Source organism: Netta rufina (assembly GCF_964035555.1).
Source record: "Netta rufina genome assembly, chromosome: 2".
Taxonomy (NCBI): domain Eukaryota; kingdom Metazoa; phylum Chordata; class Aves; order Anseriformes; family Anatidae; genus Netta; species Netta rufina.
This window is the reverse complement of record NC_140124.1, coordinates 125,462,662-125,534,750: the sequence shown is the minus strand read 5'-3', so window position 1 is coordinate 125,534,750 and position 72,089 is coordinate 125,462,662. Positions and strand designations below refer to the sequence as shown.

Sequence of the window (72,089 nt, the reverse complement as noted above, 5' to 3'; positions counted from 1 at the left end):
AGAAAAAAAGCCCATTCAACTCATAACTGTCCCCTAAACTTGTATATCTCACCATAAGGATGTTGTTTGTGGTAAGAATTACATATCTAAATGGCCAGTAATGTTCCTTTCTGTTGAGTAGCAGGCTAGACATTTTCAATATATTTCATTTTAAAATTGAAGAAAAGTTCTGTAGTACAGCAAGTATTCTTCTTTATAAGGAATTTACTGGCAATAAAAGATTTAAGAAGACATTTCAAACTTGCACACTAAAAGCAACCAATCCCAGCATTGCCTTAGAGAACTGAGGTTTTGTTTAATAGCATAGGTTGACAGTTTCAGCCACAATTAGAAGTGTCTTCCTGACTTTCATGACAATTGTAAACTACTTTAGGAAATTATTCCTTTTTGAGTGGGCAAGGAAAAGTATTTAGAATGAAACTTACTTCAGAATCCACAAAATATTGTCTGTTGGCAAAATAGGTCAATAAACCAAAGGGTCTAGGCACTTAAGTGCATCCCGTCCCCAAGAGAAAAGTCCTCAAAATGGCTGTGCCACAGGTAGATTGCCTGAAAGTCTGTAGGGACTGACAAAGTCCCTTTTATACTTCTGAAGGCAGCTAGACGTCAGTTTATACACATGCCTGAAATAGCTCTTCTGTTGTCTTGCTTGGAGATGCTCAGCCTCGTGTCTCTCATGCAGTCTTCCTTAGAATGTGTGGCTTAACCATTTGTCTGCCTATGGGCTGTGGGTGACCCATTGCAGGAGGTGAGCTTGGGGCATTCTCAATGCTTGCTACCTTGGGTTTATTGCCAAATGCTGTTGTCAAATCCTATTTCATTTGAAGCAGTATACATGTACATGTGTCTCTATCTTGTACTGGATGTATTATACAGCTTCTTAAATAGTAACATTTTTATCTCACTAATCCGGGAAGTGAGAGACTTGCATTTAATTCTCTCATAGGCTCACCTTAAAAGATGTCCAAATCCATATTTCACACTTACGTGTGTTAGAACTCTAAACAAGGAGACATTTAAGATGCAAGTATTCCCTAGGCTACTTATTGAAGACCTGCCAGATGAGAATGCATGTTCTGCCTAGACGGAGTGTCAATGTTAGCTTTAGCAAAGTCCTCCGGGCAAAAACTCTGATTCTTAACAGGGCTGTTTGTACCTTTTACATTCAGAAACAGTCAGATAAAACAAGTGAAGAATACTTCTCTCTACTTCAGTTGCCCCCAAGCCTCAATTATTGTTACAAGGGAAGAGATCAGTAATTGTGACCATTACTTTGTGAAAAGAGTGAGCCTGGCCATATTTACAGACATGATTTACACTGTTGCAGCATCCAAAAAACATCTTTTCATTGTATTATTACCACTGCTAGTGTATTCTCTGCCTCAGTTCCACTGAAACGTGTATGAAACTGTTGGTGTGCTGCAAACAGAGTATGTCAAAACAACATGTAGTAAAAGGAGTACAGGAACATTTAGTGCATTTCTTATTCCACCATAACCAATTAGTGCATCACACCCTGCACTAACATAAATGTTATAGCCTTTCTGTAAAGTAAAGGGCCAACTGCTGTCCCTACTGCTTTTGCATTTCTCAGTTAAATTTTTCTCTGTGAATTTTGAATACATGAATTCTTATGACCACAGAACAAGCAGTTGGAGGATTTTTGGAGGATAGTTGTTGGGAAGCCAGTGGGTATAAGTCATCTACAGGTTGCTAAAGTGCCTGTAACTCCAATAATGTAGCGTCTTTCCCACAGTGGAAGTGTAGGTCAGGGTATGATGGTTTAGTGCTCCTCATGTCTATGTGATTCACAACAAGTTTGGTGATCTGTATGATGGGTTTTTTGTGCTACTAACAGTATTGCAGAGAGAGCAAAACCTAGGGAACTATCTGGCCTGTGTTAGACACTGTAAGAGTATCAGAGACTGTTAGTTATTTACATTACACCTTGAAATACAAGAGATGTCATGTCAGCATCTCTGGAGGTTCTAGCCAAAAAGAATGAACTATATGTGACCATAACAGAACCAACTGTCCAGGAAACCCTAACAGCACTGGAAAGAGTCTGTACTGGTGCAGACCATTTCGTTTTCACAGTATTATAAATGTGTTTTTATATTGCTAGTACCATATGTTGATCACTTACATATTGATAGCCCAATATTTACATTAATTTAACTCTGGGCTTAGTTTTATACTTTCCTGAAGATGAGTTTTAATATATAATACCACAAGATTACTGGACAGATCTGCTACTTTTTTTTTGTTGTTTGTTTGTTTTGTTTTATGTTAGAAAAACAAACAAACAAACAAACAAACAAAAAAACAGCACATATAGAACCTATGTGATATTTCTCATGTGACCTTGTGAGAAATGCATGTATTTTCTATGCAAGCAAATCATAAGAGACATGATAGTTGTATGACGGTGGGTAAATAGACAATGATCATGGGGAGTTCCATGATTTCAAAGTAATTCATGACCATTACCCAAACATGCCAGCAGCTCATGCAAATACTTGTTTATCTTAGTTGCAGACGCTGTGGTATTATTCCATTCAAAATCTGCATGAGCTCTGTCTCAGTAATGCCAAGCTTAGCAGCCCTGGAACAGTACATTCTCTTCTAAATCACAGAATGTACACAAATGATGACAAGCCATGGTGTCCTACACTGTATTCAAATTTACAATAAAACAAGATTTAATGGCCAGAGCTACTTTCAAGCTACTGCAAACAGTATAATGAATGTTACATTTGCCCACATAAATACCTCAGAATCAGCATTTAAATTGATAAAATTGCTTAGAATACCTAGTGGGAAAACATTTTAACACAAAACTAAATTCTCGGCTACTTTGAAATGCAGAATGGAAAACCTGGAAGAGAAAGCAGTAGGAATGTTTTTGAACCTACTAATATTGAATGCTCAATTTTTATTTTATTCTTTTTCCAGACAATACAAAAAAAGTCATTAAAAAGTTAATAGCTCAAGACCTGTGGTTTATTCTTTATTATGTTGACTGAATAATGTGTGAAACAAACAGCCGGATATACCAAATATTAAGAACCTAAGTCCAGTGAAATCACTTTGCAGCCATCATGAAGTTAGATGCTAGGTGTCATCAGGATTTCGGCTTCAGTGATGAAGAAATCTTTGCCTTTTGTGAGTCATGAGATTAAAACTCTTTGTATAGATCAGAAACTAACTTTTTGCCACAAAAGGGTATGATGAGGCATGATTTAGTTGTGTAACACTCAGAGTGCTCTCTAGTACTTGTCTACATTCCATAATACAGGATAAACTTCACATAACTACATGGTGCAGGAAACTTCAAGAGGAAGTTGCTGACTGCATCATCCCTTTTGAGTATCAAAATCCAATGGCAAAAGAGCAGGAGAACCCTGTCCATTCAGAAAAAAATGCTTGTATAAATAGATGTCAAATGAAGGAGAACTTGCATTTAAGCCTCAAGCAGAACAAAGGAAGAAAACACATGCAGAAGTGATCATTGGTCTGTTCATCCAAGACCCTGAGATGCTTAAGCAGTGAAAAGAAGTAAAGGATTTTTCCCTTGGTATATCCTCCACATCAGCTTCTTAGTCTGGCCCACTGCTGCTTACACAGAATAATAGGCAAGAAATTAATTACTTTTGGAAATACCTTATTTGATCACTTCCTTTCTGTGTATACTCAGAATACACAATCTATCTGTGAAGAAAAAGAAGCATTCTATGCTATTTCTACAGTTTACTACAAATCTAAACTGTTTATATCAGCACCGGCTGTGAAGCACTTACATACTGAGGGGAAAAAAAGCGGAAAAGGTAGGAGCTGATAAACGGATTTGATCTTATGTTTCATCATGCAGTGTGTTGACATCCATCACAATTTCAATGACACTTTGACTTATGAAATATTTGAACTGAATGGCAGTGGTCTAAGTGTAATTTAAGTACATAATTCTTCATCTTCTCAGCTCCCCATGTTTCTGAGGGCTTCCATTTCCGCATTTGTGGCCATCTGGATGCCACAAGTTGTTTTTATTAGTCTCAATTATGTTTAAATCTGCAACTTTAAAGAAATCCATGAAGTGAAAGATGGCAAGGGAGGGTGCATCACGAGCTATTTAGTAATTATTCAGGCTGTTCATTGCTTTGTGGCTGTGTGAATATTTCTCACATGTGAATATTTCTGAATATTTCCTCATCTGACCTATCGGGCAGGACACACACCAACTTCCTCTAGAAAGCAGAAAAGAGATAATGAAAGAATAACTGATGAGGAGGGACCTAGCAATGTTTGATGCTGCTAAGGAAATAAGGATGCACAGAGATTTCAAATAGATAAAAAGTACATCATGCAAAGAGAGACAGAGAGCCCCTCCATGATGGTTTCTAAGAAGTTACATTTGCCTTAGTAGACATTGTGGTGTGACATGCTTTAAACATCATTTATATGTAGAATTGTTCCTCACCTTTCCGCTTGTTTTCTCCCTCCTTAGTTAATATACAGGTAACTGGAAGCAAATTGTTTGATTGCTTTTGTACAGGATCAATAGGCTGGATCCTTTTTTTGTTGTTCCTACAAGGCCAGTTGTTTGTTTCCTGAAATTTTGGGGATTTTTATCATAAATTGACTCAACTGACTTTAAAGCAGTAACTTCAAAATAAAGAAACTTTTAATTGTCAGGTAAATCCATTTTCCTGTGTGATGTGTAACACAAAAAAATATGTGTCTTATGTTTTGTATGGTTTAAGCTTCTTTCATATTTCAGGTAGGAATCAGTTTATTCCTGTGTCTTGGAAAGACTAAGAAGAGGGGAATCAATTTATGCTGTTTCAAGCTATCATGACTAAATTGCTCCTTGTATTCCTGATGGCTCTATGCTATACTTTTATCACTACAGAAAGTCAGATCCAAAAGGTCACAGAGGGTAGGCTGTGTAGAAGTTATAAAATGGTTCATAAATGGATAAAAACCACAACAGATATAAAATTAAAAAATATATGCAGATGTTAACTAGAAGTCCATTAAAATAAGCAAGAAAAAAAAAAAAAAGTCGTATAAAAGGGCACAAAGACATCTGGAGAAGAGTGAAAATAAGTGGTTATGACAATATTACATGCAACCAATCTGATCTTGTTTCAGTTAATTGATGACTGTTTTCATCATCTGTGGATCCTCTTATCATAACTATATTGTGCCTTGCACTTGAGTGTCTAGATCCTCAATCTCATGAGCAGCATGGCTTAATTACAGAGCTGGTAACATTTTATTTTCTATACAAAAAAAAACACGTGTGATGTCTATAATGTTGCCTTCAGGGGGCAGTGGCGACCTGGTTCAGGAACGGCACGGCGACCAACCCCAGGCCGCTCGGTCCATCGGCTCACAGACACCAATGTGGTGGATGGCAAATGGCGTTTATTGTCGAGTCAGACCCGAGGCCCATAACGTCACTTCTGCTTGCTTACATCACAGACCACACGCTACTGTCCATCAAGGGAGGGGCTCCACCTTTCCGTACAGCGCGACATCTTCCGGCCGCCAGACCCTAACTACCCACACTCTAAGTGTCCTTTCTGGCCTGTAACTCAGTTACACCTGTAACTTAACTTAACTCTGTAACTCAGTTACACCAAGGTTTCCAAACTATTTTGCTGGCATCGCTGCCTGCAGTGTCAGCAACAAACATCACCAGTGATGGCAGCAGCAGCAGCTGTGGGGTCCATGACAAACTACTTGCCATTTTGAAGTGGCTGGAGTGCTGTTAATTGTACATAATTTGTATTACATTAGCTGACAACAATACATCTCTAGAGTTATGACAAACACAGATTGTTGTGTGCTTGAGTTCGAAAAGGTGAACACAGTGCATCTGAACAAGTCTCTCAGGTGATGCCATGGATTTTAAAGGATCCAAAAAAAGTTTATCCTGCAGGCAATGGTAGTTGACTCCCTGGCCATCATGGCACAGCTACGAGAGTGGGGAAGGACATATTTACAGACTCTTCTGAAATAGAGCTATTGCTGGCAAAAACAGCTCTCCATCTGTTTGATAGACTTATGTAGATGAGGGGGACAATATTGCTGATCCTAAGAGCAACTGACCAAAATCACTGTGGAACTAAGAGTCACCATGGATTTAAAGTGGAAGGACTGAGCCCATTTGATGGGGCAAGTGGCATTGTGACCCAGGTTATTGAATTTACTTGGTAGGTAGGCTGCCTGGACCCGCTTTTAGAAATCCTATAAGGAGACTTTCATGCTATATTACTTTTCCAAAGTCATTATTTTACAACAGCCAAGGTTTTACCTTTGAAGCTGAACAGCATTATTGATGATATTTTCTTCTATGCTTTTCCTGCCTGTTGCTTTCTAATTATCTTGTTCTATTTCGTCTTTTTTTCTTCAGTTTGTCAAACCTAGGGACATCATCAACAATGACTATGCTGCTTTCACTAACTAATAAAACATTCCACTGAACTCAGGATCACTAGCTTTATTGCCTCTGAGTTGATAATTGGTTTGGATCAGCTCACTGTAAGTGGCATAAGTAGACTGATGACTTTGTGCAACTTAATGTCAGATTTTCTCTTCTGGGATTAAAGCAGTGCAGAAACAAACTGCGTATATACTGAAAGCTTCATCAGCTGTGTTCTGCTTCTTGTGTTATTTCCATATATATATATATATATATTTAATTTAGACCAATTAAGTTAGTAAACAAAATCCCAGTTTACTGTGTTTGCAAGAACGCTATTAATATCCAAGTTAGTATTTACAGTTCTAAAAAAAAATCCACATTGTAAAGTTTCTACTAACGTTATAAATGCAAAAAAGGGACCCAGGGTAAATATTTAAAACACAGCTTTAAATAGCTTATGGATAGAGGATATGGAGATGGCAGATGCAAACTGTCTTTTCAACACATTTAGCTAGCTTATGAAACAGGCAAGGCATTTGACATACCTCTGATTCATAAAACTTAGAGCCCATTTTTCTATGATATTATGCCTCAGTTACTATGAGCTAATTAAAAGGTCTGAAGCATTTTTAGATTTCCAGCTTGTATATGCAGGTACATATATGTATATATATGTATATGTATATGACTCCCTCAGACAATGTACAAATCTTTCTTACAAATTCCTGTTTTGCAGCAGCTTTCAGTTGTATTTTCAATTTTCACTGCAAGACAGTTATATTTTCAAATGGACTGGCTGCTTATCTTCATGTAATTTTAACAACACTTTTAGGAAAAAAAATATATATTTTTTTGAATGGCTTATAACTCTCAATAAACAGAATGAGTCATATTAACAGACGTGGTCTTGGCTGTCACCACAGGTAAGCACGCTGCTATCTCGTGACTTCCTGTGCAATGTAATTGATTGGTGTATGAGTGTCACCATATCTGTTGTTCTGTTTAAGCACTGTAATCACTATGGCCACTCCAAACAGGCACTTGGAAATCTAACACTGTGGGCAAAGCTGACAACTATTGTAAAAGAACAGATCATTTCAGATGGTGTAAGAGAGTTAGAAATCCAACTTTAATAGAATACCTACCACTAATAGGATTCTTTGAAACTTGCTAACATGAAATTATGTACAAACAGATGCAAAAATATCATAGAAGGTCACAGTTGGACTGTTTATGAAAAAATGGTATGTACATATTAATCAATCAAATTATTTATTGTCAGAGAGAAAGGGGTAGTATAGAAGCAGCAATGGCTGAGAGAAGAGCTTTATTTTCTTTCATTATGAAGGTAATTCATAATGATTTATAATGAAATAGTTAAAATTCTTTAAATGACCATCCTCATGCCTTAAATACACTGGATAATACTTCACAATGCCATCCCATTGAAGTCAGCAGTATCGTAATTTTCACTAAGTAAAAGAAAGGATCTATCCAAGAAACAAGATTGTAATGCACTTTTTGAGGTATGACATTAATTTTATACTTTAATTAAATGAAATGATAATGAAATAGGATACAAAAAATCTTCCTTTTCGTAAAAGTGAAACAGTCATTGAGAAGATAGCATAGTGCAGACACTTGAACTTAATACAGGCTGCATCCTTAGATATATATTCTGCATTATGTTTCTTGCTTTGAAATATAGTGCAGTATCTCTGTTCCAGAAAACAACAATAGAGTCTTTAGGCAGAGAAAATGTTGAAGAAAAATCAATAAATTATCCAGGGTATATTCAACTAGATGTATTTGGACAATTTTTCTGATGAAACCCTTCCTTTTGAACTTGTCCAATGTTTTCACCTTTTACAGTGCTGAGTACCTGGTGCACTTTGGCTTTATGCATATACTATGAATTTGTTTCCCCGTCTTCAGTTCATAAAGATTATTATTATAGCTCAACTTTCTGTCAGGAAAGAAAATACTTTGATAGTATCTTCCTAGTTTCTTGATTCCTCTCTGTTTTCCCTTTCCCACTACACCACCATATGACAATACCCTCTAAAGGCCCCTTTGCCTAACAAAGATATGCCACTTTTCTATTTATTTATATACTTTTTAACCTTAGCTCTGGACTCATTAATTGTGATATCTAAAATCTTTACTTTGACATTACCAGTACTAGCCCTTCACATTTTCTCAACTCTATGGAAGGTATTTTCACTAAAATAATAAGACATATTTACATTTATCTTTAAATAATAATAATAATTCCCTCTAATTTCTCTGCCTTTTTTTATTCCATAGACTATGAAGTTTTCCTAATACGTTCCTGTTGTTCTTAGGAACTGCATTCTTAAAAATGGATAAATGATTCAGGTTTAGATCCCCAAGGTACTTAAGCACCTAATTCCCACCCATTCCTAGGGCCTTTTTTTAAGTTAGCACTTAATGAGTTTTAAATGTTAAAAGGTGCTTTAAATACGTATGTGGCCAGGTCTATAAAATAAACCTTGAAATTTATTTCCACAGTGTAAGCAGCCTTGGCACTCCTCTGGCTGACATAAATGCATCCTGGAGTTCTTCCTTCATCATGTTACAAAGTCTTTTGATTGCTTTTTCCTTACAGGGACTATCTGTAAATTAGAAACTTAAATATCCCTACATATCCCATAGAATTACCTGGTGATGATAGACGATTTATGTAAGGAGAAGTTTCTAAGTTGCTTGATTTTTGTAGGTTAGAAAGCTGTTCTTCATGTATTCTTGAGTCACTAAGCTTTTCTGGTCATGAACAGAGCTAGCGTGGATGAGTTACAATGCTTGGTGCTTCTCAGCAGGCTAGGGAAGGATGAGCTGCAGAATCAGGTCTACCCTTGTCAAATGTTGATTTAGGAGACTTCATGTAAATTTAAGTACTTTATACTAAATATTTTGGTGTTGTCAGGCTTCAATGCGACCAAAATAATAGAAAAGCTTGAAAATGTGCTTCTCTGAACCACAGAACAAATCCCTGGTTTGAAAATCAGTAAGACTCTTAGATTCTGAAGCATGAAGATGATGAAATCACACAGACCTTAAATCTGTGATATTGATCAGAGTATATGAGCTGCTTTCCCGATTGCACAATTATGTATTTTAGTATATGTGGTTAGATAATTTGACTGATACATGCTAGCACACGGAAACATTGTTCCTTATCAGAAGGCTAGCCACAGTAACTGTTCCAGCATCAAACTATATAGTCTGACTTTCAGTCTAATGCAGATGGGGCCAAGGAGTCATCTGAGAATTACTTCAAATGAACGAAGCAATTTTGTGGCATTTTCAAAATAAAGTGCAGAAAACAAAGTATGATGTATATTTCAAAAAGTAGGAACATGTAACTCTTATGTTGCCCCACATTGCATTAGGTATTGATCACAGTCCACTATTTTTTGTATGCGAACTCTAATTTTTGAAACATTTATTACCAAAGTGAATCTTCATAAGTAGCCAGTATTCCTCTTCAGTGATATTTAGATTTTCCATTAAAAGCAATTAGTTCACTGCAAATAGGTAAACAAGTACCCTCCAGTGACTACCTAACAAAACAAAAACTACTCAAAGATATTGCATTAGAAAAAAACTTCTGGTACAAAAGGTACATTTTCAGCCAGAAATGAAAATGGATGGGGTTTGATCAGAAGTATTTAAAAGAGAATGCTGCAAGGATCACTTGATGAATATTGATGCTCCTCCCATGCTGAGCAATGCATCCCACCTCTTTTAAATAAGTGTCTGGCTACACAGAGCAAGCCACCGGATGACATACCTGGTGGCTTCACACGTCACAAGAACTTACTGATATAAGAATCAGATAAGGATTCAAATAGTCATATCTTTATTTTCATTATATATGTGTTGCTTCCGAGAGAAATCACCTGCAAACATCTTGAATGGTAAGCGGAATATAGTTTTCCTGTAGCTCAAATTCTGTCGCTCAAATTTTTGTTGGGCCTATTTTTGTTACGCATTTAGGGAGCAGTCTGTGTTAAAAATACAGTATAGAATATTTGGAATTCATATTTAAATGTAATTTTCTCATACTTTCAGCTAATTGAAGAACTGTATGATACATAGCGTAGTGAATTTTAATAAAAACTACTTTTTCCAAGCAGGAAAATGAAAGTAATGTACAAATAATGTGCCATCCTTTCATGTTCAGTATGAATTTACATTTCTTTTAATTGGCAATACTTTTTCAGAGTCTAGCTTTTATTTTGGCCACCAGATATTGTTTCTTTTCCACAGGAGATCCGTATGAAAAAAAAAAAAATAAAAAATAATATATATATATATATTTAAAAATATTGAACCTACCTTACAAGTAAATATTAACTCTTTGTTAGTAACTGAAATATTTAATTATATTTGCTAAGACTAAAATAGACTATTATTACTGACGGTCTCATCATCATTTCATATCTATTATATATGACATAGAAAATATATTTCAAACAAGTACCATATCTATTCCACCTAAGAAACATACAGAATTTATTCTTGGAGAAACACAACATCTCAATGACTTTGATATTACTACCATCCTCAAGGATGTGAATGTCCAGAACTTGAGGAAATCAAATCAAGAATCAGCAAGTTACAAGGACTGTCTAACATGCAGGATATTGTATTTAAAGACATTTCATAAAGACAATTTGGCCTTTTTCTCTTTCCTGAATTATATTTGTTTAAACTAATTTTAAAAGAAATTCTATTTCTATATTTTATGAATTCAGATATGTAAGCATCATTTTCACTCAATTATATATGCAAACCCATTTTTAACATGAAAATAATACATATAGTTTATTTGCACTGTATTTGTATATATATATAATATATATAGTTTATTTGCACTGTATTTGCACGTAAAATTTAATAATTCTAGTTTTGAACAAGTTTTTTTTGTTTGTTTGTTTTTTTCCTATCTTTACAGAAATATAATTTAATATACCCAAAGTTCTGCTTCACGATTCCAGTGTAATTTCATGGGTAATTCATTGAGAAGAAAAATAAATAAATAAATAAAATCATATAGACACTTAGAAAAATAACACTGATGTTTGAAAGAAGTGAAAACCTGAGATGTAGTCAAACATGGATCATAAGAACTGCATTCTATTTTGAAAAACTGACATTCTGTTGTGGTTATATCATTCTGTGAGGATCCACAGAGAGCATATTACAAAGACCTCAAGTGTTTTCTCCTTTGGCAATATAGTTCTATTTTTTTAGTCACAGTTACTCATATAAAATGTTCAGGTTAACCACTGGAAAGGTAGGAACTATGTCTACTTTAGATATTAGAAATTCTGGGAGTGAAAGGCATGCTCTCTGTCCAGAAACTGTTTGCATATGAGAAGGTTAGAGAGTTAAGTGAATCTTCTTCGTCTGAAAAATGGAAGTATAGCCAGCAGAGGCTAAGGGTAAGACAGGCTTTGGATGGGTAACAGAAAGAATGGGATGTACAGAAAGAAAATAATGTCAGGAAAATAGAAGAAAGAGGATTAAGCAACCATGAAAAATGAACAGAGAAACCAATGTAGAAGAATTTGCAAGAGAGAGATGGCAGAATGATATTGTAGACAGGGTAGATTTACCATTGTAAAAAATAACTTTGAAATGCTGACATTAATACTGTTGGAAATAATGTGCACTGTTATTTTACATTCAGCATTTAGGATGAAGAACCACGTGCATGTTAGGACAGCAATGGTGGTATAAAATATGCAGTTAATGAGGAAAGAACAAATAGCACTAAGAAAAAATGTTTTCTGATTGTAACAATGGTCAATGGTCAGCAAGAAAGTCCTTAAATTAGACTGTAGGTATATTTAGGCTTCTTAAATATAAGAGTGTCTTGCCTAAAACAAACCTAACCCGTACAAAACCAAAATCCTAACCCGTACATGTATGAATATCCTGAGGCATGTGTCTTTCACGTCTGTATCTCCAGTTGTTTACAGCTGGTACACCTAGAGGTATATCTCTGCAATATCCAGAACTGAAACAAATTTGCACATAGTAGCCAAGCTTAAGACTGATTGGACATTATGGACCAGAAAATTTCTGAAGCCTGATAGGTCAACTTTTCCTAAATTTGGCTGTTAGGGGATGTCCAGGGTTGAGGTCCCCACTTCAAAGGTGGTTGCTGGGTTTGGTCAACGATAGCTGAATGAAAAACTGCAAAAACAGTCCTGGAGGCAGAAACACGAAGGTAAGTTTTCCAGTGAGCTAGTGAGCCAGACATCAGCACTTTGACCCTGACATGGTCCTGGGCAACCTGCTCTGGGTGGCCCTGCTTGGGTTGGACCAGGTGACCTCCAGAGGTCTCTTCCAGCCTCAATCATTCTGTGTTTCTGTTTCAGTCTCTGGTTCTACATTAGCACAGCTTCATCAGGAGGAGTAGAGAGCATCACCGCCAGAAAGCAAGCTACCATATTATGGCCATGATTGTTTTCTTAAAAAGTAGGAAAAGTCTGAGGGAGTCTTATGTTGCAGTTTTCAACTGTACATGGTATGCAAAAAGCCCTATGCTTGCAAAAGGTAGCTTGCAAGGAACATCTTAGCTCCCTTATTCACAGGAGGATTACTATTTGAAACAGGTACCTGGGTCACATTCACCTGCACACGCTCCACTCTGAAACATCCAGATCTCACAGGAGCAGGGTGTTTGGGATTGTATTCACTTTTGCAGTAGGCTACCACCCTTTTGTAGATCCAGCTTATACATGTATGTTATTTGTCTGAAGAATTAAGAGCAAGACTCAATATGTCTAGTATAGTATTTTGTATCTGGTTATCACCAGGAAAAAAAAAAAAAAAGGAGAAAAGAAAAAAAAAAAAGAAGAAAAAAAAAAAAAACAACAAACAACAACACAATGAAGCATAGTGGAATAATTATTGTTTTCTATATTCTTTTTTTTTTTTTGAATGAGGTATATAATAAATCTGTCAGTAACTTAAAATCTTCTGCTGAGGATTACAGCATGTTCCTTACCTCAGCAAAATGTCAAGAAGAAAAAATACAATGAAAAATCTATTAGACGTTTCTGTAAAATGTGAGTCAAATGAGTGAAATTCAACTTTTTCTCTATTGTAAGTACAACAGTGTTTCTAAAAACTTGTAAGAGACAGTGTGTCCAAGCTTGATTAGGCAGTAGGTCAGACTAATTTCTAGATGACCATAACCAATATCTGAAGTAACATCAAAAATTCATTTGGCTTACTGAATTATGACAACACAAAATCCTCAATATAACTTTACACTTCATAATTTGTATAACACTGTTGCCAAACAAAGCACTTCCAAAGCAGAAAACATGCAGTGCATTCTTTTCATTACTGTTATTTGCTTGAATTTGCAGTTCTTATGCCTACAAATTTAACAAAATTGCAGTACACTATTACTAAGGCTACAGGACTGGAATGGTGCATATTTACTGTATATACAATTTAATTATTAAACAATCATTTTTAATGAAATGTTACTCTGTGTTAACTTTTAGTGAACTTTGATTGTACTAATGGATCCACTATTCTACCATTAGCAAGATCATGTTTGAAATAGAATGGTATAAGTGTATTTTAATCCACTCTTGGGAAAAACAGTCGTAAAAAGGTTACTCTTTGACTACTTATGTGAATTAGTTCCTTATGTCAAATCATTATGTAGAAATAAAAGCTGTGGTCAGCCTACTTAAAATTCCATTTGATTCCTCCTGGGAATGGAAAATCTGTATTATTTTTCGTCGTCTGAACATTCTTCTGAACATTTACTAGAAGATTGAAAACTAACAGTAATTCTAAAAGAAGGGGGCAGCATTATCAGATTCAAGAAAATAAGTAAAACTGGTTGTTTGAGGATCATGACATCCATTTTTTTCACAGCATTATTCTGACTGCAGTTTATAGAAAAAATGTAGTTTAAGAAAAAATGCATGATATGAACTTAACAATACTTACCAATGTTTCAGCAATCTCTGTCTACTTCCAGGTAATGATTCTTGCAGAAAACAGCATTTGTTTTCTTTATACAGCACTTGTTGAGTTGAATTTCTCATAAAGAGGGCTATAGACAACAGAAAGGTAAAGGCTAGAAAGGGAGTTAAAAGGGGCTTCACCATGGAAAGGTGAACTATCTCACCAATTGGGGCTGCTCTTAATGGAAGTACCATGAAATACAAAGGGCTACTCCAGTGACTTAATCTCAAGACATAAAATTAAAATTATTGAAGTCACTAATGGTCAACTTTCTTGAATATAGCTTTCTTGCTGTAGCAGAAATTACCCTCTTTTATGGTCATGGTTAAAGATTACATAAAAATGTACCTTAAATGTGCTTCTGTTGAACATATACAGTACCTATGACTTCCACAGAATGTGGGCTGAATATATGTTTTTTTCATTTTTTTTAATGTTGCATGAAAAATCTGAAGGTCTACACCACAAGCATTTAAAACCACTGAGTTAGTTTGAGGACTATACGTCTTAGGATTTTAAGACTATTGAGTTAAGGGTGTGTAACTTAAATCAACTTACTATACATGGTTCTGGAGTTAAAGGCTCTGAGATCAAAACAGTGAACATAGTGTTCATGGAGAGAAGTCTGGCATTACACGTGGCTGTGGAATTATCTGAAGGAACTGGCAAGTGCAAAGGTATAAATGATGCCAGTGATACATGCATTTGGGAAAGTCCTTCAGTAAGGTCTCTCCTTGTTGTCTCTTAATGAAACAAAAATTGTCCTAGGATGGGCAGGCAGGATTTCCTGAACCTGATTAAGGGCTACAAAACACAGAATAGAAATAAATGGTTAGTATTTTCAACTCAAGGAGGTTCCTTAGGACTGCACAAAATCAGTGTTGGGACCAGTGGTATAAAGATATTCTGGTGATCAGGAAGGCATTGTTGAATTTTTCAGAATGGCCAAAAATTAAGATAACGGTGGGGTATCCCACAAGATTTGGTGATAGAGTAATGCAATGTCAAATGAAATTTAATGTTGATAAATGCTAAGTGGGCACACAGGGGAACCATAAACCCAACTACCCTCACACGATAATTAATGCTATTTATACTATCACCACTCAGAAAAGGGATTGTGGTGGAGCAGAAAAAATTCTCTAGAGACTTAGCTCAACGGCATTCAAAAAAGCAAATACCATTGTGAACATTTAGGAGAGGAATGAAGAAAAAAAATGAGCAACTAATTAATAGCATTGCATGACTACAAGATTTCTGCTCGTAGGTCTTGTCATCCCATTTCAAAAGAAGCATAGAAAAGAAGCAGAGTAGCAGGATGAGGATGCTCAGGGATATTAAATGGCTTCCCTCAGAAAGGAAACCATGCAAACCTAGTCCCATCAGCAAGAAGAGATGGAAAAAAAACTTCTTGAAATATTGAGCAATAACAGGAATAAAAAATGGGAAACAACTCTGCATTTCTCCAAATAAAAACGCTAGGGAGCACTAAGTGAAATTAGTGGTAAAAAGAAACTTTTTTTTTTTTTTTCTCCCACAAATACACAATGAAATTATGGCACTTAGTGCCACAGGATTTTGTGGCACGAACACCATAAAAAGGGCTCCAAAAGGGCAGAAGCAAAGTAATGGAGAATTGCGAAATGATGGGTATTAAACAGGCTGGACTGGGTGCAACACCTGGGTCAGGAAGCTGTTGAGAGCTGCAAACCATGACCTCGTAGGCAGAAAGTGCTCCCACACGCTTCCTATTGTTTTTCCCGAACATCTGCCCCGGCCGCTACTTTGAGCCAGGACTGCAAGCCTGACCTTTGGTATGGCTTTTCTTATCACATTAAGTAAACTGTTAGCTTTCCTGAATTACAAACGATTTCATTAAAGACTCAGTATGACTCAGTTAAAGTTGCTTTAGTGGTTAACCCTTTGACATACGTCGCACTGCTTCTTTCTACGTTTTTTCTACAGCTTTCCTAAACTGCTCCGGATTTTCTGGTACAACAAGGGCTAGAAGGATGAGTCCCCATTCTGCCGCTACAAGGCAGGGGCTGGCCCGGAGGAGTGTTTCTTCTTCTCACAGTTTCGCACCGGGTGCCCCATTTTTGCACTGCCTCTTCTTTCGGTGCAAGTTTCGCCTTCACAGATGCGCTGAGATCTCTAGGGCTGCCTGACCGGCAGATACTCCGGAAATCTCGCAGCACTGAGAGAATTAAACAAAAAAAAAATAATATGTGTGGGTGCTCGGCTCCCTCCCAACATTGACCCCACCGCAGGCGGCCGGTCGTGGCACCGCTCTCCGACGGCGGCGCCTGAAGGAGCTGGGCTTCTCCCCCTTCAAGAAGCCGGGTTTCTTCCTTGAGGGAATCGGGCTTCTCCCGCTGAGGGAGCCGGGCTTCTCCCTTGACAGAGCTGAGCTTCTCCCCCTGAGGGACGACCCCGAGCGCTGCCTTTTAGAGGAGGCACGATCCCCTCCCCTCCCCGGGAGCGCCAGCAGCCCTCGAAGCCGCGACACCCGAAGCCCCCTCTGGGCCCCCGGCCGCACAGGCGGCCCCGGCCGGGATCGTTTCGCCCTCCCAGGGGCAGCGGCGGAGCGCCCCCGCCCGCTTTCCCCGCCTCCTGCCGGCTCCGCGGCGGGGCGGCCGGGTCCGTGCCTCGGCGGCGGCCGCCACTCGGTCTCTCGCCCCGCAGGTAGCCGGAGCGGGCGGGGCGGGCGCTGCTCGGAGCCGGGCGGGCGGGCGCCATGAAGCGCTCTCTGTGGCGGCTCTGCCAGTCTCGGGAGAAGGCGGCCGGGTCCAGCGCCTACCAGGGCGTCGTCTGCGAGGCGGATGCCGCCTCCGTCGCCTCGCAGGATGTCTTCAAGGTGCGTGGGGAGGGCAGCGGGGTGCTGCCCGGAGGGGTAGGATGGAGGTCCCCGGGGTGGCGGGTAGCGGGGGTAAAGCCCGATGGGGATACGATGTTGCCCATTGCAGGGACTTGGGGTGCGGCAAGTGGGCGAGGAGCATGAGGTGGACAAGATGGGAAGAAGGTGCCACGCTCCTGATACCCTTCCCTCCATGACACCTTTTCCATGGCCATGCCGAGGTGTCCCCGAAGAGCTGTGAGGGATGGGAGGTGACGTGGTGGTGGTGGAAAGGTCAAAGTAGGGCAAAGGGAGGGTGTGAGAAGCCGAAATGGGGCTGCCCCCCCCTCCCCCCCCCCCCCCAAGCATGGCTTTGTAGAGGGAGACCCCTCTTCTAGAGGTCTACAAAGTGATGTGGGCATGAGTACACCCTCTAGGAAAAACATCCTAAACAGAAAGTTGAGTACTGGAGCTGTTACGGAGGGAAAGGGAGAATAGGACAAGAAGTGCATTCATGTTGCAAAGAGAGAAACCTCAACCAGATACTAGAGAAGCCTTTTGTAACAGTCAGAATAATTAAGCAAAAGCAGAGGTTAATTAGATGCCAACCTGTTCTTAAAAATCTCCAAAGTCTCCAAAGTTACCTAAACAAATATGCCAAAGTACGTGGATGGGTTTGATGTCATTTCCAACCTCAAGCCCCATGTGCCAGCTCTAGTCCCAAGCAACACCTCCTCTGCGTTACGTGAGTTGCTGCTCAGGTAGGTGATCTGTCCAGACCAAGTCAGGCAAAGCAGAAAGGAGATGCTGTTGGTTAAAAACAGCAACTGTTTGATTGCTCTTTTCTTTTCTTTTCTTTTCTTTTCTTTTCTTTTCTTTTCTTTTCTTTTCTTTTCTTTTCTTTTCTTTTCTTTTCTTTTCTTTTCTTTTCTTTTCTTTTCTTTTCTTTCCTTTCCTTTCCTTTCCTTTCCTTTCCTTTCCTTTCCTTTCCTTTCCTTTCCTTTCCTTTCCTTTCCTTTCCTTTCCTTTCCTTTCCTTTCCTTTCCTTTCCTTTCCTTTCCTTTCCTTTCCTTTCCTTTCCTTTCCTTTTCCTTTTCCTTTTCCTTTTCCTTTTCCTTTTCCTTTTCCTTTTCCTTTTCCTTTTCCTTTTCCTTTTCTTTCTCTTCCTATCTTATCTTACCTTATCTTATCTTATCTTATCTTATCTTATCTTATCTTATCTTATCTTATCTTTTTTTAAACCAAACAAAGTACAAAGAGGACCTAATTAGTTTCTTGCTTTCCTGTTTTGTTACTGAAACACTGCAGTATTAGCTAAACAATCTAATTTTTGATGTAAGATTCTCATCATAAAGTATTTCAGCCACATTTTATCTTACATTGACAAAAAGTCCCAAGTTAGTGATGAAATGTGATTTAAATCAGTAAAACATTTTAACATTATTTACAATTAAAAATACATTATAATGTAAGGAAGAATAGAAGATACTCGATGCATATATATAGGGCTCTTTTAATAATTTCTTATAGTCCTTCAGTATGTATAAAATGTGTAGATGTTTGCGTATGTAATTGACCTCTTATTTTTATGACTGTTGAGTCACCCTGAATACCCATTTCACAATGATATATTGCCTGTTTTCTATCAGCCCTCTCTGATCTCACTTTTGGAGCAGATGCTACCCCTGTGTTTGGCCCCAGTGTCCTAAATCTTTAAACACATTTCTAACAGCATTCACATGAGTAATCACAGTGATGTCAATGGGACTATTAAGCTGAAAGAAGTTAAACACATGCTTAAATGTTTGAATGAGCAGCCCCATAACATGTATTTGCTTAATGACAGCAAAAATTGTTGAGTCTTTGCGGTTTGAGGGGTCCTGGGGAAGGAGTTTTTCTTTTCTTTTGCTTCAGAGGAAGGAACAATGATTTTTGGGATTTCCTTTTTTTCTTGGTTCGCTTACTTAATCATCTTTGAGGAAGTTTGCGTTACTTTTGGTATGCATTTTTCTCGTTTTTTTTCCTTTTTTTTTTTTTTATTCCCTTTCAATCTTTTTTAATAACTTGAATAAATTTATTTTTTTGCCCATTCTATTGCACTCATTTTTACTACCACCTTTCCTCATCCGCAAGTATGTTTTTTGAAATATTTTAACTTCCTAGAGGAAGAATCTGCAGGCTTTCCATACTGCGTTTAGGCTGCAAAGTGCAGCACCAGAGATGTATAAAGATATCAGAGGGCTGAGCTGTCAGTGGGTTTTTATTGTATTAGAGTGTGATGATGCTCCGTTGTTTTGAGCTGAGGCCCATGGGATGCTTGTAGGATAGAGCTGTAAACTGAAGAATTTATTGGTTACTCTGACATATAATCATAAATTTATATGCTCTGATTTTACAATCACAGAAACCCAAAGGCTGGAATCAAAAGCCCATATCATAATGTCAGTCTCTGTAGAAAAGTTCAGAAAGTTCAGAACAAGGTTATCAGTTTTTCATCTCTCTTGAATTTGTTTGATTTGTCCACAGCTGTAGAGAGTATATAACAGAAAGTGATGACTTTTTTTTAGTTCGAGGTTTCCTGGGTTAGAGGGTCTTGATCTCACTGCAAAAGATGAAATAATATATTCTAGATCATTTTAATTTCTGTTAATTTTTATTCTGTTCAGTAAAAGCAGTTTCACTCTTGACTTGATCTGATCAGGATTTGTGTACTGCTTTATGAAAGTAAATGAGAAAATATATGTCCAAAATAGGTGATTTCAGATGGAAGTGCCTGTAGGCTGCGGAGCTTCATTAAGAAGAATCGTTCTGGACTTACCAAAGTGGATGAATTAAATGCCACCCCACTGCATCATGCTGCAGAAGGAGGTCAAATAGAATTAATGCAGTTGATTATAGATGATTCGTCCTGTGAAGGTAACACACATTTTATGAATTATTTTATCTAACGGGATTAAAAAAAAAAACAAACAAAAGGTCAGTAATGAAAGTATTTGTTACCCAACATAAGCAGAATCTGTATGTTATCTATGTTTCTACATTCAAAAATAGATGAAACTGTCACATTTTGAAGTGTCTTGGGTATGATTTGGGACACCCTTATTGTCTTAGTATTATTTGCTCTCTAATGTAGTGATTTGTTGCATCTTACATCATTTGGAACTCAGTTTTACAGTCTTCAGATGTAAAACTTCAGTCTTCTTTCTTTCAAAAGAAAACTTCAAAGAAGTACATCAGGCCTGAGTATCTTCCTTATATGCATTATGTATCATCTTTCATCACATTTAAAACACTGGAAACAGAAAAGTGTTGTTTCTTGTACTTGTCATTCAAGTTGTTAACACATGTTAAATACTTCCAAGTTAATTTTGTTTTGATACATAATTGAATATTTTCTGATTGCACATAAGCACTTCCGACCCGTTTTAACAGAGTTCTGATATAATTCAATAAAAATGTCAGCTTAGGAGTAATACATTGAACATATAGTTCAATATAATATAGTGGAAACATACATCTGTTAAGCTGCAGATACATGGTTGGTACTAGCCAAGAGGAAACAGCAATGGCTGCAAAGTCAAAGAAGATAGGAAAGAGGAAAGGAAAGAGGTAAATCAAGTAACTCCGGGGGGGGGGGGGGGAAGAAAAAAGAAAAGAAAAAAAAAAAAAAAAAGAGTGTACAATAATGTGCAGGAAAGAGACAGATGTTTCACCCTTCCTCTGCTATTATAATTTCTAAAGATCTAATAAAAAGCTTTATTGCTATTTCCTAACCTTATCAAACTTCCTCTCTGCTATTGTAACACAATAATATTTTGATGCACTAATATTTTAATAGAACATTTTCTCTCACCAATACAGTTTTCAGCACAATATTCAGTTAGTTTAACACAGCACATTGTGTGAAATGTGATCTTTCTCTTTTTCTCTTTAAAGAAGCACAGTAGCACAGACCTAAACCTTCACTGAAGACACCTTTTTAGAAAACATGATTGTAACATATGATGATTTTACTTTGTTTTTGGTTTTATTTGCTCTCCTTTGACCTAGTATTAAACGTGATGGATTCTTCTGGAAATACCCCACTGCACTGGGCCACAAAGAAAAACCAGGTTGAAAGTGTTAGTTTACTTCTCAGTAGAGGAGCCAATCCAAACATTCTCAACTCCAATATGATGGCACCTTTGCATATGGCCGTACAGTCCCTGCATAATGAAATTGTTAAGGTAAGTCTAAAGTCCACATAAATACACAGATTTGATAAGCAGCTCAGCAGCAGCTGTGTGCAGAACAGCAAGATCTTGTTTATATATGCTGTATCCTGGATGTAGCTCCTCATATGCCTTCTTTGGCAAGCAGAATATACAGCCTACGATGCTTAAAGAAAAGTTTGGGTCTTCTCACAGCAGAAGGTTTTTTAACACTATTTTTTGTCATTTGACTAAGTATAATGAGAATGTTTTCATTCCATATATGGTATTTGGATATAATTTAATAATTTGTAAAGTTATTGAATTTACTAGGTCAATGAAACCACAACACTTTTTTTTTTTTTTTTTTTTTTTTTTTTTTCACTTTGAAGATGTCTCTTCTTCTAGTTCATCTAAAGGAAAGAAAATCACATTCCTGTATTCAAGACTTAAAACCTTTAGAGATTTTCATTGATAAAACATTTTACTGTACTCACAACTTTCACAAAATCTGTATTTATTATCAATTATGAATTATAAAACTATAAAATCTAAAATACAATGACATTTTAAAAATGGGCTTTGTATAAAGTTCTTGATTTGGCTTGTCTTGCAGCTCTGCCCTTGACTAAGTATATGCTCTAATTTTTTTCCCCACTCAGTTCTTTGTTCAATCAAATTCTCATGTGGTTTCTATCATCAAATTCCCTAAGAAAGATTAAAATGTGTCAGTTCATCCAGAACCAGAAAATTAAAAAAAAAAAAAAAAAAAGGATTATTGAAGGAGAAATAAATAAATATATGGGTAGAGAAACAAAAATGTGGTACAGTATGGTCATGTTGTTTCCAGATCCTCTGCTCCTCATAAGTATGTAGGAAGCAGTCATAGAGATACTGGCTAACACTGATAGCTCAGTGTTAGCTGTCAACAGGGATTTAAATAAATCCCTAATTTAATTTAAATAAATAGGGATTAATGACTAGAACGGTTCCTGTTTTTCTTAAGTCTCATCTCCTTCGATCTTATATATAACTGTTCAATAAATGCCTAATTGACTAGAGTCTACAGCATTGCCACTTTGCAGGGATTACAGAATATCACCGTAATAACAAACTTTATTTGAAAATCCCTATCTGCAATGTGCTACAGAAAAGGTTTTCTCCCAGTATTAGATAAATTGTTAAATAAAACTTTAAAATACATGTACTCTGGAGTTAGTGCAGCGTTTATCTTAGGCAGTTGTCTGCCATAAAGAATTTGATTTGTCTGTTCTCACCAGCATTTTTCACCTGCATGTTTTTACATTCTTCCTCATTTTGTCCCTAGTCTGCTTCAGCACTGTGAACTTTTGCATGCAAAAAGAGCAAGTCATAAGAGTGCTACGGCTGATAAACAATTAAAGTAATAGAATAGGCCTTTGTTGTTTTTCGTTGTTTTTTACTTATGTGTGACTGCATGTTTTCTTAAATATCTAGATTTTAGTCCAGCATAGCAGTACAGATGTTAATTTGGAAGGTGAAGCAGGAAACACACCTATAATTGTAGCGTGTTACAAGGATAATCCTGAAGCTCTGACACTCCTGGTAGGTATAATTATCACATTTTTTGATGTGATTCTGTTTATGTTGATGCAGTGATGTTTTATTCCTATGTTCTTTGCTTAATGGAGGAAGGATCATAGATACAACATTCAAGATATTGTGCATACGTGTGTGCCTATGTGTGCTACTTTTATGAGATGTTTATACTGCAAATAAATATTCAGTGGATGCCCTTACAGCATCCCCATCTATTAAATAAAGACAACATCAGCTGGGGAAAAAATGGGATTTAAAATTCAAAACTAACTTTTTTTTTTCTTTCTTTTTTGGGGGGAGGGGGCTGAAATACTGTGTTTTATCTTCCCCTTTGTCAAATCTGTTTTATAGTTTTCATTTATATGCTTCTGAAGAAAACTGTTTATGAAATACTTAGGAACTGTTTGAAAAGATGGTGGAACTAGTGCTTAAATATGTTCTGCGATCCCTAGGCTATATGTACTTTGGAAGAAATGAGACATTGTATTTTGTGATTTAGAAAACAGTAGAAAAAAATCAGGCATTCCTGAGTTCCTTTACTTGTCTGTACATTGTGTGAAAAAGTCTTGCCTGGTTTGTGGAAAAAAAAAAAATAAAAAAATGCGTATGAATCAAGTGATTGTCTTCAAGGCTACTAACAAACTTTAATCTTTTAAGACAGTATGTAAGCATATTTGTGTGGCAAACAAACAAACAAACAAAAAACTACTAACCTTGAAGGTCATAAAAAAGAAAGAAAACAAAACAAAAAGAAACACATGTATATATAAAAATATGGAGGTAACACATAGAAGATGCATACTAACTTCACAATACATATGCAACATAAAAAAGGAGACAGCTGCAGAGGAGACTATATCTGCAACAATGTATTAATTACTGGGGATTTTCTGTATGTCATTAAGCTATATCCAGACATTGTTTTTCAGATTGAAAATGGTGGGAAAATATGTAAACCAAATAAAACAGGATGTATGCCTATCCACGCTGCTGCATTTTCAGGTGCAAAAACATGTATGGAAATTCTTTTAAAAAAAGGTAAATACTTTGTTTAAAATTATTCTTCATAATGTATTATTTGTAGTAGCAATACCAATTTACAGCTTTACATCTCAAAGAACTGTAAACAAGCACTCAAAACTGTAATGGAGCTTAGAATAAGTTAATGCAATTATTCTTATGGGCAATTAATGTTAGTAACTTTTGTAGGATTACTGCAGAAGCTTCACTGCATTTCTAAATGTTTGCCCATCGATTGTTTAATGATAGGTTTGAAAAATGGGAGGGGGAGAATGTTATTCCACAGTTGTTCTAACTGTTATTAAAAAAAATAAAAATAAAAATATCGTCTCTTATCTCATCTTCGCTTTCCAATTATTTTCATCTCTCAGGTGAAGAATTGGGTCACTCTGCTAAAACCCACATCAATTTTACCAATAATGGGAAGTGCAGTCCACTTCATTTGGCAGTTCAAAGTGGGGACTTAGAAATGATTAAAATGTGTATTGAATTTGGAGCCCAAATTGATCTAAAACAGGTAAAACTTGGAATGTAGTGAAATATAGTTTTGATAAAGACTAGATATCTCTGAAACTCTGAGTAGTACAAAGAGAAGATGAACTTCATTCATTGGTCATTGTGTTTTCCGATGCAATGCCTGGGGAGCAGCAAATGAAAACAAGTCTATAGCTCAAATCATGCAAAATCATATCATAGAACCACAGAATCACAGAATGGCTTGGGTTGGAAGGAAACTTAAAGATCATCTTGTTCCAACCCTGCTGCCATGGGCAGGGATGCCACCCAATAGATCAATTTGCCCAGGGCTTCATCCAGCCTGCCCCAGAACACCTCCAGGAATGGGGCATCCACAGCAACTCTGGGCAACCTGTTCCAGTGCCTCACCACCCTCTGAGTGAAGAATTTCCTCCTAACATGTCATCTAAATCTCCCTTCTTTTAGTTTAAAACCATTCCTCTTTGTCCTGTCGTTACTGGCCCAAGTAAAAAGTTGCTCTCCATCTTTTTTATTAGCTCCCTTTAAGTATTGAAAAGCTGCAGTGAGGTCCCCGGAGTCTTCTCTTCTTCAGGATGAACAACCCCAGCTCTCTATACCTTTCTTCTTAGGAGAGGTGCTCCATCCCTCTGATCATTTTTGTGGTCCTCCTCTGGGCCCGCTCTAATGAATCCACATTCTTCTTGTACTGGGGTCCCCAGACCTGGATGCAGCACTCCAAGTGGGGCCTCATGATGGCATGTTAGGGGGACACAATCCCCTCCCTCAACCTGCTCACCACTCCTCTGTTGATGAAGCCCAGGACACAGATGGCCTTTTGGGCTGCAAGCAGACACTGCTGGTTCATGTTGAGCTTTCTTTCCACCAGAACTCCCAGGTCCTTCTCTGCAGGGCTGCTCTCAGTGCATTCTTCTCCCAGTCTGTACTCATGTCTGGGATTCCTGACCCAGATGCAGCACCTTGCAGTTAGACTTGTTGAACCTCATTAGGTTCACATGGGTCCACTTATCTATCTTGTCCAGGAGGACATCCAGGATGCCCTCTGGATGGCATCCCTTCTTTCTGTTGCATTGATTGCACTACTCATCTTGGTGTCATCTGCAAACCTGCTGACGGTGCACTCGATCCCACTGTCTATGTCACTGATAAAGATATTAAATAGTAACAGTATCAAGACAGACCATTGAGTGACACCACTGACCACCAGCCTCTACTTGGACACAGAGCCATTGACCACCACTCTGGGTGCAGCCTTCACATAATTCCTTTTCCACTGAATGGTCAAATCCACCCTTCAGATCCATATCTCTCTAATTTGGAGATCAGGATGTCACATGGTACTGTGTCAAAGGCCTTACAGAAGTCCAAGTAGATGACATCCGTTGGTCTTCCATTCTTGACTGATGCAGTCACTCCGTCATAGAAGGCTTCCAGCTTCGTGTTGAAAAAATATCTGACATTAATCAAATTGTTTGCAAGGCCGAAACCAGCTCAAGAGAGCAAAGATAAGAGTTTATCCTTCTTGTATTTGTTTGGTTCTTGGAACACACAGCTTTTGAATGAGATAGTTTGTGCTGAAGGTTTTGTGATGGGTAAGAACCATTTTGATAATGTTCATGGCTTTCTGGAAAAAGCCCATCCCAATGCATTTAATGAAATTTTCATGTTCTGAAATGGACAAAGACAAAACCCTCGGGCATATATCAAAGCTGATTTGTCCCATATACCTAAATGAAACTGTGTTTTGGCAAATCTTGTTCCAATCATTTATTTATTGTTTAATAGTCGTTATGCTTGTTTAGATTACAATAGTTAATAACTTATTAGAACAAGTTGTTTTTAATGAAACCTGCTGAAAATTGTAATTAAGAAGCACTTCTGAGGAAGATAAAGAAATCAAAGATATTCCAAAAAATACATTTTCTGTATTACAGAAATCCATTATGAAGGCAATTTTGTTTGCTTATTCATTTGTACCATTCTGCCAATGATTTTCTGTGTTTTTCTTCTGCATCATCTTTTCTATTTAAGGCTGCTGTGTGTGCTTGTTTATTAATTCAAGTAGAAAATTGTTAAGACTCGTTATGGTATATTGTAAAGGCTTGGCGTAGAATAATGATGAGTTTTGTAGTGATCCTTTAAAACTGTCTCTTTAATGGTTTTGGTCTTTAAGATCTCTTTAGAATTCCACTATTTTAGTTAAAGACTAAAGTTTCTTCACATGAAACAGGAATTCAGGCATTTAGGAATTATGAATCCCATTTAGTATGATGGGGGCTAGGTTGGCTTTAAATGTGTTTTTATTATTATTATTATTATTATTATTATTATTATCATTATTTGTTTTATTTTCCTATTTATAGAATGAAAAATGTACAGCACTTCATTTTGCTGCCACTCAAGGAGCAACTGAGATTGTGAAGTTAATGATGTCATCCTACGCTGGTGAGGAATCCATTATTGATGCTGTTGATGGGAATAAGGAAACATTGCTTCACAGGTAGGAGACTGCTCTGCCACACTTCACTGGCATGATATTCTTAGTTTTTACTGCATCCAGTAACACGTTATAAAGTGTACTTGGGAACACCCTTCCAAATGTGTTGGAACTCTATGGGATGGGAGATGAGTTTTGTACTATATGAAAGTGTCTGCAATTTGCTCAAAATGTTAAAGATTTTGGTGTTGATACCAAAATCAAAATAGTGTGGTCTAGTTACGTTGGTACCATGTCAAGGAATGGTTGCTAACAGTTTGTACTGAAAATTCACTCCAGTGAAGAATAAGGAAGTGAACAAGACTATGGATTTGTTAACAGCTTCTGAGGTTGTGGAACAAGTGTCCTAATCTAGTGTGGCTTATGTCCACATTTTTTCCTCAAAAAATATTTTATACCTGCTCAAGTACAAGTAGATGTTGGTACACTTCCCTATGATTGCAAAGTTGTAGATGGTGTTTTGGTAAATAATAACCTTCTAGACTTACAGTCTTTCCCAGTCTATTTTAAACCAGAGCACCAAACTGTGGAAGATTTTCCTCAGTCATCTTCAGCAGAAAGGCACATATTTAAATGTGATAGCTACCAGCTCTGTGGAAGATAATATATTTCTCCATCTGCACATTTTTGCAGTTGCACTGTATTAAAGTAAAGCTTGATAATTTTACGGTATTGTTCTATGATGAGTTTTACAATATGAATTGGTAGAAAGTTGGAAGCAGTAGAATCATAGAATTAAAGGATGTCCTGAGTTAGAAGGGACCCACAAGGATCATCAAATTCGACTCCTGACAACAGAACCACCCAAAAATCAGACCATGTGTCTGAGATCATTGTCCAAATGCCTCTTGAACTCCAGGAGATTCAGTGCCATGACCATGTCCTTAGGGAGCCCACCCCAGTGCCCAACCACCCTCTCAGTGAAGAATCTTTCCCTAACACCGAGTCTGACCCTACCGGGTCCCAGCTCCATGCCGTTCTCTTGGGTCCTGTCACTGTCCCCAGAGAGGACAATATCTGCCTGCCCCTCTGCCCCCCCTGTGAGGAAGCTGTAGAGCATGATAGTAGAGATGATTGTTCTTTGGAACATGGTATAAAGTAAAATGATTCCAAGATAACTGAAGAAATTAAAAGGGGTGCGTGTTGTAAGGTTAAGATAAGGTTTGAGTACATTTGGAAATGTAACTGCAATAGAATGTTACTGAAGACAAAGTGATGACAGCATGTAAAAGAAAATTGTGCAGGCCCAATATAGCCTTACTACTTAATAGATAATTGGGTCTCACATCCATGGAAGTGATTGTCCTGGAAAAAACTTTGGACCAAAAAGAGTGACACATTTTTGCTCCCTGTGTCTGTGAAAGAAGGGAAAAATATAGTATCAAGAATCATTCGAAAGTAGAAAGTCACCCAAATCTCTCTGAATATAAATAAACTGAATTAGAGCATTAACTTTTTGAGAAGTGAAGGAGCCAGAAAGCATAGGCTGGATGTGATCCATTCACATTCCTACTGTCATTTTCCATCTACATATTTTTATAAAATTTCACTCTCTGTTTGGGCACCTTGGAATTTGTTTTAAATGTGTGTGAAGCACTCAGTATTTATGCCTGGCTTGAGAGTTCTGCTATAGATAATAGAGGCATGTCGACTCATTTGGAATCATGATACCTACTTTCAAATGTCTTTTGAGTAATTGGTTCTATTTATAGTAAACCCTGTGTTATTAGCTCTTCTTAAGGGAAGTGTTATCTTTGAGATACAGTACAGCCTTGGAATCGTCCCTCTGTGTTGCTCACAGAGTAAAAATATTTCATAGAGGTCTGACTTCTGAAATAATTTAGAATGTGTGTATTAACTGTTCTATACTTCCTGCTTTATTTAGTTATTTATTATTGAATAACACATAATTCAGTATCATAGAATAAAACCCAAGAATGTTTCATGCATATAGGCAACTGTAATATATTTTGGTAATGTAACCACCATTTGTGTCAGGTTTTATATAACTTTTTTTTTTTTTTTTTTTCAAGTAGGCTTGCCTGCCATAGTTAGAACACATTTTAGCTGAGTCATTACAATTTTAACCACTGCTCCAGCATTTTTAAACTAAATATATTACAAAAATTTTGAGAATCGAATGGATGGAATGAGTTTCATGTTCTAGATCTGTTAATGTTCTAGAATGATTCAAATCCGAAGCATATGGAATTATATATTGACGTTGTGTGGGATAGAGAAAGATCTGGCATATGAAATTAAGCTGTTTCTGTTAAAAATCAGTAGCAAAATGCCCATTCATCTACCAATGAGGTGTTTGTTTCCCATAGTGTTTTCAGTGCATTAACTGAACTGTTAAAAAATGAAACCCAATGGCAAAAAAGGAAATACCTTTTTAAAATGAAATATGTAGTAAGGGTATTTCTGTCACTTTATTAAATATATATATATACATATATATTTGAAAATATTAGCAAATAGAGCTAATAACAGTTTGAAAATTCATTGTCCATTCTAATGTTACTCTAATTTTGCATTTTTTTCTCCACAGGACGGCCTTGTTTGATCATTATGAACTGGCAGAGTATTTGATTTCGATGGTAAATATTTAATGAAGTGATATGTTTATAGAGATTATTGCTATCTGTTACTACAGGTCTGCATAGAGAAATTCATAAAGGAGAATGTTTTCTTAGCTATAGGTTTTATATATATATATTTCATAAAGCATAATTGACAGTTAAAGTACAGTGGTAGTTAAGGCTCTGTAATAGTAATCCACAGTTACAGAGAATGAAAGCTTGCATTTTAATTTCCATTTTGCTTACTTAGAAAAGTTTCATAAACATCTTTTACCAGATATGACAGACTGGTTCAGGCATCTTCACTTTTATGATATGAAATACGAAATAAAAGCTAAACATGCATTAAATTTAATCTGATTTCTCCAGAAATAAATCATTGTCTAATATATGCACATACCATTCTTCTTGGATTATAAAGCCATGTATCGAAGCTTGTTCATGATCTAGAAATGCCTTTTACTCTGAGTAGCTTGGTTATATTTCTTCACAGAGTAACTACATGGGAGAATGAGGAAAAAAAAGTAACTGGTGATGCTGCTGGCAGTGCTCCAAGTGTCCATTAATACAAATTAAGCTAAGGCTCATACAACCATTATATGCCGCACTCTGTTTGCTGAGGAAACTTTCAGAAGTCAGTAGACTTTCCCATTTTGTGACTGCTAGGATTTTTTTACTTCATTTCTTGGTAATTACATTAAGAGCAATTCCGTTCTGCATATAGTTTTGCTTTTCCCAAGATTCTCTTAAAGGGATTTGATTTAGTTAGAAATAGATGTTGTGCTTATTTTCAATCCAGATGTGAAATGGTGAGGTTTGACTGCTGAAACCTGGCTGACAAAACAACCTGTCTGCAGAGTTTATTACCTGAGAAATACCGGCACATGTTTTCACATTTGGCAGTTTGTGTGCACAAAGTATTAGAGGGAAAATAGTTCACACTGCTAAGAACACAAATTTGCTGAAAACAAAGTTAAATTCCTTGAGTGTCTTGGCCTCTTATATGCTGAGGGTTTTTTTGGCTTTCCGTATAGAATATAACCATTTAGAAGCTTTAAGACTGTTTTCATTTGTCTTTCTGGAAATGGATCAAAATATTCTACTCAAGATTAGTAGGGTGCAGCACATGCAACCTGTGTTACCTGCTGATTGAACTCCTGGTGAGATCACTAATTTTCTTCTATGCTGTTTTATACATGAGAATAAAAAAGAAAAAGTGGAGTGATTTTTACTGCTCAGAAGGAATACCATGTTCCAGGTCAGAATGGCTTTCTGGTTTTAAGAAAGAACAAAGTTTATTTATTTTACACATTAAATATCCATATTTGTTGGAAATTGACTTACACTGCTTACTTTCTTTATCTTATTTTTGGTAATTTTTGTATTTGAAAATAAAAATCATTGTAAACTAAGTGTTAAATGTAGCTCTTCTAGGTAGAAAGGTTATTATCTATACTAAGCAAAATTGTCCAGACTCAATGAACAATTATACTGTTTTCATTTAAATTATACCAGTTTTATTTTGGAGCTTGTAGGTCAGTATTCTATGCAAAACTCAGAATCCAAATTGGTAGATATTTCTTCCACAGTTCTTTGTTATTTTGCATTTGGCTTCTACAAACCATAGCAACGAGTGAAAGATCGTGTTTCAGTGACCTGGTTTAGGTCACTGAAGACTCACTGCAGCCTCAGCAAAAGGGAAAGACAGAAACCTGTCAGCGTTCTAACATTTAAACATTACAAACTTTATAGCTTTACAAAATTGGTGCATATAAATTGCTTTACAAATTAAGCCTTTTAAGCACAGTGACTTTGACTAATGTCAAAATGATCTTCGTCACATACATGTATGACAATTAGATGCACAGTATCTGGTCAGTGCATGCACATGGCATGATTGTATTTGCAAGTTATGTACACAATTATAAAAAAAGAATTAAGACATGAAAATCAGAAAGTTAGCTTTTTTTTTTTTTTTTTTTTTTTTTTTTCCTGTGTATTGCCTGTGCATTGTACAATTGAGCATTGAGATGTCTTTTGTTTCCTGAGTTTAATTCCTTTAAAGATTGTTTATTTTCATAGACATTGTTGAAATGTGCTTAGTCAAAGTAAATGAGCAGTGCTATTACTTTTTTTTTTTTTTTGAACTTCCCTTTTCCCCCATTTTTTTGATCTTAATTTTCACCAAATGGAACATATTAAATTGCTGTAAATACTAAATGATATTCACAACTTTAAACATAATATTTTTATGTACCTTCATTTCTGTTTAATTAACAGATATTAATTTACATGCCAGAGTAAAAGGAGTTCAGAAGCTAAATTTACAAGTTGTTAATTCAGCTGTATTGTAAATATGGTAAATATATGTGGTAATATGTAAATTACTCTGTATCATGATAAATACAGGATGAATGCTGCTGAACTTGTTTTGCTGAGAGCTGGACAATAGAGTGAAGGTGATTTTAAGATTGTGTTGTTGACTAGAAGTTGGTGCCTCTGTATTCACTGAAATGAACAAGCCTTTTGGATAAACAGGTTTCTGTTTGTTCCTTTGATCAATAAGAACATTTTTCAGAGTTTGCCAGACCTTGTAGAAAGGTGACTGGTGAAAGGGTCCTGCACGTGTTACCCTCAAACATTTCATCAACATACATTGAAAGCTTCCTCTTTTCTTTTGGTAAAGTAAATATAGTGCATTTATTACACACTTCTTATTACTATATTACAGGTTTTACTATCCTAGAAATTAAATATTGATCATTATCATTATTAGTTCTCTGTCAAATTTGGACTGGACCCAAAGATTATTCATGTTAATATGAAAACTCCAATTGATTTTTTTTTTTCAATGATCTTTGGATAACATCTGAAATAGATTTTTTCTTTTTGTATGCTTTGTTCACTCCATCCAATTTCACTTGCACTTGATATCTAGAAAAACTGTATCTACAGCATTATAAAATATATATCTCATTATTTCATTTACTTGTATCACCATGCTCCCTTGTTGGCAGGATTTTTTAGATAGATATGTTTATGCTCATAACATTGTACTGATATGACCATAGGTCACCATGGTGACCAGACTTTCCTGCCGTTATGCACCTTGTGCAAAAATAGATAACATCAACATTGTGCTTTTGCTGGAATATCTCATTCCAGTCCTTGAGCTTCACCCAAGGAAAAAGGTCATATCAAAAACCTTAAGTTTGGAGAATAAAAATGTGTCTGTTGTTGATACAGCTACTTTGGGTTTAAAAAAAATAACTTGGCTTACATAATTTATGATCAATAATAGAAAATGAAGGTAGATCAAGCTATACAGATCAACTTTATATTCCTGGATGTATCACTTCTTGATTAGTATTCATCTAGTATAGTACAGTAGTTCAGAAGGCTCTTGTTCTGCTAATTGCTTGATAGGTAAAAGATCATCAAAAGGGATGCAATTTTTGTATTTTCCAGAGTTTTAAGTATTTTCAAGTTAGAAGTATATATTTTAAGTATTCATATGCATGGGAAGGTATCCTATTAAAAAATTATGAGGTGTTAGTGCAGTATACTTAGAAATAGGCATCTAAAGACAGATAGATGACTGTGTTGTGGCTGGTAGTTTAAAAACATTTTTTTATATATATAAATACATAAAATGTTTATTGAATTTACTTATCTGGAGCATGTATATTTGCTAAGAATGCCTATAGTTCTGCTATGCTTCTAAAGGGTAACACAATTTTAAAATCATATTTATTCATTTTTCATGATAAACTTTAAATTCTTTATTGCAGGGAGCAAATATTGATAGTGTTGACATAGAAGGTCGATCCCCGCTTCTGTTGGCAACTTCTTGTGCATCATGGAAAATTGTGAATTTACTGCTCTCAAAAGGTACAAAAGAATATGTGCATATGACATACTTTCTTTGAGCAGGGTTCATACATATGAAATCTCTATATTCAACTTTCCTCTCAATTTTAATGCAATACTTCAGCATACAGTCCAGACGTATCTGAGTTAAACAGCTGCTCTGTGCTGGTGTTTCTGGAGGTAAAGACAGAATTAGACTGATGGTTTCACTGTTTTTCATATAGAATGGATAGGCCGTAGGAAAAAAATGTGGGCTATGTTTCGTGTTTCTCAAGGCAGAGGTGGCACTGGCACCCCATCCCTCTATTCCTTAGTAGTTCACAAAGTAATAAGAACCATGAAATAAATACACCACTTACAAAAAATAGTGTTTCATATCAGAAATCGATCTTTAAGTGTTAAAGCTCATGTTTCAAATATTACTTGTGACTTTATAGATTCATGGTTACCTTGACAATGTTTGAGCTATATTTTTCAATTGCTATACCTTTGGTGCAAGCTAATAATTGTTAGTGTATTTCTTCTTGTTAACGGTAACATAACTGTTAATAAACCTTATAATAAAAGTTTTAAATTTGTATCAAGGTCAAAAACTTTAATAAGACACTTTTTTTTTTTTCTTTCATAACTGGGAAAGCTCCCATTTCCTGTGGCTTGCTTTATGTAGTATTTCTGTGGATTATTACTTAAATAGCTTTGCTAGATAAAATTACTGTAATTTTGAAAATAGTGAAACGTGAAGACAGTATGATTACAATTGGAATGGACTGTAAAACCCATAGGAGAAGAGGTTGATCATCTGCATCTTTAAATTACCTCTTGATCTCTGGGTGCTCTGTATCTCTGAATATAACGGCCTCATATAAATCTTAGTGCTTCAGTGAACTGCAAAATGCATATGTATTGAATAAATCTGAGTGTCACTAGTTGTGCTGGGGGGGGGGAGGGAGGTATAAGTAAAATGATATAACGTTGACTTGAAATGATATTTGTTATTTTATGGATTTATTTTCAGCATTTGTTCCTCTGTTTTAAACATAGTCAGTTAGTGCCAGGGACCAGCAGTTTTGAAGTTGCTGGTATTTATTTCCATATTTATCTAGGAGCAAATGTATCATTAAAAGATCATCTTGGTCGGAATTTCTTGCATTTGACGGTGTTACAGCCTGGAGGATTACAGCATCTGAATGAGAAATTTCTGCAGGTACAGTAAGCATCAATTTATGTCTATCTGTTACCCTTACTAGAAAAAGTAAAGGAAGAACTACCTTTTTATTTCGGAATGTTGGTAAAAGTTTTTGGTGCTTTCTAAGTTGCCCAGTGTCACAGAAAATAGTTTGAACAGGTACATATCTCTCATGAAAACTTTTCAAAGCAATAATACAGTTTTCTTATTGCCAGGCAAAGGAATAACATAATCCCATAAATTATTTTGCTGTTGGGGGATTGAATAGCTCAAGAGGTAGGCAAAAAAATATAGAACTTTTCACTTCTACTTTCCCAGTTTGCATGCAGTAAAACTAGAGGACATGCTCATATTCAGTCAAGCTCTAGGACTTAAATAGCTTACCTTATATTCTGCAGGAATTTTCTGTGGACTGGACTGTAATGAAGTATTGGATTTCTTTTTAAAATGATTTAAAATACAGGTTTGTATTTGGCTATGCTGAGATGAACTCATATTGATAGAACCCAAGCTTGCTTGAAAGAGTTAAAGTTGTTAGCCTCCAAAGTTCTAGAAACAACCTTTTAAATGTGAATCACGTATAACTTATCTTATGTTGGCTGGACTCTGTAAACAACTTTGATTAGTAGTGCAGAATGGATTTATTCTCCTTTTTCAGCAAACGCTGGGAATCAACTTTAAAGAGTGATAACTCTTGCTTGTCTACATTGACTTTCTAATTATTGATCATACTAGTAATTCATACAAAGGGTGGAGCAGACTGAGGGAGGAGATTCTTGGTTTCTTTAAGAAAGGATATACATAGAGTAGTGTTAGACAAGGTACAGAGAAAAACAGGGAATGAAGATGAGGAAAAAGAAATTGGGGTAAAAAGTTATACCACAAAACAGTGAACCGGTAGTTCCTGACAGCCAGAAGTTTTGCTGCTGAATAAAGACTATAGACCACCCTTGCTTTCTGTACAAGCCTTCTATTAACATCAATGAGTTGTTAATCATTGTGGTTGAATGGCAGCAAAGAAGAATCTCCTGTGTTACACTTGTTCTATGGATGGATTGCAGTGAGGGCACAGTTTGGCAAGTTGCTGTGTTCTCCAAAGAGTAATTGTTTTTAAAAATGATGACCCACTAATCAGCAGATATTAAGTGCTCATTATTACTACACTTCTTTATTTTTTGTTTTTAGATACTGCTTTAAAATTATTAATGCAATTGTTAGGAACTGTTAGAAGCTGGAGCATCATTGATATAAATGTAATTCTATGCTTTTGTTCTTTTGGGGGTAACAGATGGAACATATTAAAAATCTTGTAGTGGATGAAGATAATGAAGGATGCACTCCATTGCATTATGCATGCAGACAAGGTGTGGCCCTCTCTGTAAATAATTTACTCAGCCTCAATGTTTCCATTTATTCTAAGAGCAGGGACAAGAAGTCACCCTTACACTTTGCTGCCAGGTTAGTAGTACAGTCTAGGCTGTGCAACCAATGCCATTTTCCCATCCATATTTCTTTGACAATAATTTACATGTTTATCTTTCAAAGCTATGGACGCATCAATACATGTCAACGACTTATAAGAGATATGAAAGACACAAGACTTTTGAATGAAGGTGATAAGAAGGGAATGACTCCCCTTCATTTGGCAGCCCAGAATGGTCATGAGAAGGTAGTTCAGTTTCTTCTGAAGAGAGGGGCCCTTTTCCTCTGGTAAGTGTTCAGATTTCTGTTCATTAAGTTAAAGAACTATCACCTTACGTTTATGTCCAGTAACTGGGAAGCTAATACAAAATATAATAATAAATAGTATATACAATTCCATACATATACATAAAATAAATTTATATAATATTTATAAAAATAAGCTGATTGTACCTCCCTCCTGCCTCATGCATAGAACCAGGACTACTAATGCTGGCAAAACTGAGATTTCTCTAAATCCAACTGAGAGAAAAATACTGTATTTTTTGATGGAAAAAATACTGTTTTAGAAATAAAATAATCATGTCAGCTTCACTGATATTCCCTTCATATTCGCTTACAGGTTTGGGGATGGGTTCTCAGAATTGGTGTTTCGCAGGCAACTTGCCTTTCACTCTCAGTCGCAATTTTGACAGGATTTTCAAAGTTCCCTGCAAAACCTGGTGTGAGCCAAACCTAGTGAAAGTTTAGAATCTTTAGAGTCCTGTTTACATGGTACATTCTAGAGCTTTAATTTTCAAATGCTATGCTTCTAAATCCTTGACAATCTGTACTGCATCTGCACCTTGGAGCTAGGGATCTAGGTGTTCTGAAGAGATCTTATACCAAACAGACCTGTCATACATTCAGTATTTATAACAGTGGAGGACCCACTAAGTAGACTGCTGTCAGGCTCTTTATTTCATGTTTTCTTAGCTAGGATAGGGATGTGTGTGCACAGGTTAGTGTTTATGTATGTATTTAGGCTTAATTTAGATTTAAAATTATCATTTTTGATGAAATGACCTAAGTTCTATGCGATTAAAGGTTTAATTTTGTTAAACTACAATGAAGTAATATTAATTGGAATAAATTTGTGTGCTTACAATGATTTGTATATTACTGCCTTTAAACACACAATTCTATAACACGGTCATCATCTATGCCATCTCTGTTGCAGGTATTAGTAACAGAATATTGTAAATATTTGACTCATTTTCAAGGGACACCTAAGAAAATGGGTGCAATCCCCATTTATATATGAATAGAGAGATGAAAGGAGAGAGGGGGACCAAAATACTTTTATTGCCTTGAACCTTTTACTTCAGAGTGATGCATTTTTATCACATAATTGTTGATAGAAGGCATGCACATTTCTATGGTAGTCATGCCAAAACAAAGATGTTTGAGTCAAAGAACAAGGCAATTACATTTATCTGAAATTTATGAAAGGCTTTTCTGTTTCTAACTAGTATTTTTTGTATCTGCTATATGTAAGTGATTATAAAGGCTGGACGGCCCTGCACCATGCTGCCTTTGGAGGATACACTCGCACAATGCAGATAATTTTGGATACTAATGTGAAGTGTACCGACAGAGTGGATGAAGAAGGGGTATGTGTTCACATAATGTTATTTGTTTGTCGTCTGTTACTTCTAGAGCAAATATCGGTGGTATACTGTTAGTAGATTGCATTTCACTGTGTATTGCATATATAATATGTTGCTAATTTCTCAGAGAAATGATGATGAAGACATCCAGAACTAGTAGTTTAGGAAAAACTGTTGCCTAGAAATCAATCAGAAGCCAATGTTTAGTTTCTAAGTTCCCTCAGGAAAATATGGGTTACTTGGGAAGGCTTTCAAATGTCAATTTCAGTGTCACTTGATTCCTATACCACTCATTGCCCTACTTTTATGAAAATAACAAAGAAAAAAAAAAAAAAAAAAAAAAAGGTTTCTCTTAAAAAGCTCTGCCTACAGATTTGTTTGTATGAGTACATCTGGATTGAATGCTTCTTTTCCTGATCATCAAATGCAGGCTTTTTGCGTCTGGCAACACTGTCATTTTTACCTATCTGTGACTCACTGTTTGTTAGCTACAAAAGTAAAAGATATTGACAAATTGGCCTTTCTTATCTACGGTTGGGTTTCCTCTTCAAATGGAATGAACTATGCTGACCGTAGATGTAGAATGAAGAATTTGTCTACAATTTCTCTGTGACAAGATTCTACTTGTTCATATTGCCAGTAAAAGCATTTAGGTCTTGTAACTGAGAGTGTCATGTGGTTTTCAGTGTGGGAAAGGCATTTTATTTTTTTGAGTCTCATTTGCATTTCCCTCGTACTTTTCTGTACAGAACACAGCTTTGCACCTAGCTGCAAAAGAAGGACATGCAAAAGCAGTAAGGTTACTTCTTGACTATGGTGCAAAAATTCTGTTGAACAAAGCAGTAGCTTCTTTTTTCCATGAAGCAATACACAATAGGAGGAAAGATGTAGTATCAGCTGTAATCTTGCACAAAAGGTAAAGTACACAGAAAATGCTTTTGTGTTTAATTTTCCTTTATTTATTTTTTTTTTTAAATTAAGATTGATTAAGTTTTGAAAATCTGTGGTTTAATAAGTAGGACTGAGTTCTTATATTAAATTTCTAGAGATTGCGTTGTGATCTAGTGATAAAATAGCATAACTATAATGAACATCAGGTATGTGGCATGTTTTTTCCATATTAGACTGTGTATTCAGATTCTGGAAAACAAAACAAAACAAAAACAAGAAAACAACAACAACAAAAGCCAAATGTAGAAACCATGAAAAATAAGTAATCCTTCCCATGTCATCTCTCTACATATATACATAATTTTGTCCTTTCACAATATGTTTCAATACCTACAGACTTTTAATAAATATATATATATATAAATATATATATAAAATAATACCATTCAAGGGAATTAATTTTAAATTGTTCTTTTAAACATGTTGCAAAATTTTAAAAATGTGTCAGTTGAACCGCAATTTAGAATGTTTTATATTAAAATATAACCAAGTTCCACTTCAGGAGCAAAAGTATTGCACCACTGCTAGATGAGTGCATTTTTTGGTAAGAGTTGCAGGAGCACTGCCAGTATTTAACTGTATTTATCTTACTCATCTAATCTTGCAACCTGAGATTTCAGCTTTAGTTTGTTTCCTGTGGAGTAGGAAGTATCCTTTGGAAGGATACTTATTCTTGAGAATGTTTTAACACAGTTGAAACATTTCTGCTTAGCTGCTAACAGAATTAGATATGATGGAAGCATCCAAAATGTTACTCAATTACAGCTGATTTTCCATGTGATGGTATGTAAACTTACTACATATTGTGATTTGCAAGATAATATCTAAAATGAAGCTCAAATAATCTAAAGCTAGTTTAATTTAAAAGAGAAGTAACTCATTCCTTTTTGATTATTTCAATTTATTTTTGCAGATGGGAAGAAGCTGTTCTAACATTCTCTCACTATTCTAATGCCAATAAGTGTCCTTTGCTGGAAATGGTTGAGTATCTTCCTGATTCTTTTAAAGTAAGTTCACTGCAAATATTAAAAACAGAACTGCACCAAAAAGCCCCTTTGGTTACATTGCATCATTTGCCTTTGTTTTTCTAATGCCATCCTCACTAACATGGATTATTATAAAATAGGAACAACATGAATTCATACATTGATTTAATTTTATTATCCTACATGTAAACTCTGGAGTTTTATGTATTCATAACATAAAGCATATATTTACCATATAACCTGACTGAATGAGCACTCCCATGAGATGACTGCCATATTTGAATGTTATTTTCTTTAGCTACAAATGTTTTCTGTTCATTGTGATAAACATTATCTGTATCACCTTCATTCACTTTTCTGTTCATCTTCAAAGTTGGTTTTGGACAACTGCATAATTGAGTCTTCAGAGGAAAAGACAAGTCGAGACTTCTATGTAAGTGGACAAAAAAATTTATGAAGACAGTACATTTTATGATCTTAGAATGGAATATGTCATAATGTCCCTGGTAATAACACCAGTGCATTATCTGGATAATAGTTAACTTAGAAAATCATCAGCTTGCCTTTTAGCCACTAATATTAATAATTTTACGTATTTTCTGTAGTTACATAAGTGTCCTGATACAAATTCAAATTGACTAATATTTTAACTTCATTCATTAATAATTCCATAGTTACAAATAATTAAATTTAGATTTATGCTTTTAATATGTATTTGTTAAAAAATTGTCAGTATTGGGAAGACTTTTTAAAGTCATTTCATCAGATACTAGCAATCTTCAACCGTTAGTCTTTGACTATATTGCAAAGACAGTAATTCTATTTATTGTATGTTTGTATGTAAAATAAATAAATAAATAAATAAATAAATTTACTTGAAAGACAATACATATATTTTATACATATATTTTAATGTTTGTCAAGTTCTTATTGATACAGCATGTTTGTAGAAAAGTATAAGATCTTATCAGAAAACATTGGTGACTGATCTTATTTTATCCTTTGGGCTGCAAATGGCTTTGAAGTTCAGTTTCTGTAACCTTCATGCTTATGCATTTTAGCAAGTATAACATCAAACCTGGGCAAACCATTGACTTTAACCTTGCTGTGTAAATTCTTACAGTCAAGCTGAGTGTCAGAGGTTATGGATATTGCAAAAAAACAGTGACAGAAACATTAATATCTATTAATGTATATGAAATGCATGCCTGTCATAAGAAATACAGTTGTCATAAATAATTCCAAGTTGAATACATTTTTTTTTTGTAAATTCTTGTCCAAAATTTTAAGCAGTAAATTGCTTCCACAATGCTGAAGAGGCATGAATGTTCTACATTTACATTATCTTTAAAAACATATTAAAAATATATATATATTATGATTTACTACATTAACAGAAAACTTGAGAATTTTCTGCTACTAAACATTTTCTTTATATTGTATTACCAATGCCATATAACTTTAAAATACAATATTTTCTTTGAAGTCAACATAAAAAATGAATTATAGATACAAGAATGACCTTTTCAAGCTATAATATTTTAAGAACAAATGTCCCTTTTTTTTTTTTTTTAACGATGTTTAAAATGACTAAGATTTTAAAATGACTATTCTTACAAGCTTACATCTTGCAATCATACATTGTATTTTGATGGCATGTGTTCATACTGTATGTGACTACACAATATTTTTTTTCTCTCTAAAGGATTAGTATTTTAAAATTTAGCACATTATCTCAGTCTTAGACTATGAGTTTTATCATATTTAAGTGCTGATGTATGTTTATTATTCAGATTGAATATAACTTCAGATATCTTCAGTGTCCTCTGACACTTAACAAGAAATTAAAGGATGGTGAAGATATTTTCTATGAACCACTTGCCATTTTAAATGTAAGTTGTTTTTTTGTTGTTGTTGTTTTTGTTTGTTTGTTTGTTTAATTGACATAATTCCATGCTGTCTTGTTTGAGATAAAATCAAGTGTTTTATATTTTTATCATAATATTTCTTCTCCTAAGGTCCTAACTGTATATTTAAAGTACATTGTAATAAAGTATGAGCTAAACTTCACAGAATCACAGAATTTCTAGGTTGGAAGAGACCTCAAGATCATCGAGTCCAACCTCTGACCTAACACTAAACCATATCCCTAAGCTCTACATCTAAACGTCTTTTAAAGACTTCCAGGGATGGTGACTTCACCACTTCCCTGGGCAGCCTGTTCCAATGTCTAACAACCTTTTCGGTAAAGAAGTTCTTCCTAAGATCCAACCTAAAACTCCCCTCGCGCAACTTTAGCCCATTCCCCCTCGTCCTGTCACCAGGCACGTGGGAGAACAGACCAACCCCCACCTCGCTACAGCCTCCTTTAAGGTACCTGTAGAGAGCAATATGATCGCCCCTGAGCCTCCTTTTCTCCAGGCCAAATAAGCCCAGCTCCCTCAGCCGCTCCTCATAGGACTTGTTCTCCAGGCCCCTCACCAGCTTCGTTGCCCTTCTCTGGACTCGCTCAAGCACCTCGATGTCCTTCTTGTAGCCAGGGGCCCAAAACTGAACACAGTATTCGAGGTGCGGCCTCACCAGAGCTGAGTACAGGGGGACAATCACTTCCCTAGACCTGCTGGCCACACTGCTTCTTATACAAGCCAGGATGCTGTTGGCCTTCTTGGCCACCTGAGCACACTGCTGGCTCATATTCAGCCAGCTATCAACCAATACTCCCAGGTCTTTCTCTGCCAGGTAGCTTTCCAACCATTCCTCTCCCAGCCTGTAGCTCTGCTTGGGGTTGTTGCACCCCAGGTGCAGGACCCAGCACTTGGCCTTGTTGAACTTCATGCAGTTGACTTCAGCCCATCGGTCCAGCCTATCCAGATCCTTCTGCAGAGCCTTCCTACCCTCGAGCAGATCAACACACGCACCTAACTTGGTGTCTTGGTGGCTGCAAACTTACTGAGGGTGCACTCAATGCCTTCATCCAGATCATCGATGAAGATTTTAAAGAGGACCGGCCCCAGCACCAAGCCCTCGGGAAGGGCCTTCATATAGTCTAAATAACAAATAACTATTCTTTCAGGATTAGATATAAATTCTTGGTTTATTTAAACAGTTTCATGGGTTTCAAGAGAATATGCTGTAAATAAAGTTAGTACATCAAGGAAAACTGTTCTCCAGTCCCTGTAGTGACCATGTTCAGGAATATAAGACATTGAAAAACCTGACAAAGATGACTTTTTAATATGCCAACTGAAAAAATAATCTGTGCTTAAAGCAAATTTTACTGTTCTCACAAACCGCCAATCTGTTCTTGCTGTCTTTGGCAGAAAACATTTACAGAACAATATTGCAGGTTATATTTGATTATTTTTTGGACTTACTGTTGGCAACTAGATTTGGTATAGTTTTTAAGAATAAATTATTTTCTAATTAAACGCAACTAGAAAATCATGGTCATTTCACATCTATGGCTGGCAAAATATTTACTCCCGAAAAATCATATAAGTCTGTCTCTGTAGAGCATTTAGAGCTTTTACCTTTTTTTTTTTTTTTTTTTTTTTTTTTTTTTAAAGCTTGAAATAGACCTGTTATTCTAACAAGCTACAGGAGAGAAGAGAATGGCTGGGTAGGCTCTTCTCATATATAAGAAGAATTCTAATAGCTTTGGACAAAAGTGAATAATCAAAAGAATTTTGCAATATTTTACAAACAATGTGGTTTTCACTAGGCTAATATTCAGGCTAAGAAGGTGGTCAAACTTGTTTTTAAGTGCTTTACTCATTTAGAAGAAACAAATTGGATCCTTGCACTTTCTCGTTTTGTAGGCCATGGTACGTCACAATCGCATGGAGCTACTTAGCCATCCTGTGTGCAAAGAATATTTGCTTATGAAATGGTAGGTGTATTTTTATAGATACAATTTATAGATACAATATTGCATGTCAGGATGAAGGCTATTGTACCTGAGAGCTGTTTAGTAAAGTACACATACTACTATGATGTTACTAAAGCAAATGTATTTGCACAACACACTCATAAGCATACTTAGATTATGCTAATGTGGTTTAGTACTTAGTAGTGATTCTTTGATGGATACAAAAAAAAAAAAGCTCTTTTTTTTTTTTTGATATTTCACTTATCACTGAGCTAAAAAGAAAAGGAACAATATTTCAGAATGACTGATATACTTTTTTTCCTCACAAAACTCAGTGATTCATCCTGAAAGGATGTTTGAAAAATGCTTGTTTCCTCATCATGAGAACATTGTTGGCTATTAAATTTAAATGCAGGCTCTTATAAATTTGTAAAGTGTTGTAACTGTGAACATTTTTACTTTCAAGGATGGCCTATGGGTTTCGAGCACATCTGATGAATCTAGGCATATATTCTCTGGGTCTCATCCCATTGACTCTTCTGGTCACTCACATACAGCCAGGAAGACCTTTGAATGGAACAGAAATCTATGAAGCAAGACCATTAGAATATGAGGTACTGAGTTTTCATACTATTTAGAATATGTTTAGGATTTTTATAGCAAGAAGATGTGATTGTTTATGTATTTCCTACAGTTATTTATTATTTAGCAACTCTGAATTGAATTGTTTATTTTTAAACATTGAGCAACAACTTCTGTGGATAAATTTCAGTTTCCATATCTTATTTTCAAAGTCTTTTCTGAAAAGTTTGTGTCTGCTACATGGCTATATCAGCCTCTTCCCTGAAGTCAACATTTCTTTAACACTGAAGAAAAAGGATTAACATGTATTTAATCATGAAAAAATAGCAAATAGTGGATGTTTTTAGAATTTTTTATCCTTTTAATTTTCAGCAAAAATAATTGGATATTGCTCATTTTAAGTTTAAAACATAGAAATAGTTGTCAATAATAGTGTTTCTGAATGTTCAAATACAGTTTTCTTTGCCTGTGTTATGCATTATTTCTCCTTGCTGGCCCAGTATTTCTTCAGTAGGTTCATAAACTGTGTGGCTAAGACAAAACAGTTTTTTCTAGTCTGTATATAGCTACTTTATGTACAACAGTAGTAACAAATGTAACAGCAGAATTCAGTATATATGAATGAAAAACTCTCAAAAAAAAAACAACTTTCAAATGTATTGGCTCATTTCTTGTGTATAAACATTAAAAAAAAATAATAATCTTGTTGTGCAAAAATGTGAATGACATACCCTTGTTTTGGAATTATGATATCTCAAAAGGAAAAACATAGCTAGGTAAAAATGTAAATGCATATCATGTTGACTTCTGAATATTTATCTGCAAGTCAAAACTACAGTAGATGTAGGGATACTCTAATAATTTGTGAATATTGATCTTGTTCATGATATGCATTGGGTGAAAATGCTGCTTTAGGTGGGGCTGTAAGGAAAACAGGCCAGGATGAGCTCTGTCTTGGGATAAACCTGTCCTCTAGAGGTACTTTGGGGTTGTTAGGAGACAGAAATGAACTTTTTTCAGAAGCTGGAACTGCAATAAGTAGGACCTGAAGTGACCTGAAGAAGTTAGATTTGCCCAATCCAAAATGACATTTTAGAAAACACAGACATTGGTGTGACTGGTTGATGTCTTTGTAAGTGTTTCCCTCCTGCAGTTAAAACTAAGCAGTATTCTGTCCTTTAGGAAGGCTGTGTTGTCCCAAAGCTGAACATTGTACTAGACTTTCAAAGAAGAAATTGCAAATACTGCTTTTTGCTGACCTTTGAATACAGATCATGCATAGTGTTATACTCCTGTGTTCACCCGAAGAGCAGGAGAGTCCCAGAGCTCTGTCTCAAGCTGTGGCATACTGGAATTAATGGACAGAAGTTATTGTTGTGCAGTGAAATCTTCAAATTAATCAATTTAAAATGGTGATTTTTATCACTAAAAACAAGGATTTTGAAGAAAATAGACAAGAAAAATGTTTTATATGTCATTCCAGGGGAGAAAAATAAAAGAAAAAAAGGAACTAAAAAAAAAGATATGCTGGTAGAAATATGAAATAATGTAAACTCAAGGAATATAAAAGGTCCATGAGGATATCCTGATGCATGAAAAAGTCTGGAGAACCACACACCCAGGCCAGTGCATGCAAGTTTCTCAAAAATTCAAAAGCCAAGACTAGAAGAACTGGAATAATTCATGCTCAAATTAACTAATCTTCCTGATGGAAGATAGGAGAAGGACAGAAGCAGACAGAGGAAAGGTTCTGATTGCCCCAGGTCTTTGAGACCTCAGGAAGAAATGTAACTGGACGAGGGAGTTCTATCCTTTATTGAGGAATGATGCCAACTGGTGGAGAAGCAGTGTACTGATGAGGAGCTGTGAAGCTGCTGCCTGAGAGACTAAAGCAACACCAGCATATGTCATGCAGTGGGGCAGTCAGCGTCGTACTGATTCTGTAATGGGAATGAAGCCAGGAATACCAGATCCTGAGGGGAGCACAGCATTAGAGAACATGGTACTGTTCTCTGAATCCAGGTTAAAGAGGGCACAATGGGGTAAATGCTGACATGTATTGCAGCAACACCTCTGATGGCAAATTGGCTTTACAATTTATTTATTAAAGATAAAATTCCCTGTTGTTATCTATGCCAGTATAAGGCATTTCACAATAAAGTTGGCTTTGCTGATACTAATTGTAAAGAGAGATATCAAAGGGAGCAGCCACATAAGGATGCCAGGACTCCAAATTGTGCATCTTCCAAAGACTTCTGTTGCTATTCCTGACACTACAATATGATAGTGAAGTTATGGACCATAGAATTTATCTTTATGTTCATGTAGTAGCAAAACACACCAAAAAAAACGTGGCATAAATACTGCAATTTCAGTTCCCAATCTTGAACAGTAGTAACAAGGAAGCTGCACAGCAGTGGTTTATCATTGGAATGTGCAAATTTTAATATTTGGTTTGCATTAAACATGATATATATTACATGAATTTCACAATAAACATTAGTAAAATATAATTTAGTCTGTTTGTTTGCTTCAGATAAGCTTATTACTATCCTAACTTGGCAATATAATGTATATATAGTAGGTAGAGCAAAAATAAACATTTAACAATTTCTGATTTGTTTTGTGCTGTTTTTTTTTTTGTTTCAGGATTCATACTTCACAAGGGTGTGTATGTGTTTAGTTTTAATTATGAGTTTACTGGGAATCTGCAAAGAAATATTTCAGCTCATTCAGCAGGTAAGTTCATAAGGAAATATATGCATAACATCAATCACAATCATGTGCATAGCAGTTTATATTATATTGAAATATATCTGATTTTTCTCTAATTGTAAGGGAAAGATAATTTATTCCTATATATGAGATTACAAGTGAGAAGAGGATTTAAAACCTGTTATTGAATTCAGTCCTTTAATGATGCATGACTTGTAAATATGCATCTCTCTCTTAAATCCTAGAAATTGAAATATTTGTTGGATTACTCCAATCTACTGGACTGGACAATTTATACTACAAGCATAATTTTTGTGTCTTCTTTATTTATTAATACACCAGCTCATTTGCAGTGGGAATGTGGAGCAATTGCTGTATACTTGTCTTGGATGAACTTCTTGCTTTACCTTCAACGGTAAAAATTATTTACAAGCTTTACAATAAATACTTTCAATATTTTACAAATTATATATATTCTAGAGTGTAATAGGATTATCATGTGATAATCCTATTTTTAATTTATGTATTTATTTTAAACTATACAAGTTTCCAGATTAGTATCATAGGATTTTTTAAAGTATTTTTATTTTTTAACCTATGAACTGTGAAGTAGTTTTTTGTGCTTTTCATGTATGGAATCACAGTGTGTAATGGAAACATAAGAAATAACAAAACTTATTTTAATGCTAAGTGAGCAAAGTCACTGGATATGTCTTTTAAAAAAGTGTTTTATTATAGTATGTAGACTTCAACTTGAAGAACAAGCAAACAAACAAAACAAACAAAAAAAACACAACCCAAAATAAAAATATATACCATCACAAAAAAAGAATGCAAATTACAGGAGGCAAAAGGACAACAATCTGTTGTTACAACACCTGAGGGAGGGTAATATCTTCCATCATTTTACAGAGTGAATGGCACACCCCACTTTTTTACACCATGATGTCCTGTAAAAGAATTCCAATGGGTGAAATTATTTCTTTAGTTGACATTAAGTCTATTTATTGCCATAAATGACCCCAATCATATGGGTAATACAGTGGTGTCTGAGAGTCATGAACTTAAGGAGAGTTATGAAGATGGAAAAATAGGGTGGATGTACTGCTTAATATTAATAAAACATGTTTGTACCTGAGCAGGAGTGTCTTGCATAAAGATGATATATGGCTGAACAGGAAAAAAAAAAAAAAAAGTGTTTTGATCTGCTAAAGAATCTAAGTGATAACCCAGCATATATGCTTTTCAGACTCTTATTCCATGTGGTTTGACAGATAGACAAACATGCATTTGCTAATTAATTTTAACAGCATTTTACTGTAGTTGGGATGTTTGAGGACAAGGTTTGTCAACAGAGGCAATATCATAAAGATATTGTCTCTTTATGATATTGCCTCTGTTGACAAACCTTGCCTTGCATGTATCTGACCTTAGATGACTAGTGAATGGGCTTATCCTTTCTTCTTGGCTGTGTTCAATGGGCAAAATGAGTATGGAACCTAAACAGTAAAAAGTACCCAACCTTACCTCTTTTGTGAGATTAAATGCTTCCCTTCCCTGCTTATGTCGGTAGAACTTTACAGGTACTCTACAAGACGTTTCTGTAACTGAGTCAGGCCATCTCTTCTCAAAGCAAGTAGTTCTGTTGACTTCAGTGGTGTTGTATCTAATAAATACAAATTTATTTGTATTAAGATTAGGTTTGTTTTACTTCCAGTTTGATGTTTTCAGACTTGCAAATAATATTGGGGGGAAGAGGGAGGAGGAGGAACCCCATGAAGGGATTTCCTCAGTTGCTATTTTCATAGCATTAAAAAGTTATCTGGTCCTTGAATCTGCTTTTTGGGGAAAACAGTTCATGTTCTGAGAATTGGTTTTTGTGTAAACCATGAATGGAAGGGGCTTGCCAGCGTACAGACTGTTGTTAGAAACACAGGTGACTTAAAATAGTGCTACTCACCTTCTCTTACTGAGCAATATTTTTTTCTGCTCATTTGTTTTCCATGACTTCTAGTGTCATAAAAAGAAAAATCTTTTAAAATCAAGTGTATGACTACTAGATGTATAATGGTGCCAGTTGTCCTTTGTTCTAATTGCTAATTTGCCTCACAAAACAGCAAAAAAACCCCCATACAATTAATTTCCTAATATTTAGAGAACAAGTTGTACAGTATATTACTTTCAGTGACTATGGACAGAGTAAAAGTTGTCGATGAAAAATACTTATCTTGAAATGCAGCTCTAGTGCATTAAGCATAAGATTCTGTAATTTAATCTTGCCATAAATAAGAACATTCTTTTGCATGTGAAAACACAAAATATTTAGACCATCTCAGAATGTCCAGAGGCGAAATGTTTCTTATCACACATAGAAAGTAGGATAACTGATTTCATATTTAACTGTATTGCATATAAGAGACTGTAACTGTAATGTAACTGTAAGAGACTGTAACTTCAGTATTTAATTTTGATTATCTTTTTCTGTTTACTTATTGCCCAGGTTTGAAAATTATGGCATTTATGTTGTAATGTTCTGGGAAATTCTGAGGACTTTGATTAGGATTGCTGTTGTTTTCTTTTTCCTGATATTGGCCTTTGGACTGAGTTTCTTTGTCCTTTTGGGTTCACAGGTTAGTTGAATGGCACAGTTAATTTTTTATCATTATAAATATTATCTTTGAATAAAGAATGTCAAGAGATTATTTAGAAATTTCATAGTTTTGTGGTATTTTCTTGATTTTTTTTTCTTCTTTTTGCAGCAAACATACAGCACGCCACTGCTTTCTGTAATGAAAACATTTGCAATGATGCTAGGAGACATAAATTATCATGATGCATTTCTTGATCCATTACTGAGCAGTGAATTGCCGTATCCGTTCCTGAGCTACACAGTTCTCATTATATTTACCTTGCTTATTCCAATCCTTCTTATGAACTTGCTAGTAAGTAAACTACTTCTCAATATACAGAAGTGATTATGCATATATTTATACACAGTTTTGGCATATAGCATTACTTTAGTGCTGACTTGTGACATTCATTCGTTATTTAACAAATAGACGTTCTTAGTAACATATTAAAAAGTTGCCTTTCCCTTGACTCACATTTCCTCCAGTTACTGTACAGTTAATTGTTGTAGAGTTATCTTGTATCAGGTAGTAACTGTATGGAATTTGCTGAACTTCAAGAAAGTCTTCCCCATTTCCTGGGTTCAACTTTAGAATAGGCAGGAGCACTATTAGAAGCACTTTAGAATAGGAAAAGCACTATTTTTATTCTTTGCTGAGGCATAGTCCCTCTGGTCTCTGCTACATTTCTCTGACTTTGTACTGACAGTGGAAAAAATGTAAGAATTAAGGCTTAGTGCTCTGGGGTGATTCTGGACCAACATTCGCACATTTTGGTCTAACTTCATGTTGGAGAGAGTAAAGTAAGTAAACAAAATGAAGTAAACAAAATGAACTGGAAAACCTATACGTAGTGAGAAAGGGCTAAAATAAAATGCATGTATAATAAAAATAATAATAATAGTTAAATCATTTTCAGCCATATTCCATTGAACATCAGTTATTGTATTTAGTAAATCAGGGTTTCACAAGAGATGAGCATTAATGATCAATTATTTTTTCTTAGATTATTTATTGTCACAGTGATAGTATTCAATCAGTGGTCAACATGTATTTTTCTCTTAACATAAAAGCAATCATGGATTACAGAAGAAGGGATTTTATTCTTGACAAATCTTTTACATTGTTTTTATTAGTAGTAGACAGTTGACCTTAAAAAAGCTTACTACATTTCTTGATATGTGTTTTTCAAATATGCACAAAGGAGTTGTGTTTCCAGATTCAAGTAAGCAAATTTAACTTTCAAGTTATCTGGACTTAAATGTGAGTGAGAAATACAACAATAAAAACACAATAAAATGTTTCTTTGATCCTGTGATATATTTTTAGATTGGTTTGGCTGTTGGGGACATAGCTGAAGTGCAAAAATATGCTGCACTCAAAAGGATTGCAATGCAGGTGAGTAGCATACCATAGAAGCAACAACTATAGGAAGTAGATAGCATAACTAGAACACTATCAAGATAATTAACTAATTTATCATCAACATTCCTAACTAACATTCAACATCTCTATAAAGCAAATTGTTGAACATGAGCATCCTAACTTAACCTTATTTTCAATCATGGGAGTCACTGTCAAAAAAGCATATGTAAGCAAGTGCATTTTTAAGGAAATTAGAAGAGCCAGATCAATGAATTTTGAGTTATTTCAATAACAGAATGTCAAAGTGAATAAGTGCACTGTTTGAAATTGGAGTGTTGCATGTTAAGGTGAGTCAAAAGAGGGTCAAAGTACACAAGAATCAAAAGGAAACCAAATGCATTGCAGTACACTGAATGCTCATGGTGGTTTGTGGACCAAGAAGATACTCTGCGATGCCAGGTATAACTAAGGAGCTTAGGGTCACATTTACAAGTGTATTTAGATACCTTAAGATGTATGTAGACATCTAACAGAATTTGCATTAAAAGCAGAAGAGTTTAGTAATTTATATGCCTTTTTACATTTATTTTAAGAAACACAAAATTTGTCATATATTTTTTTTCCTTGTGAACTGCATATCAAGCTTGATTTCTCACAAGTGGAAATATGCTAAGTATACACCTGTCAACTAAAGAGTAAATATTGCTTCTCACAATGTGTTCATAGAAACTGGCTGTTCATATGCTGCAGAGAGAAGTGTCTTTGCTCATGTTCCCTGCTGGCTCTGCTTTTTCTAGAAAGTTTCAGAGCCTACATAGTGCCTATAAAAGGAGAGATGTGTACACAGACAGAATATCCAAAGACAAGAACAGTTCAGAAGTAACTTCTGCTGGTAGTTACATAACTTACAATTGTGTGCTGTACTGGCTTAGTTCAAGCATATTTGAAGAAATAAGTAACATTTCCTTCCAAGAGTTATAAAAATGACTGAAGTAAAGGTATAAGGATAGTTAATGTTTTTCATCTGTTTAAGTATTTTGTTGCCAACAGAATGCTCAGGAATGGTGGTGTCTTGCCACTTTAGACAGTGCTGTGAAATCTTTATTAAGCATATAACATTTAGTATGTTTGATAGGATTATGATTGTCTGCTTATAGGCTTATGCTGTATGTCCTTTTCTTTTAGATACATATGCTTAGTATTTCTGTAGCAATGTGAGAATGAATGGAAAGGTGGCATCTGCTGAAAAGGCCACTTACATATTCATTTTACCTTTGGGAATACTTTGCTCACAGGCATTCTACTGGCCTTCTAATCTATACTGGCTTTGCCAGAACCTAATAAAAGAATATAGCACAGTTAAAGAGAGAAAGATCACTCTCATTATTTGGTTTCAAAATCTGTTGCTATGATAAGTATTCTGTCTTTGAACTTTTTTGCTCTGTAATTCTATACTGTAACCCTCAAGGTAAAAAAGATGTTCATTTCACAAGAATTAACTCAGGTTTTTTATTTTTTAAAAACAAAACAAAACAAAACAAAACAACAACAACAACAACAAAACATTTTAATTGTAAGAGTGCATAACTGTGGAATACTTAACTCTGCTAAAAAATCTCAATACTGTTATAAATAGTGTCTAGTTATTAATAACTACTATTATCTAGTTATTATTAATTATTATTAATACTGTTATTATCTAGTGTCTGAGCTACACAGATCAAATATTATACTACAGTGTGCAGTGTAGATATCCTCTAGGACTTGATATCTAGTAATAGTGATTTGAATGTAATGACATAATTGTTATTTTCATATTGTAATGTGTCATTATCTTAAGAGAATATATCTTACTCTAAACGCGAAATAATGTTTAGGTTAATCTTCACACAAACTTAGAGAAGAAGCTGCCATTTTGGTTCCTAAGTCGGGTGGACCAGGAATCAATCACTGTGTATCCTAACAGACCAAGATACTGTGGATTTATGGTAAGATGTTGAATCTTAGACTAAAGATTTCATATTTATATGTGTTATGATTGACTTAATTTGTACACAGATTGCTGGCAATGTTGTATTAATAAGACTTGATCATTATTTGATATCACTAGAAGCATGTTTAAACCTTGATTGTCTTCACAAAAAATGAACAGTCAAGTCTTCAGTTTGAGTGCAGCCCAATTTGTTCAAATACAATTAGTGTTTGAGTTCTTAGTGATCTGTGACATTATGAGATGATACAAGCTACAGAAGTCATTCAGACTGAAAATGTAATTACTCCCTTTTGGCATTTCTTCTTTTATTTGTTTACTTTTAATTTCAACTGTTGTTGGTAGAATGAATTTTCTGATTAAACACATTTTGCAAAACAAATGTTTGATATACTAAAAATAACTTTATAACTGAAATTGTTTTCAACTTTTAACAGTGTGTTGAAACTGTTACCATTCACCCTTTTGGGATTTTTAATCTGTTTTCAGACTATAAAATCTGGTTTCATTTTGTTTTGTTTAGAGTGTGTTCCAGTATTGCTTTGGGTGTGAGGACTCTACCACAGATGCACAGAGCACTGATACAACCTTAGAACTGGAAGTTCTGAAGCAGAAATACAGGTATTCATTGTGTTACTTTATTACAGTAAGCACAGCGAAATTACAAATATATTATTTAAATGCAGTGTTCTAAAACTCAATGCTACACCTGAAAAGTAAAATCCAGTGTATCTTGTGTCCTTAAATAAGCTCAATCACTATGGCAACTTAGTATTTTATTTTATATTCCGTAATGTATTTACTTTCAAAATACTTGAGGGTTAGAGAAATATTTTTATCCCATGGCAGCAAAGGAGGTGGAGGTCAATTGTACATTAAACTGAACTAAACTAATGAGGAAAATGAACTTTCATTTCAAAATCAGAGGTTTGGATATGGAGGTTTTCCAGAGTTACTCTAAAATTAAAATTAAAGTAATTCCAGTTGGTTTGCAGATACACACAATCTGTAACTGACATTGCAGTGGTCAGATGATAAATCTGCTTCAGCTTTTTTTCCCAAAAAATTGATTGTTGTCCTGGTTCTGCTTCAGACAAATCATCTGTTTCCTAAAACCTTGGAAAGAATTCTCTGTATTGTACTTTTCTTACTTATCTTACCAATGTTATCCATAGGAATGGTTTCAGAAAAGCCTTCCATGAATGTACAGCTAGAAAAATCTATTTTTTTTTTCTCTCTCTCTCTCACTCCCCCATCAATGCCTCCCCTGCCTCCATACCCAAGCTCGTTCTGTCTCTCCTTTTAATCTACTGATTTTTTTTTTGCCCTGCACATAGTCTGATGAAGTATGTAGGACTGAAGCATGTAGGACACAGCAAGAATTGAGGGGCTGTGGATACACCCTACAGATGTTGGCAAGCCATGGAACTTAACAAGTCTTTCTTCAAGTCTATGCCACATCGGCGTATTACGAAACAGCATAGAACATACTCTTTGTTTTTCTACAAAGAGGGAAGAAAAATAATATTTTCTATAATTATAGAATTATTTGGAATGGAATAACTTGTGGCCACTTCACTATGGAAAATTCTGCTCTGAAAATATGTCTCAAAACTTCGTTTTACTGTGTTACCAACATGTTTTTGTTGTCAGAGTTCAAAACAGCATTCAGTTCCTGCTGAAGCTAGTGGCAATCAGCACCGAGTATTTACACTCTTCATTTTGTTTTGTTTCATTTTGTTTTCATTAATGCTAGCTAATTGTTACACTACTTTAATTCTTATGGTACTTGATTGATAGCCAGATGAAAACAAAAGTAACTAAAGAAACCCCAAAGTGTTCTTCAAAGAGTCTTTTCAGTCACTCTCTATATGACTTTGTACTGTAATTTTGTGAATTCTAAAAAGTAGAATCTTAAAAATCCTGCTTCATGCTTTCATAAAGACAGTTTCTACACACATTTACTATTTAATCCATTGTTCCTTAAAAGTTAACAGATAATGTGTTCTGTATGTGTGATGCTAAATGATGCTTTTTATTTGTATTGATTGCACTTTGGATAGCACTTTTAAAGAAATTAGTATGTGTCTCATCAGTTTGACACATGTGCTGTTAAAGTAGTTGTGAAGTCCACCAGGTGTCTGAATGCTTATTTGCTGTTGCACACCTGGTCTTTTTTTCCTTGCCATACTAATTGAGTCAGAACTATGGAAGAAAGTTCAGAATTTTACTTTATTTGAGAGTGAGACTGCTCTTACATTAAATATATGTCACTTATCTCAAGATCCATAAATCTGTTCTTTAATATAATTTCCTGGAACCTGAAAAAGTACCACAGCTTAAAAAATCAAATGTACTCCAGAGATAATTAGCAGAAGGGAGAAATTGAGGACTGACAGATCTTTTGTATCTGTCCTTTGAAACCAAATGGCAAAGCCCCTTTTATGCATATATTTTTTTTCTCTCTCTCTCACCCTTTTTTTTTTTTTTTTAATCTTCTTTTAGGCTCAAAGATCTATCAACCCTGTTGGAAAAGCAACACGACCTCATTAAACTGATTATACAAAAAATGGAGATAGTATCAGAGGCTGAGGATGAAGACAGCAATGATTTATTTCAGCACAAGTTTAGGAAAAGGCAGTTAGAACATAAGAATAGTAAATGGGATACAGTGTTAAAAGCTGTTAAAACAAATGTGCCTAACCCAAGCACAGAAAAGAACAATAGCTTCTTCTAGACATTTCTGTGATAGTATGGTGTATTAATATTTTGCTTTTCTTTGGGGTCAGTTATCTTAATGTCTGTGCATAATGTCAATGTGACACATTATTTATTCAAGTATAAGAATAAATTCAGATCCAAACAAGGATGTAGGTGCTCAAAACAGTATTTAAGGAGACTAAAGATGTCTACATCCAAAACTGTGATCCTGAAAGTAGCTGACTAATCAGGAAAGTGCCTAACTCACCAGATGCCAGCCTTGCTGTCCTGACAGTTCCCAAGGCTTCTTTCTAGGTCTATTCCTGAATTTGGCCCTAATGCTGTTAGTTATATACTTAACTACGATGCTTTCTGTTACAACTATTTTTAGAATTTCAGAATTTTTAGAAGTTCAAATTCCAATTCATCTAGTGTTCAGATGTTTTGAGAGAGCCAATGGGCTTTATGTAGACTAACAAAAAGTAAGAAACTAACCTGGCAGATTCTTTGGAAGCTTTGCTGAGTAAGGACTGCAGGATCAGGCCTGAAAGGTAAGAAATAAAAAAGATTACAAAAATGTAATCTAAGGCAAGGACCATTTTCTTTTGTGGATAACTATATGCAATTCTCAGAGGAATCATTTGGACTAGTATGCCTATAGCAATGATAGAATGACATGCTAAATACTAGTAATTTACAACTTAATGTCCTTATACTGCTAGTGTGATTTTGGCCTTCCTGATATCCTGAAAACTGACCTTTCTGCTTTAATCTGCACACTGTTTTTGTTATTTACTAGATATTCAATGAATTATGTAATATACGGTAATATACCAGATGTGGAAATAAACATGAATTAAACTGTGTTTAAGTACCTGAGTATATTTGTTGCAAAAATAGTGCTAATAAACTAATTATGACTATATGTGGTTGCAGTCTTCTGTGGTATGCCTTTGAATTTAGACTATTTGTTTAAGAGCTTACTATGCATTAATTCTTCATGTAAGGAACAATTACTGTTCCTGTTTATTTAAAACCAAGGTAGACACCAGAAAATTAATTCTCACTGTACAGAACTTGTCCAATCCTCAAAAACCACAGAAAGATGCACTACTAATCAGGGAGACTTGTACCTTAAAATTACCATGGACAATGCTCTGTTCAGTAGGGAAAGTGCTTTCTCATCCAACTGCTTTATCCCAGTTTTGAGACTTTTAATCCTTGCCTGGTAAATAGAAAAAGGAGGAGGTTATCACTTTTTTTTTCTTCTTTTTTTTTTTTTTTTTTTTTTTCCTTTCTATTATGCTGTACTTATTAAGGTGAACCACAGCTTAATATCTAATGGTAATGGTAATGACTTCTGAAGAGATTCAGGAAGCCCTTGGTGTTCGTTTCTTTTCACTCACCAGATTCAGTGATGCCTTTGAATTCTGTAGCATAAATCCACAGCAGCTATCACTGAAAATGTTTGCTGTTAAGACTGAAGCTCTGTTCTGCTTTTGCCTCCCAAGATCTGAACAGGCATTTGGTATGTAAGTGTGACTCAATAAAATTAATCCCAAATAGCCTGAGGCAAAACATTCAGGCAATTAAATGGGGCATGGACATATGCATTGCTGTATGACTGTGTTCACAGTCGTTCTCCTTGGTACTCCACCACTTGTTGAGTCTGCCTCTGGACGAATTGTTTGTACCACCACTCTTACCTGTCCATGTGGAAAGTAGTTTTGTACATGGAAAGAGAATCATAGCACATAGCCACATAGCAGTGGCTTTTTTTTTTTTTTTTTTTTTTTTTTTTTAGACAGAGAGGGAGCGAGGAACATGTGCCACAAAGCACGTGGCATCTGCCCTGCAGGCTGCAGGAGGAGTTGCTGTGGGTTCTGGTTCAGGACCAAGTCTGACACATGACAGTGTGAAACAGGGAGAGTAAGCAGACAGAGTAAAGAAGGTAAAAACAAAGGGAACTGTAGTCAAATGTATTTATTTAAATAAACTGTTCAGATTTTCTGAGCTACTGTTCATCTATGGCTCCCTCTGGCAGCTGAAACAGGAATGTCCAGGTTCTTGGGTTCAGGGCAAACTTGAAAAAAATGAAGATTTTTAATTCTTAAAGCCAGAAAAGTTATTTCAAATTGGTGACAATCTGTACCATTAACACTAGATGGCAGTAAGTGATAACATTTTTGAATAAATAAATTGGGCCTAAATGCATAGCTTTAAGTGAAAGGGAACAGCAACATGGTTACAACAGAAGCAAAGTAGTCATTACATAGTTTTGAAGTTTGAGCCTTTCAAGCAGAACTCTGATACACTTACACACAGCAGCCTCTTAGGACAGGGATTTAATGTTTTCTGAATTGTTAAATTTCGATTGGAGATTTTATTTATTTATTTATTTATTTTATTTTCTCAGGCTTTGCTGCTTTCATTCATTTAGCAGCTGTTATTATGACGGAAAATATGGATAACCATATCCATCCTTCTCGTGGAGGCATCCAAACCTGATATGAAAGCCACTGCATAGTTCGTCTGCACAGAGGACAATTTGATGGTGGGAGATAAGAAAATTCCAGATCTCTAAGTGGTTTTGTTTTATTTTATTTACCGTGAGTTAGCCATAGCAGGCTTGCAGCCTGTTAAAATTCATAGCATCTGCTTATCCACAAAACAGTGACCTACTAGTCACTAGTCTAGTGTGGGTCTAAATCCCAATATTGGTTCATAGTTAGGATGCCAATGCATATCATGGCATATAGAAGTGATTTTATTTAAGGACAAGCTTCTGAAAAACTGTAGAGATGTAAAGTGTGTCATAATACATTTTAAAAAGAAAAATGCATTCATATAATCAACTATCATTTACACATATAATATAAAAGCCATTATAAAGTAGACTGGTAATATTTTAAACCATCTGGATTTAAGGAAAAACTACGATATATACATTGTTTACTGGAGAGTTTATATACAAATAGGTAGTTTAGTAGATATTGGGATCTATAAATATATTGTTATAGGTAGTTTCTCCTGGTTTTAGTATGCACTCTCAGGCCATGAGGGTAGAGTGGCAGAAGAGTAGTCATTTCCATTTTGGTGGTAGTAGGGCTATACAAACCAAGGGAAAAAGTAAAAAAGCTTACAGAGGTTGGGATACGTAGAGCCTAGATTTTAAGCTTAATGACGGAGCAGTTCTCAGCAGGTACAACAGTGGATAGAAAACAGTTTAATCACCTGTATGTTAATTAATATTCAAACAAAAATCATTTTTGTCAAAGGTTTTTATATGGAAAAACAAGGCATTTTATAACTATCTAATATCACAACATTGAATTAGATATTTAACTCTGTATGGAAATCATCAGACTATGATTATTTGATTGCCTCGTGATAGAAATACCTAACAGTCTCAGTGATCACAGCACCGAGCCTGCTGGAGTTCGAGGCATTTGGACAGCGCTCTCAGACACATGGTATGATTTTTGTGTGGTCCTGTGCAGTGCCAGGAGTTGGACTTGATGAATCTTGTGGGTCTCTTCCAACTTGGGATATCCTATGACTCTATGATAAGTTTTGAGCTTACAAAACTTAGTACACATATTATCAATCAGAAGACAAATCGCACGTTTAAGAAGAATTGTGTAGGCTGAGGTGAAGACAGTGGGTTATTTCAGCCATCTCTATAAACAATCCTGTTGGATACATCCATATATGTTAAATGAAAGTGTTAAAGTGTGAATTTTTCCACATAGGAATTATCTAACTACAGGTACATTCAACTGGAATTGGTTATTTGTCTGTGGATGTATCCACAACCTGTAAATGGTGTTTATCTGCATCTGATCTTCATCACCCACTTCCATTTAACAAGTAGCTCAGGGCTAACAGATCTCTAGAATGTGCTTACATGTGTGTGTAATTCAACCTTTACTTCACTATTTTCTTTCAAATTATTCTTCATGCTCACCATTTAAGTGTCCTAGTAGTCTTTCCTAAAATATCCAAATGCCAGAAGCATTATGGTGATTTCACTGTGGATAACTGAAGAGAAAGTTAAACCATGAAGAATGCCATTGGCATTGTAACTGTTAATCTATGTGGAAATGCTTCCTGCTCTTTATTCAGGGTGCAGAGGGTACTGCAGGCACATATAGGTACCATTTCTCTCTCTCATGATCTTACATCAAGTATTTCTGATAGTGAGGGTAAGTATTCCAGCTCATTTCCTTCTGCTCAGCAGCACTCCTTAAGTGAGCAAAGAGAGCAACAATGTGGGCAAGGCAATGGCATAAAGTTCTTCTATCAAAACCAGTGCGGGGACATTCTGGGACATCTCCAATAGCTCTAGGAAGGTCACAAGTTGGGCCAAGAAGTGCTTGCTGCTGCAGTATGATTTGTCAGTCTGAAACAAATCAGCAGGGCTGTGTAACATGAGTGGCAGTGTGGTGGCTGCGGAACCCAGAGGTCCAGAGGCCTGGATTTCTAGTGAATGCATCAGACTGTTGTTAAAATGGTAATAATGCTGTGCCCACACAAATTGAAATCTGTTGGAGCGATGAAATACATCCTTACAAGCAAACCTGAAGTAAGCAACTTGGAAGTGGACTACAGTGAGGTTATTTTTGGATGGCAAAACCCAGTAGGTAGGTTATAACCCGCTCCAAACTCTGCAGTGTGCATATTTGTGTCCTTTGTGTGATGTTATGCTACTGGAACAAAGACAAAGCTGCACTATAAACCGACATTATATTATGGCTCTCATTTTGTCACCAAATAAATAACCTTGCATTCTCCTTTCTCTACCGTGTGATGCCATGTTCTTACCTGCAACATCTTGAAGATGTGGCTGTGAAAAACACTTCAGAGCCAAGCGTAGCCATATCAGATCTCTAGGCAATACCTGCTGTGTGGTAAAATCTGTTGTAGAGGATGGGTAGAGGAGAAAACCCCCATTGAAATCAGCCAATAATGTTTTAAAGACCTTAGGAGCTACATCTATTGATGAAGAATAGAAATCTGTATAATCAAAGAGATGGTCATCCTAACTGCTTAGGATTTTGTTTTGTAAACTTTATGCCCATAAGTAGAGCATGCAGCTAGAGGAGAAAAAAAAAAAAAAAAAAAAAGGAAGTGAGAGAACACCCTTAGTTGGAGGACCCTAGAGAAGTAACCAGAGCAAAATTTTCCTTTAGATTGATTCCCTTTTGCACCACTTCATCTGTCAGTGTAATGAAAGTTGCAACATAGTATTAAGCAATTTGAATTTATCTTTATATCAATCGTCTGATGGCAGGTGTGGCCAGAAATTAGAACCAAGGCATCAGTAGTAAATGGAGAAAGCGTAGGAATGTATGAACCCCCACCCTAGAGTTACTGACAGAAGGAGAGTGGAGTTTGATCTCTTTTTGAAATTAAGGGAAAGCTATTATGGATGGCACAGAATGTGAGAAAATCTTTGATTGAAACTGTAAGAGTGTTACATGAAGGCAGCATCTTCTGAGCTGTACAAAGATAGAGGGTGGTACCAAGCTGTACCTCAGCTCACGAGGTGACAGAGAGCTCCTGTGCATCTCCATACCATATATGTAGTTATGTAGTCTGTGCAGGGGCAACTTGAGAATGTCTGAGCCTCTTGCATAAAGATGTTGGCATCCATCTAGTTTAGAAAGGAAAGAATTGGGAAATGCAGGAAATCTAATATCACAATTGTCAAGAGAGAAAGTGCTTCAGACACTTAACTCCTTTGCAAAGGAGTTTCTGTGCTTGCAGGGATGCGTTACATTAGTTTTGTGGCAATGCAATTTAGTTTTGGAAGTTGTCTTGCCCTTTTCTACATCTGTAGCCTCCTTCCTGCATCCAGAGGAGAAGCTGTGAAGCTTGACGTTACAAATCTCTTATGCAGAATATAAACCCCACAAAGTTAAGGTAGTTGTTCATCTTGGACGGGGTACGTTTGAATCCAAAACTCATCTTTAGGATAGAAGCAAGGTATTAAGCTCTTTCTGTTAATAGGAACGTGAGTCTTTCTGCCTGGAGCACAATTCAACAGAGCAGTCAACCATTTCTTTAGCTTTGAAGATGCTGAAATGGACCCTGGGTTAAAAAGAACCGGTTCCCAGCCTGCCTCGAAAGGTAGTTGTTTAGTGCTAAAATGTGAGTTTCCTTTCTGGTACATGAACATCCTAGCCTTAAGATTTTCAGTACTCAGTCACAGTCCCCAGAGTGTTTTGAGAGGGATTGTACTCCCCTTACCTAATGTGGGAATCCCGTTTTTTGTGCCTCAAGGGTCAATGGTGTAAGGCACTTAGAAATCATTGTGGATTGTGGTTGTTGTCAATTGTCACGGTAATTAAGGCCATGCAAGTACCTTCTGCTCCTTCTTCTTCCCTTTCATTTGTTGTCCGGTTACTACTCAATATTACACATTTGCTGAGATGTCCTAAAAAAAGCATTACATCCTAATGTTAACAACTCTTGTTTTTAATTTCTCTAGGTCTGCCAGTAGCTGACAAGGTAGAAAGGTTACCTCTTCTCTTTCATTCTTGTGAAGTTAGAGGCAGTGCCCATTTAAACTGTGGCTGAGGCTCTGCGATGGTGCAAGTCTATCTTACTCCTTCAAATTCAGTGATGCTGCTGGAGTTTTCAGTAATAAACTTTGAAGGATTCAACCACTCTAAAGCTTTTGGACAGTGGCAATTATCTGAAAACATTCCTACAGGTTTATCTTCTTCGTCTACATTTGTTTGCTCTCTCCATCTCATTCAAAGCAGTCAGGACTGGTTTGCTTCCCCCTTCTCTGGAAATTTGCACTAGGAACCATTGTTAGAATCAGAATCCTGATCTGAGAGCACAATGAAAAATGTTGCACTCCAACTTGGACATTGGAGAGGAAAATGTTCATGTATACGTCAGTATGGTACTCAAACAGCTGCTTACACCTTTTAACTTTTAAACCTGAGAAGCAACAAGTAGTTTCTACGTTGCCCTTGGGGATAGTGTACTCTTCTGTACTTTGCTTCTATACAAACAGCTCAAAATTTTAAAGTCATGTTGTCGCTCATACCACCAAACAACCTTGCACGGCATTACACGTTCCCCCCCAGATAGATCTTGCCCTGAATGTGAGACCAGACAAGGAAATAATGCCGGCACGTAAAACTAACTCGTAAATACATCTCTTTTTGGCTGTTTTTGTTTTGTTTTGGTGCTTTGTGGGGCTTAGCTGTACTTCAGTGAGATGAATGTCTTCTGGTGTGAACTGAAATTATACCTCTATGCCACAATGTCCCTCTATTTTTTATTTTTTTTTTGGTGGGGGGGAGAGTTGGGGAGGGGAGAGGAGGGTGTTGATAATTCCTTGTGGACACCTGAAGGAGTTGCAAAATAATAAAATTTAGGTGAAGGAAAAGTTCATTCTCTTAATTTCTGTCGTTGTTTTTCTTTTCCATCTGGTCATAAAATGAAGGTCCCATTTTCTGGCTTTTGGCAGAGTGCAAGCGTGCTGAAACAGTTCACGTTACGTAGACTGTATTTGTCTGAAATGATAATATCATACCTATAAATATCAAAAGCAGCCTATGCCTCCTGGACTGTTTTATGCCTTTGCTTTTGTTACTACGTCCTTGTAAGTCTTCAACAGGGAAATGAAATTACCCTATACAGAAGAAACACCATCCAGAAGAAACTTCAGGTGCTAGGGCCTGAATTTTCACTGAAACCAAAGGCAGGTATCTTACTGACGTGAAGAAAGGGGCTTTAATCTATCCTGGTTTGTTTACTAATGAAGGAGCGTGAAAGAGATGCATGTCCTTGTCTCTGAAGAGGAGGCGAAGGAACAGCTAGTGCAAGGAACACAAAATTCAGTTATGCCGAACTAACAGGTGGTTGTATCCCAGCTTGGAGACCGCAACACAGACCCACCTAGGTTGGAAGAGACCTCCAAGATCACATAGTCCAACCTCTGACGTAACACTAACAAGTCTTCCACTAAGCCGTATCCCTAAGCTCCACACCTAAACATCTTTTAAAGACCTCCAGGGATGGTGACTCGACCACTCCCCTGGGCAGCCTGTTCCAATGCCTAACGATCCTTTTGGTGAAGAAGTTCTTCCTAACATCCAGTCTACACCTCCCCTAGTGCAACTTTAGCCCATTCCCCCTCGTCCTATCACCAGGCACATGTGGGAACAGACCAACCCCCACCTCGCTACAGCCTCCTTTAAGGTATCTGTAGAGTGCGATAAGGTCGCCCCTGAGCCTCCTCTTCTCCAGACCGAACAATCCCAGCTCCCCCAGCCGCTCCTCATAAGACTTGTTCTCCGGGCCCCTCACCAGCTTTGTTGCCCCTCCCTGGACTCACTGGAGCCCCTCAATATCCTTCTTGTAGCGAGGGGCCCAGAACTGAACATAGTAATTGGGGTGCGGCCTCACCAGAGCCAAGTACAGGGGCACAATGGCTTCCTTAGTCCTGCTGGCCATGCCGTTTCTTGTACGAGCCAGGATGCTGTTGGCCTTCTTGGCCACCTGAGCACATTGCTGGCTCATATTCAGTCGACTAGCCACCAGTACTCCCAGGTCCTTCTCTGCCAGGCAGCTTTCTAACCACTCAGATGGCTTTTCCAACCATCTTCAAACTTCCAGATCTAGAGGAACACTTTGGCTGCAGCCTAAAAGCGACGTGCACGTAAGCTGCCGCAAGCCAGCCAACCTTCTTCCCATGACCTGCCAGGAAACAGCAATGTAGGCACGTAACCAAATTAAAGCCAAAACTTGCAGCCCAGTCCTTGACCTGAATAGTGAGTGAGGATCCGGAGCCTGGCATTTGTGCGTGATAGCTTCTACGCAGCCGAAGTAAATACACCCCGGGTGCCCTGAGCTGGAGGACCACGATGGTGGGAATAATCAACTCCCAACCGACCCTGAACGTGTGCGGGATTTGCTGCTCCACCTGGATCTATACAAGTCCGTGGGACAGGGTGGGATTCATCCCAGGGTGCTTAAGGAACTGGCTGACGCCATCGCAGGACCTCTCTCAATTATTTTTCAATGATCTTGTGAATCTGGAGAGGTCCCAGTGGACTGGAAGCTGGCAAATGTCATACCAATTTTCAAGAAGGGCAAGAAAATAGACCGTGGCAACTACAGGCCTGTCAGTCTCACATCAGTGCCTGGTAAAATTCTGGAGAAGATGATCCTTGAAGTTCTTGAAGCACACCTGGGGGACAATGCAGTCATTGGTCCCAGCCAACATGGGTTCATGAGGGGTAGGTCCTGCCTAACAAATCTGAATTCCTTTTATGATAAGATCACCCATCTAGTTGATCAAGGGAAACCAGCTGACATGATCTTTTTGGACTTGAGCAAAGCTTTTGACATGGTTTCCCGTGGGATCCTACTGGACAAAATGTCTAGCATACAACTTAACAAACACATCATACGGTGGGTGAGCAATTGGCTGACAGGCAGGGCTCAAGGGCTTGTGGTAAATGGGGCCACATCAGGCTGGTGCATGGTCACTAGTGGGGTCCCTCAAGGCTCCATTTTAGGGCCGGTCCTCTTCAATGTTTTTATAAACGATTTAGATGTAGGACTAGAAGGTGTTTTGAGCAAATTTGCTGATGGCACCAAACTTGGAGGAGTTGCAGACTCGGATGAGGGTGGAAAGGCCTTGCAGAGAGATCTGGGCAGATTGGAGAGCTGGGCGATCACCAACTGCATGAAGATTAACAAGAGCAAGTGCCGGGTCCTGCACCTGGGACGGGGCAACCCTGGATATACGTACCGACTGGGTGACGAGATGCTGGAGAGCAGCCCCACAGAGAGGGATCCGGGGGCGGTGGTTGACAGCAAGTTGAACATGAGCCAGCAGTGTGCCCTGGCAGCCAGGAGGGCCAACCATATCTTGGGGTGCATCAAGCACGGCATTGCTGGTCGATCGAGGGAAGCGATTGTCTACTCTGCTCTACTCTGCGCTGGTGCAGCCTCACTTCGAGTACTGCATGAAGTTCAGGGCACCACAGTACAAGAAGGACATTAAACTGCTGGAGAGTGTCGAGAGGAGGGCGATGAAGATGGTGAAGGGCCTAGAGGGGAAGCCGTATGAGGAGTGGCTGAGGTCACTGGGCCTCTTCAGCCTGGGGAAGGGGAGGCTGAGGGGAGACCTCATTGCAGCGTACAACTTCCTCGCGTGGGGGAGTGCAGAGGCAGGTGCTGACCTATTCTCCGTAATCACCAGTGATAGGACCCACGGGAACGGTGTTAAGCTGAGGCAGGGAAGGTTTAGGCTGGACGTCAGCAAGAGGTTCTTCACCGAGAGGAGGGTGGTCGCACACTGGAACAGGCTCCCCAGGGAACTAGTCACTGCACCAAGCCTGTCTGAATTTAAGAAGAGATTGGACTGTGCACTTGGTCACACGGTCTAAACTTTTGGGTAGACCTGTGCGGTGCCAGTAGTTGAACTTGATGATCCTTATGTGTCCCTTCCAGCTCAGGATATTCTATGATTCTATAAATAGTGTAGTCAGAGGTCATGGGGCTAGATTTAGAAAAGTCCTGCATAAAGAAGGGATCTCAGAGAAGAAAATGTAAATAACATTAATATCAAGAAAAGGAATTCTGATTGCTAAATTCTTTATCTGTCATGACTAGACAGATGAAAATCTATGATGGCAAGTTTGCCTTTAAGGTCATTTTATTTTTTATTAATTTCTCTTATTTATTTGTATTTATTTTTTTAACAGGCTCTGTACTAATTTTGCTCACAGAGTGACTAACAGAAATATGACCCTTGTGCACCTTTTGTAGTTAATTCATTAGGTCAACTGTAACCACTAAGCCCCTTGTCAGGTTATTTCTACTAGTGATAAGGAGCAATAGACCTTAAAACTTTGAAGCCAGGTAGACGAGCTTATTCCACAAGGTCTCTTGGCTCCACCCTTGTTAAGTGAAACCTGCCAGGTGTGGGTCATTTGACCTTTGCTATATAGGAAGCCTGAGGACTTGTGGGGGAATTGTCTCCCCAGGAGAGACTGAGGCTTGGGTAGTCTAGGGTGTTTTTCTCTTTTCTCTCATGGTGAATCGGGCTCAGTGTTCCCTACTAGGCTGCTTTTCCTTCATGTTTTCTGCCCTCTCTGTGAAGTAGTTTTAGAGACTCTATGAACTAGTTACATTGGTGGTGCCTTCTTCAGAAGAACCCTGGTGGCACTATTTCACTGTGAAGCACTTTGGAAGTGACTCGAGTTCAGAAGACAGCAGGTAAGTGTTCCTGGGTTTTGTGGTTGTTACTGTTGAGGAGTTTGAGTACTTCCTTCACCTTGTCTGTTTTCTATGAAATTACTTAGGTGGATTCTAAGCTCCCTTCCAAGCACTGGAGAAAAAAAAAAAAAAGGTCTCAGAAGCCCAAGTGCACACAGGTCAGCCTGAAGTTGAAGAAGGTTCTTAAGTATTTGGAAGATTGAAAAACGGGCTGTGTGAAAAAGGTGCCTTAACGTGAATGCAGATTTTGCCTTGTGGTAAGTAGAAACAGGTTGGGATGGATACTGATGGAAAGATTTCTACTTTGACTAAGTGGAAATCATGAGAATGTGCTGTTGTTCATAAAAAAAACACTGTTTTCGCAATATGCAGGTCAAAAGCAGTATGAAGAAAGTCTGTCATCTTCCCTTCAGGCCTGGGTCTCAGCTGGAGGCTGCTTCCTGAACAGGTCCAGCAACTTGAAGAGAATTGAACTTCCTCCCACGCTCTATGAACCAGAGTCTCAGCTATCAGGGGTAAAAGTCTTTCTGTGCAAGAAAGACGAAATTGAGGTGCAGAATAGAGGCGCAGACTTGAGGCAAGCTCAGAAGGGGAGAAATCTCAGCAATGTTAAGAGTTTAGAAATCAAGACAGGAAATAATGCAAGTGATGAGAAGCAAGGTATTTTGTATTGTCTGGAGATTGGGAATCATAGGTTAGAAAGCAGAGAAAGATCTAAAGCTATTCATGTCATAAGTAATAGTATTCTTAATATCTATTTATCCAGAGAGGTGACAATAGTCTAAAATTGATCAATAGCAGGAAACTGGGGACTGACAAAAACAAAGTGCAAATGGGCCAGAAAAAAAATGAAGGGAGAGAAACTTGGAGTGACACGGACAACAGTGTAATCATTCTAGAAAATAATGAAAGCCCCAAGAGACCACTTGCCCAGTCTGAGTGCCACGGTGGTGCTTCAAGGACCATCTGATTCAGCTGCATTCAGCCATGTGAGATCGAGGACAAGGAGAGCTAAGATCATTTAAACTTTTAAAGCCAGGAAGCGTGTTTTGCAACTCAGTCCTAATGACAATGCTTGGAGCTGGCAATGTCCACTGGAACAATTTGGCAAGGAAGCATGGAAGCGATGCTGTGATAGATAGGCATAATGGACTGCAGAATAATTTCTCATCACTGAGGTGACTCACTTCCTGCCAACCCACATTTTAACATTTATTGACATCTTTTCCCCATGGTTGTGATAATTACAGTTGCATTAAATGGATGCAAGCAATCATGGTAAAAGTTACCACTGGCGCTGTTACTTTGTCATGGGGAAAGGAGCATCTATTTCAAAGGATTTGGTCTACTGTATTTCATCTGGAAGGTGGGATCCACATCTGTGCATGAAGAAGTAAAGGATGGTGGCTTGTGGTATTGTTGGGGCAAGAGACAGCTGCACTTTCTCAGACTGAAATAGTATATGTTGCATTAGCACTGATCAGCCTTCAAGTACTCTTTTGACACTAGGGACATTCTCTCTCAGAAGCATTCGTAGCTCTGCCTTCTGCTTTGTATATTAAACCTCTTTTCTCACTGCATCTGCTGCTGGAATGCCATCTTCAGTGGCCACCAGGCCTCTGCTAGGCTATGAGAACAGAAATGATGACCACAGCTGAGTGGGTCCTTTCAGCACCTAAACTTACCAACAAAATTCCAAGTTATTAAAACTGAAGAAACTCTATGTGAGGGGACAGGCAGAATTGGATTCACATTTTCAGCTTGGGTAGAGTACTCGGCCAAGGCACTGACACCTTCATTTCATTATCCTAAGAACAAGGTATCTGTAGGTAACAGGTTTGTATGCATGCATTATATTTTAGATAAAAGCTGGGAAGCAGAGAGATCTTATCATCTAGAACCCCAGACCCCAGTTTGCTCCAGTAGGATATGCTCTCACATATCTGTGATGATGACAAGACTACAGTATTTCAGGTCTTTAATATGACTGCTCCTCTTCATTGACAGGAGCAGGAGAGAAATGGTTTTGCTTTGGGGAAATTTCAGCATGTCTTCAGGTCTGTGCCACTGCAGAAGCACGGCATCCAGGGCGTTATACATAATATCTATTTTCCTCTGTAAACAAAACAGATTCCTCTATAAAACAAATAAATAGAAGTAAATTAAGTGCTTTCAGGTTTAAGGCAGATCTTGCTGGGAGCATGATGAAGAGACAAAAAAAGAAATATTTGTTCTAGACAAAAGAATCATTGTTATTCTTCAGAACAGGATCATTTCTCACATTTAGCATGGCACATGGGATGCAAATCACTTAGAGAAGAAGAAAAAATATGGGAATGCTGTTCCTTCATCCTAACAAGCTAAGAATAAAAGTCACTGCCTCCTAAATGTGCTGTTATCCCAGAGCTGTTTTGGTCACTGTTATGATGAGTTTCTGCCAGAAGTCAAGCATTAATGAACTACGTTCATTGCGCACCAGCACATGAACGTGTAATACTGTTACTAATTGTTGATAGGAAATTTAACTTTTAATGTAGAAAGAAATGTAATGAGGTTTCAGTGTGGCCTGGACTGTCTGCAAGGACATTTTATTTATAGTGAGGCCTCACATTGTTTATTGCCAAGTTAAGGACTGTGCTAGTAGTTTTGTCTGTTGTCTGGCCAGAAGGTGGTTTTGTCTAGCCTTGACCATAAGAACTCAGCTTTTCTAAATGTAGGAAGGGACAACTACTGATTCTCTGGGAAAAGTAACAAACCGGTCCATTTAAATATGGAGTATGTGAAGTAAAAGAAACCCATGGTGGACAGTTCATCAAATGAAATGCTTTTTGACAAAATGCATACCTGAAAGCAAATATGTCCTAAGGGCAATACTCTGTCTATCAGAAGCAACATCTTGGCTCAACAGAGTTGCCTAAGGGTTGGATCCTTGCTCTGGCACTCTGCAAGCATCCAGCTTTCAAGGAGTTGCCTCTGTTTCATACAGGAAAAAAAAAAAGCAAACTAGTTTACTGTCTGGAAAAAACAGAGGCAACTTCTTTGAGCTAAGCAAAAGGATGTGTAAATGTGCATTTATGTCTGAACATCTGATTAGTAATGCTCCATGTACTTATATTGAAATAATTAATGTCTTTATTTTTTGCCCATATACAAATACATATAATATAACATTACTTTAACTATTATATAATGCATCATCATATATATATATATATATGAAATAAATGGTTGGTATTTCACACCAGTGATAGTGGCAATCCATGTACAGGGTTAGAGTGTGGCCCCCATCTCCAAGTGGAGGATGGGGGGGCACACTACAGCCAAGAGTAGAGGATATGGGACTGCCTGCACAAAGAGAGGTAGTCAATAGGCAGAGGAGCACCTCTTCTCTGAGATGTGTGGGATGGGCTGGATCTGGTTCTCAAGGGCCAAAATATTTCCATTGTCAAATTTTAGCTGGCTTGTTAAAAATGATTTATTTATTTATTTGTTTATTCCTGCATGCAAAAGAAAAGTTAAGAGCTTGACTCTCAGCCTTCTCTAGTAAGTTTGTAGGAGGTGTTCTGAGTAGGTGTACATTGTTTCATTTTGAGAAATTCTGACATGCTTGCCTAGGATGTGTTTCAAATTTTAATTCTTGGAAATCTGGTCCAAGTCTGGGCATTGACTATCTCTCCCTTAAGAAAGCTAGCTGATATTCCTGTAGAACATGCACTGCTTTGTGAAGAAGTTTCACATACAAAGAAAAAGACAGGGAGTTGTACATTACCTCAGCCTTTAACTTCAACCCACCAAGCTTTGCTAGTTAATAGACATGGGCTGATTTTATTTCATTACAACTTGTTCCTTGGCTAGTTATAGTAAGTCTTTCTTTCTGAACATGAAAAAACTTTCATGGTTCTTAATTAACATATTAAACTAGTCAAAAGATTTTGGTACTTGTTTTCATTCCTTCATCTGAAGCAAATAAGTGATATTTTGTTTTGAAGCCTTCTCTGTAAAATAAATAAAAAAGTTTTAGGTATGTAAAAATATATGCTACATTATGTTAGATTACAAAGAGAGAAATGACTGTGATCAGAACCCTGCACTTCCAACCTCCTATCCTCCAGGCATGATGGGTCTTGTGGAAGGGCTGAAGGCAATCCAAAGCTTTTGCTGTCACAACCTAGGAAAATCATCTGGAGAAGTGAAAGAAACAGTTTCCCACAAGCTGTTACAGGAAGGCAAGGAGGAAATACGTGTTTCTGAACACAGTAACAGGATGTTAGAAAGTGAAGGTGATAGGCAAAACTCATCAGCTGTGGCCTGCATTAGGGAAACCTCCCATGACCTGGTGGTTCCCTGTGTCCATTCCTCCCTTATATCAAACCTGAATGTTGCTTTGCAGCAGCTGAGGTGGATCTGGGATATCTTCTCTTCCTGAGTCCAGTCATACAACTGGTATCACCCCTGGGAGAGATCAGGCATAGGGTGTGCTACCCCCTCAATACCCTTTCCTGTCCAGGGCACACAGAATCACAGAATGGTTTAGGTTGGAAAGGACCTTAAAGACCATCTAATTCCACCCTCCCTGCTATGGGCAGGAACACCTCCTGCTAGACCAGGTTGCTCAATGCCTCATCCAACCTGGCCTTGGACGCTTTCAGGGATGGGGCATCCACAGCTTCTCTATGCCAGTGCTTCACCACCCTCTGAGTGAAGAATTTCTTCCTTATATCTGTTCTAAACCCACCCTCTTTTAGTTTAATGCCATTCCCCTTTGTCACTCCCTGACAAAAAGTCCCTCCCCAGATTTCCTGTAGACCCTCTTTAGGTACTGGAAGGATACTGTAAGGCTCCTTGGAGCCTTCTCTTCTCCAGACTGAACATCCTCTACTCCCTCAGCCTGTCTTCATAGGACGGGTGCTCCAGCCTCCAATCATCTTTGTGGCCTTGAAGCCTCAGGCACACCCAAGGCTTCCCCTGAGGTATGTAAGATGGGTTTCTCCAGAGAGAACATGCATTGTTAAAATTACTATTTTCTCAACTGTGTAACCTATAGATGTGGCCAAAGAGCCTAAGAAAGATCAACGTGGTGTCAGTGACAGAAGACAAGGAGAAGGAGAGATTTAATCGCAAAAGGTCCAATGCACATAAGAAGCTTAGCTGACCCAACCTGGGGCTGTAGGCAATTATGGCAGAACTTAGAGAAGACAGCATGAAATGTGTTGTAGGACAGATAGCTTAGAGGACACTGGTCATGTCAGGGTTTGGTATAACAATGTTT

General features: G+C 36.8%; 1 protein-coding gene across 1 annotated transcript; it reads left to right on the top strand.

The window, feature by feature from the left end:
• Nucleotides 1–17,195: 17,195 nt before the first annotated feature.
• On the top strand, nucleotides 17,196–55,604 carry TRPA1 (transient receptor potential cation channel subfamily A member 1; the record flags this gene model as incomplete). The annotated part of the gene is made up of 27 exons (XM_084281681.1): nucleotides 17,196–17,315; nucleotides 20,048–20,210; nucleotides 21,345–21,520; nucleotides 22,961–23,068; nucleotides 23,992–24,100; nucleotides 24,454–24,599; nucleotides 26,941–27,077; nucleotides 29,626–29,674; nucleotides 33,448–33,547; nucleotides 34,630–34,730; nucleotides 36,001–36,170; nucleotides 36,258–36,422; nucleotides 37,672–37,786; nucleotides 38,533–38,699; nucleotides 39,648–39,741; nucleotides 40,094–40,153; nucleotides 41,514–41,612; nucleotides 43,539–43,609; nucleotides 44,055–44,202; nucleotides 46,820–46,909; nucleotides 47,131–47,300; nucleotides 49,386–49,515; nucleotides 49,645–49,827; nucleotides 50,842–50,910; nucleotides 52,755–52,865; nucleotides 53,391–53,488; nucleotides 55,373–55,604. The coding sequence occupies 27 exons, from the start codon at nucleotides 17,196–17,198 to the stop codon at nucleotides 55,602–55,604; spliced, it is 3,381 nt and encodes a 1,126-aa protein (XP_084137807.1).
• Nucleotides 55,605–72,089: the final 16,485 nt, after the last annotated feature.